At 31.6% G+C, this 72,089-nt stretch overlaps 4 protein-coding genes and 1 pseudogene across 4 annotated transcripts; 3 read left to right on the top strand and 2 right to left on the bottom strand.

Annotated features, from left to right (window-relative positions):
- Positions 1 to 30,003: 30,003 nt before the first annotated feature.
- On the bottom strand, positions 30,004 to 31,177 carry LOC132936767 (uncharacterized; annotated as a pseudogene).
- A 2,390-nt stretch (positions 31,178 to 33,567) lies between these two features.
- Positions 33,568 to 39,950, bottom strand: LOC132932846 (uncharacterized). Its single transcript, XM_060999199.1, has 10 exons — positions 39,869 to 39,950; positions 38,865 to 38,990; positions 38,659 to 38,766; positions 37,073 to 37,186; positions 36,583 to 36,696; positions 36,330 to 36,419; positions 35,990 to 36,264; positions 35,865 to 35,924; positions 33,837 to 33,911; positions 33,568 to 33,750 (listed from the first exon to the last, which is right to left on the bottom strand). The coding sequence occupies exons 1-10, from the start codon at positions 39,948 to 39,950 to the stop codon at positions 33,568 to 33,570; spliced, it is 1,227 nt and encodes a 408-aa protein (XP_060855182.1).
- A 9,845-nt stretch (positions 39,951 to 49,795) lies between these two features.
- On the top strand, positions 49,796 to 50,644 carry LOC132932845 (52 kDa repressor of the inhibitor of the protein kinase-like). Its single transcript, XM_060999198.1, has 3 exons — positions 49,796 to 49,985; positions 50,127 to 50,455; positions 50,531 to 50,644. Exons 1-3 carry the CDS (start codon positions 49,796 to 49,798, stop codon positions 50,642 to 50,644), a joined length of 633 nt encoding a protein of 210 aa, XP_060855181.1.
- A 1,406-nt stretch (positions 50,645 to 52,050) lies between these two features.
- LOC132932844 (uncharacterized) lies at positions 52,051 to 57,084 on the top strand. The gene has a single exon (XM_060999197.1). The coding sequence runs from the start codon at positions 52,051 to 52,053 to the stop codon at positions 57,082 to 57,084; it is 5,034 nt and encodes a 1,677-aa protein (XP_060855180.1).
- An 8,111-nt stretch (positions 57,085 to 65,195) lies between these two features.
- On the top strand, positions 65,196 to 66,005 carry LOC132932843 (piggyBac transposable element-derived protein 4-like). Its single transcript, XM_060999196.1, has one exon. The coding sequence runs from the start codon at positions 65,196 to 65,198 to the stop codon at positions 66,003 to 66,005; it is 810 nt and encodes a 269-aa protein (XP_060855179.1).
- Positions 66,006 to 72,089: the final 6,084 nt, after the last annotated feature.

Here is a 72,089-nt window from a genome sequence, read left to right as displayed (position 1 = left end):
CTTAGCCCCCCTAATAATTGCTATAGCCCCCCCAAAAACAAATGATTTTACTATATAATACACATTATAAATTACAATGTAATTTCGAAAGAAATATCACTTTTCGCGCGTAACGAATGATTTGAAAAATGATAATCGAATTTCGATTAATGCTTTGAGAACCACGTGATCACGCTAATCTAAAGAATAGTTGGTGGGAAATGTGCAGCACTGATGTCTGATAAGAAACGGTCAGCAGACCTTCACATACTATATTATATCTCAATATCTCATGCACAACGCACACTCATGACACATGGTTTTAATTCGTAACGTTTTGGTTTGATTGTTTATTTTTTTCGTTGATCGATATTTATATTTTCTATAATAAATTCATCGTTAAATATCCACTTGATCGTCCGTTGAGAATATACAATATCACCTACTTAAGATCTACTATGTCCCAAAACCGGTTTAGCAATTTAGGCATACTTGAAATTGAAAAAGATATTGTTGTTGACGTGGAAGAGATTCTAAATACTTTTAGTAAAACCGAAAGGAGAATTAAATTATTGTAATGAGGCTTACTATAAGAATAATAAAAAAAATTGATGTCAAAAAAATACCAATGTGTTAATATAATATTAGATGATTATGTGAATTTTAATTTAGATGGTATATTTTGTGTTTATTTGTAGTTCAAGTTCAGCAAGGTAAATTTTTTTAGTGGTTTTGTAATAATTTAAAAGCATCATAAGAGTATTCAGTATCCTGAACTGAGCTACGGCTTCAGCCCCCCCAGATTTCAAATACTATTTGCGCCTATGTACTTAGTTACTTCCAAAGCATTTCCCGTTAATTTAGAAGTTATAATTTTTAACAATATTTGTTTGTCTATCTCTGCAATATCGTTGAGTGCTATCTCGCATGTATTTATAAATTCTGCTACGTCTTTTTTACCCTTGCAAATTGGAATCATAGAAACTGCTTTATCTAAATCCATCTTATATTTTACGTTCGCTACTCTTTTCCTAGTTATTTGTTCTAATTGAACGTGTTATACACCTGGATCAAATCTAGAACCTGATCTACCCGATAATTTCTGTTTTACACTTTTCTGTGGAGTAAGGACCTTACCTAACTCTTCTGTATGACTTAAGGTCCTAAAATAATTTTTTCTAGTAACGTTGTCTATACCTTCTATTATTTCTGTAGTGTCTATTAAAAATTCCTCTTTTACCGTCCATTTTTTCCTTACTGCTTCTTTCCCTAATTTTTTATTTTTAACTTGTCCTATCGATTCATCCGAAGAACTACTTTTAATATCTGAATTACCTGATTCTTTATTCATATATTTTCAATAATTACTAATATCATTTAAGAATATTTAATTTATTTAACTCGACATCTAGGCTCATCATTTATTCTATATATCATACACATACGCATGTATTTACGTACGCCGCGTCGTATTGTGTAGTGTATACACACACTCCCACACACAGAACGCTCGTATTTTTACGTAACTCTGTCGTTGCGTAATTTCTATCGCTCTCCCTACGATATATAACAAGTTTTGGATATTATAATATCATTAATATTGGGTAGCTACTCCAATTTAATAAATATTCTATAACTAATATCCAATTCCTTATTAATTCTTATAATTAAAATCTAAATATTCTATTACTCGTTACCAATTTAACTACCTATTTATCAAAATATTACTGTTATATTCACTACACTATTTATTACTACACTTATTCTATGCTAGCCTTCCTATTACTTCAATTTGTAATATTTTTTCCCAATTGATTTCTTTCAATCTAATTTCCTTTGTCTACAATTTTTCAACATGAAGTATTAATTCAATTCAATACACCTATATATAAGGTCATAACCTACCTTTAAGACACAAAATTCACTTTATTTCAGTTTATTTTTAAAGGTCAAATTTACATCGTCTTTTAAAAGAACTGAGTTTCGTATATACCAAAAGAGGACGTAACAGTGCCATGATAGAGAGAGACGACATAGTAATTTGGAGAAACCGGTACCTGGAGACTATTCGTAAGTACCGTAATGAAGGGCGGACCATCTATTATACAGACGAGACCTGGGTGAATGCGGGAGAGTGTACATCCAAAACGTGGGTCGACCAAACTGTCAAAAATAGCAGGGACGCATTCCTTAAAGGACTCTCAACAGGTGCAAAAAATCCAACAGGAAAAGGCAAGCGATTGATTATTGTGCATATTGGATCGGAGCAAGGTTTGTTCATGGCGGTTTATTGTCATTCGAGTCAAAAAAAAATACGTCGGACTACCACGATGAGATGAACGGTGATACGTTTTTCGATTGGTTGAAAAACGTATTACCGTTACTCGATGATAATTGTGTAATCGTCATGGACAACGCCTCTTACCATTCTGTCAAATCTGAATTGTGCCCAACATTAGCTTGGAAAAAATGTGACATAGAAAAGTGGTTAGAAGAGAAGGGTGAAACTTTTGAAAGGCCAATTATTAAACCTCGACTGATGGAAATTGTTAATAGAATCAAACCTCAATACAACAGCTATGTGATTGATGAGTACGTAAAATCGCATGGTAAGGAAGTATTACGTTTACCTCCTTACCATTGTGAACTCAACCCAATAGAGTTGGCGTGGGCATTTGTAAAAAACCACGTCAAAATGAACAACACTACATTTAAACTCGCCGATGTCCAAAAACTTCTGATTGAGGGAGTGGAAAAATGCACACCTGAAATGTGGAAAAACTTTACGCACCACACTGTAGTAACCCGTCGCTCTCACCCGATTGGTTACTGCACACTTCTTTTACGACGAAGGCACGTACACGTCGGTACTCTGGATCGGAAGACGGTAGATGAGTTTTGGATATAATAATATTGTAACACAATTATAATTTTATGAAACACTTGTTTACTACGTAATTTTATATATTTAATTTATTACTTAGAAATTTGTCGGTAGAATGTTAATACTACCGGAGAGTAATTATGTTATGCACTATGACTGGGAATTAAGTACTTTTAGCGTGGGCGGCGATGCGGCTGATACTAGTCCGCGACCCACAAGTACTGAAAGCTGGGATAACTACTTCTAAAGACTTGTGAAACAGGGCCCCTATTTATATGAGACATGCCAGGAGAGAAGGAAGAGTTATTGACGTCATAGGAATGGCGTGATGCGTAGTTGATCGGCACCATCCAATGAGGTGTCGGCATTAGTGGCCTATTCAGGTGGCGTGATGTTGATCTAGCCGCCTGGACTTTGGAACGGCGGTTTACTACATCCCTCCCTTGTAAGAATGATACACCGTATCATAAAGATGGGATGGCCGGGTACACGGAATATGCCGTGCTCCTGGGTATTAATGTTTCCTGTTAGATTTCGTTTCTCGGCGAATGTCTGGAACTGAGGGTTGCCTGCTGGTTCTCGGTTATCTCGGGTTACTCGTAAATCGGAAGTCGGACAACTTCTGTTTCTTGTCCGAGACTGTTTGCGTGCGTTTGTCGTGTAGGGCGCGTCTGGGCGCACCAAGGTAATTGTTCGATGCAACTTACTATGAACAGAATGAGACTGACAATAGTTATAGCACTAATTACATATAGTAAATAGTCATGCTTGGTTTTACTGGTTTTGATTTCTTCCGCTTCGACGTCCCGTGACATTTTTTCTTTTATCTCCGATGTAGACTGTGCAACTATATTTAAGTCGAACATTTGATTTGTTCGTACGTGTTTGTTTTTTAAAATGTTATTGTTTAAACCAATATATGCTTCCGTGGATTCCCTTATTTTGGAATTTGGTATGAAATCGACGTATTCGTTGTCCATTTCTATTTTGTGTGGAATCAATATGTCTCGTGTTGCGTATGCTCTACATGTCTCGTTAATTGACAATATTCCTACTCCCTCTAAGAAGTGATTTTTGCTTCGCTTGTCGTGATCGCATGTGATAAATACGGTGTCTCCTGGAGTAGCGTAGATCCAATCATTCTTGAACTTTAATTTATGAAATAGATTCGTTTGTAACTGGACATGCATTATCTCACAACTCTCCGGAACTTCCTTCGGATCTTAGTAGTATATATTTGTATGTTCACAGCCAGCTTTTCCACGGTAAAAATTTTTTTTCAAGGGGGAATGTCCCCCTTGGAGCACTCAGATTTACCGTGTAACACAAACAGAGATTTTCTACCAAATTTTGTCTTCGTGTAGCAAATTTTTTAGCAAATCTTAAAACTAAAATAATTATTTCAAGTAAAGAACACAAATTATTAAATAATAGTTTTTATTGTTAAAAATTAATTCTTAATTATATTTACACAAGTTTCCTTACTTCTCTAGTAAAAGGTACATATTCTACAATACGATCATGAATTAATAAACAGTAAGCAGTTACACCTGCAAGCGATTCTGAAGCTTCAATTTCCAATAGAACATCCACTGCCGAGGCAGTAGCTGAATCGTTCTGTTTCGAAGTATCGATGACTATAATTGGAGCGTTTGTCAGAAAAGTAGAAGGACTCAATATCGGGTTACGAATACTTTTTTCATAGTACGATTCTTGAAACGATGTATACATATTATATAATAAAGTGAAATTATTTTTAGTAAAATCTAAATTCAAATTATTGTATGGATAAGCTATCGAGTTCAGAAATACTTTAACGTTTGTTAAATTACAATGGTCAAATATACTACAATCTTTCGATAACATATTTTTGCGTCCTTTTTGCAATCCAATTATGATAAATCGTGGTTTTTCTAATTTTGAAGCAGTTTTCAAATTCCATACAACTTTTTTAGCGGTTCCGAGTTCAGGATATTCAAAAGTCTCAAAAGATCTAAAAGGAATAAACAAACTTTTTTCTTTTTCTATAAGTTTCAATAATTTTAACCTTTCTTCATCGTCAACAGTTATATGTGGAACCATCCAGGCTATTTTATTTAAAACGACTTTACCTTCAGAAGCAGTTACACCAGTTTTTAAACTTAAAGCATTTAAATCGCTATGACTTCGAGTTAATATTAATTCCAATCTAGAATTCACTAATATTCTTTTATAATCTTCAAACAAACCTAACCAATATTTCAATGGAATGCAAGCACTAAATTCACCTTTATCATTTTCTGATTGCGTTGCGTTTTTAAAATTCCAGCCAGCATTTTCATAGCAATTGTAGTTGTCTGGCGTACCGGATAAGTAACCTTTCAACGAGCTAGTGATTCCAAGAACACGCGTGCTATCTACTTCTATCCCATTGATTTCCAACCGTATTTGCTCAAAAAGGTAAGAGTAACCGTTATTAGTTAGTTTCACTTTGGTAGCATCAGTAATTATTCCTTCCAAAAAAATAAAGCTTTCGTGTAGATATGGATAGACATCCGTTTGCTGGATCGATATACGTATTTCATCATTATTATTAAATGATGTTGTATACGGTGCGTATGAATGATATTCAATTTTTGTAATTTTAGAATCCGTTTCGTACTGTGAAGTTATATCCAAAATATCACTTTCAGGCATTCTGCTTTAATTGATAACCCAAAGCTTGTAAAATTTTTTTATTCTTCACCGTCAATTTTTTTATTTGATTTGATGTTGCTGGTAGCACTTTAGTCTTATGACTAGTTGTACTGATCCGAAGTAGTGGGTTTATATTGAATTTTAAACCCATCTCAAGATCCGTAACGTTTAATATGTAACACAATTGTCAATGCCTCAGCAAAATTATCAATCGGATTATGATCTTGATCAACTAACTGAACGGTTATCGAATCAATATTTGTTTTATTCAATTTGTAATATATTAAATTTGGTGGTGACTGAATTACTTTCAACCCTGTCCTTTCACTTGGGAAAAACTCATAAATCGAATGACTCTGAAGATGGTTGTTGAATGATCCTTGAGCTATATTACACATTACTTTTATAGAATTAATTGTGTTTAAATTTACAGCTTTTTCCGATCGAAGAATTTCATTGTGTGGCTTATATACTCGTTTTTCAAAACCGAATACAGGTGCTATACTATACGAATGCTCAAAGTGTAGTATCCCATTACATTTTATATACGATCTGAAATCGTTAGGATCAACTGTAATGTCGAATGTTAAATTGGTTAAGTTTTTACTATTATAGTCATCTATTTGCTTCTTAACTCGTTGCTTAATATCTTCAATTTCATAACAACCCTCTTCCAATGTAATAAAACATATCATAGGATCATTATTGTTTTCATTCTCAGCTACTTGTATAGAAAATTTATTATTATTATCATTAATATTTGGAAACGAATTAAATGACTGTAAACATAACAAAGCTATTTCTGAGTCCTCGTAAAGGTTTATAGGTGGAAAATAATTTACAGATAATATGGTAGCATTCCCAGTTAAACTTAAAGTAACTGACTCATACATTACAAAATCTAAGATATAAATTTAATGATGAGATCCGTGACGTTTAATATGCAGAACAACTGTTAACGTTTCGTTAAAATTGTCAATTGGATTATTGTTTTGGTCAACTAACTGAACAGTAATTGAATTAATATCTGTTTTGTTTAATCTGTAATATATAAGGTTTACCGGAGATTGAACAACCTTTGTTCCTCTTCTCCCACTTGGGAAAAACTCATATATCGAATGGCTTTGAAGTTGGTTGTTGAATGACCCATGTGCTATATTACACATTACTTTTATAGAATTAATTGTGTTTAAATTTGCAGCTTTATCCGATCGATGTTCTTCATGAAACGGTCCACAAACTTTCTTTCTATACCCAAAAACAGGTGCTATACTATACGGATGCTCAAAGTTTAGTATTCCATTACATTTTATATACGTTCTAAAATCGACAGGATCAATACGTACACTGAATGTCAGCTTTGTTCCGTAGACTTTATTAACTTGAGATAACTCTTCTACCATATATTTGTTAATATCTTCTATGTCACGGCATTCGACTGGTATAAAAAATTGAATTTTTGCTATTCTATCTGGAGGAATTGATTTTATTCTCAGCCGGTTATTAGTTGGATTTATAATATTTGGAAATGAATTGCACGTTTGCAAAGATAACAAAGCTATTTCTGAATCCTCGTAAACATTTAGGGACGGAAAATAATTCGTTGATAATATAGTTGTATTTCCAGTCAAACTTAATGTAACAGATTCATACATTGTAAAAATTCAAGACATAAATGACCGCAGTTAAATGTATTGAAATCTTGATAGTTAGAATAGTTGTATACTATTTTAAACTCATGAAAATAATGTTGTAATTCAATTGGTGGTGGTAAATCACCAAAGCTATCGAAATAAACAACTTTGTCCTTATATTTATAAAACGCTACCCAATGACTTCCGTCGCCTGAAGATATATCCAAGTTTAATACACCACATTCAATCGTATGCGGTTTTTTAGGTAAGTTATCACGTGAAAAGACTCCACGGAAATGATTGATTTTCAACTTTCCGACATATTTTATAATATCTTGAGACGAAAGCGGTCTGTTAGGTAGCGTGATCATCAGTTTTTTTTTCTTAACCTATTTTTGTTTGATTTCAAACCACTGCCTTTTTTTCTTTTTGAATTTTGAACAGCATTATACACACTAGCACCTCCAGACATCAAACTACCAAGTGCCGACAATCCTGCAAATATAGGTATTAAGGGAATTACACCTCCTGACTGCCTCGGTGCTAAAATCAGCCTTTTACCACCATTCTTTTTCTTTGAGATTCTTTTTTTTTTCGCTGCTAGTATACAATTTGTTTTTATAGCACGTTTCCGTTTGCAACCCATACCTATTTTTCTTTTAGCTTTCATTGCGTTTGTTACTGCGTACGCAACTAATTTCTCTTTTCTAGGTGTATCTTTTGCTTTAAATCTCTCCCAAGCACGATTTTCTAGCACTTTATCAGCTTTATGTCTATCGTCTAAATTTTTACTCGTTGCATACACAATATCGTGATCACGACAAGCAGCATCCAATGGGTTTATTCCTTTATCACCACGATCTAGTCTCTTTTTTAATTTTGTACCAGGGCCGCAATACTGATAGCCTGAAACATGGGCTTCGAACGGGAGACTATTTATAAGAGAGTTTACTAATCCTTTTCCAGTCTTGTCTGACTTACACTTGCGAGTTGAACACGCCATCTATAACTGGCTATAAATTTAAAAAATCTAGAGTATTTATATGAAAATAATATGAATTTGATTGAGCAGAAAGAAAAATTAGATGTTATAAATGTAGATGTTCAGGTAGTAAAAAAACCATCAAGACATGGTTCGTTATTACCCGATACTATACGTGCTATACTAGTTGGCCCCAGTGGTTCAGGAAAAACAAATATAATGTATAATCTGATCACACATGCAAACGGGTTAAGATTTGAAAATATTTATTTATACTCAAAAACCTCTAATCAGGAAAAATATGTTTTATTGAAAAAAATAATAGATGATATAAAGGGTGCTAATTTTTTCATATTTACAAGCGCTGATAAGGTTATAAAACCAAACTTAACCAAGAAAAATTCCATCATCATTTTTGACGATGTGATATGTGGTCCACAGTCCGTAATTAGAGAATACTTTAGTATGGGTAGACATTCGGGTGCTAGCTCTGTATTTTATTTAGCACAGACATATTCTAAAATAACCAAACAGCTAGTAAGAGATAACGCAAACTTCTTAATAATACTGAAACAAGATGATACAAATTTACGACATATATTCAACGATCATTCATCTACAGATATGGATTTCTCAGAATTTCGCAAAATTTCTCATTTATGTTGGAATCATAGTGATTATGGGTTTATGGTCATCGATAAAACTCGGGAAATTAATGAAGGAAGGTATAGATGTGGTTTTCATACGTTCATTAAAATAAGATAATTTTATATGCTTATACTCATATATAAATATACCGTCACAAAGTAATTATCTGCATAGTGTTATCGGTAGTCACACGATACAGGTATATTACATTTATTATTTACAATGAACAAAGAAAAAGTCTTGTTGGAAAATTTAATAACATCAAAAAAAAAATATTAAACGAAAAATAATGGAAATGAAACGCGGTGTTATAGATTCTGAAAACTATTTCCGTGAAGCATTTAAGCCAATAATTGAACCATTGAGTACACATACAAAACAAAATGAAATATGGAACACACAGTCAACTGAGCTAGAAAATAAATCAGAAACCTCATGTACTAGTGAAGATGATGATGGTAACGAATTAAATTCACCATTTGAAAATTTTTTAAATAACCGTCCTAAATCAACGCGTTATGATAAATCCTATGGTTTGCATTATGATAAAGATAGTGATTCGTATAAAATAGGAAAACACTCTGCAACTTTTAGTCACGGTAAATTATTGCTGCTTAATAAATATTATAAATTTACACCAGGACTATGGTCTTTATTATGTGAGAAGGAACCAAAAAAAACAACTATAGAAGATATAGAATCTTATTACAATATTTTGAAAACTTCTGGAGTCCATTTAAAAGCAGATGGAAAACCTAGAACCTCGAGGTACCATAAATGGATGACTGTTGTAAAACCGTTGTATGATCGAATGAAAATGGAGGAAAAACAGTTTAACGAAGAAATAGCTAAAATTAATGAGAATACAACTCCTCGAATTAGCTTAAAATCATTTAACAATACTTTACCTTCTACTCCTTTTGGGTTATTTAACGCTAAACGTAGAAAAATAACACAAGAAATTGAACCATTTGATTTTAATCAATCAGCAAGCAGTTTTTCACCTGCAGATCACATGTCTACAGATATGATTAATTTTACTTCATCACCTGATCCTAAGACAGGCAGAGGTTTATATAAAGATGTATTACCTCAAACACAATTAGTTTATTATGACGATCCGAATGAGCTAGTAACTAGATTAAATCTTCTGACATCATCACAAAGTGTTGGTAATACTGGTGTCAATAATGAAATTATATCTATTTTAGAAGAACTGCGTGAGAGAAATATTATAGTATAATGACAACCTTAGAGAGTATAGCTAACGAGCTACATCGACCAGCGAGAAAAATATTTCCTAGACGTAGTGTGGTAACACGGTTTATTGACGACCTCTGGCAAGCTGATTTAATGGATATGCAATCTCATTCTAAAAAAAATTATGGTTTTAAATTCATATTAATTGTTATAGACACATATAGCAAATATGTATTTGTGGAACCGCTGAAAAATAAATCAGGTAAAGAATGTACAAAAGGAATGTTTAATATATTGAAAAAAGCTAAACCAAAATTTTTACAGACAGATAATGGTACAGAATTTTACAATGTCCAATTCCAAGATTTAATGAAAAAAAATAAAATTAAACATTACAGTTCATACAGTGTTATCAAATGTTCAATCGCGGAACGTGTGATTCGAACTCTTAAAAATAATATATATAGACATTTTACTGCAACAGGCACATGGAATTGGTACAATACAATATCAAAAATTACACATAACTATAATAACACAAAACACAGAACAATCAAATGTACACCTAGTGAAGCTCGAATGGATACAAACAGAATTAAATTTAACACATATATAATTTCTGAAACATTGTATAAACCAAAATTTAAAGTTAACGATAAAGTACGAATATCTAAGTATAAACATATATTTACTAAAGGATATACACCAAATTGGACAACGGAAATATTTACAGTTTCAAAAGTTTTACAGACAAATCCAGTTACTTATCAACTAAAGGATGAATCAGGCAGTGTAATTTTAGGTGGTTTTTATGAACAGGAAATTAAATTAACTGATTTTCCAAACACCTTTCTCATTGAACGTATTGTAAATAAAGTTGGGAATAAAATGTTTGTTAAATGGTTAGGTTTTGATTGAAGTCAAAATTCGTGGATAACATCATCAGATATTTTAAAATAATGTTTTTTTTATGTATAATATTTATTTATTTATTTATTTATTTTTTAATAAAATAAAATATCAGTTTTTTTATTAAGTCGAATTAATTATTTCACATGATCTCCTGATCCTAATTAGTCTGTTTTGAAAACTATATATATATCTACAATCGATAAAAACAAAAAGCGTCATCTAGTGGTAAATAAATCAATGAAAATAATAATACTGCTGTATTTTGTTCCGCTAGATAACGCTTTTAAACTGAGTCATTAAGTCATTAATTTTTAGTTTTCTGACTTCTAACGAATCTTGAAAAATTTTTTATATAACAGTAATGTGATGTTTCATCATTATTGAACAGAAAAAGATCGAAATGTTTTTTTCTTTCAGTATTACAAATATACAAAGGAAAAATATGTTTTTTATCATTTAAACTATAAATATTAATTGATACATCGTTTGTACATTCAAATTTTTTCATCTGACTGATTGGTGTTGGAAAATCAATACATTTAAAATCTAAACCACTTTTTGTTTCTAACATTTTAAAATATTTCTTATTCAAATAAGTTTTATTCGATCGATTATCAAACTTAGATAGTATTGAATATTTAAAACATTTAGCATCGTTATTTTTTACATTTATAATTGCTCTTTTATCTTTTATATATTCAGGTAGATCTAGATACGTTCCTCCTCTGAGAGGATTCACTGTATTAATTCTCAATTGTAATACATCTATAATTTTAAGGGACCACCCAGATCCTTTCGCTAAAAACTGGTCTTGTTCAGATAATAATTTATTGAACATTCCATTTAGTAATTTATTGAAATCGGATGAATTACATGCAAGTGTATTAGAAGTTTTGAAAGCTATGTCCCGAACTTCTTGAGTGAGTATTCTTTCGTATACGCTATCCACATGTAAATTAAATTTTATAGATGATTGTAAACATGATTCTTTTAACTTTAAAATTAATTTATCTCTAACATAGTTAAAAAAAAGCGTGTAGTCTATAAAATTTAAAGTATTCTTAATCAAAAATGTTTTTGAACATTTCTTAAATCTCTCGATTTCAAATAAACCTTCATCAGAAGATGACATTCGCTCGTGTTTTGTAACCGTTTTTCTTTTCATTATGAAACTAAAAAAATAGATTAAATAAAAAAAAACATAGGTAAAAGCAATCATAATATTGTAAATTTATTATAACATCAACTTCTTTTTTTTAAATCTTATGCAAGCAATTCAGAATATTGTTTTCAAAATATAATAAAAGTATTAATTCTAAATTATTACAAAGAAAAAAAGAATTGGTTAATATAATAAGAAATTACTCAGATTCTAATTCTCTTAACCGATTGTTTAGTTCTGTTAACCGACACTGAATATCTGCTTTACATTCACTTGAATAGTTTTCGAATCTATTATGTTCATTTATCAATTTATTTTTAAAAAATGAATTTTTCTTCATACTATCATTAATTTTTACAAATACTTTTCGAAATGCTTTCCGTTTCTCGATATAATAGCGTTTATTGTCACGCACCTGCTGTTCTGCTGCTAGAATTCTGCTTTTAATTACGTTTATTTCTGGGTTCATGATTCTGAAAATTACATAGAATTTCAAAAACTAACTAATTGATACGTTTTTTAAATCTAAACCACTTTTCCTAACATTTTTATTAAATTAGTTTTATTTGAAAACATTTATCATACCAGCAGATCTTATATACACAATAATAATTATATGATAAAATAATAAATAATAACAAAAAAAAAAATAATATTTTAATTATTTATTGAAAAACAGAATATTATTCGACATTATCTAATTTACTATATAAATTATTTAGACCTTTTTGAATATTTTTCTCGCATAAATAATTTATATATGTTAAATGTTTAAATTCGTTTATTAAATTCTGTTTTTCTTCAATAAGTCTTTTTCTGGTTTCTTTCAGCACCGCTTTTTGAATTTTTATTTTAATATTTTTAATATTGGAATAGAACATTTTTTCGTCAACATCTTGAGCATGATCATTTTCTTTTTGCTGTTCCAATATTTGAATGATTTGCTCGTGAATTAACGATTTGGCTTCCATGTTTTTTCTTTTTTTTTAAAAAAAAAATCTGGAAAAATTATATAGAATTTGTAAACTATCTGCCAGATAAAAAAAAATAATGCATATTAATGACAATAATTTATTTCCAACATATTTCTATTTTTTATGTTTTTTAACTTTTATATTAAAAATTTGTATGTATTAATCAAAAAAAGAAAATTACATTGAATACCTATATACATAAATATAAACTTATAATATTATTACTAATTATTCATAACAAATTTTTAAAAAAAAATTTTAACCTGATCTAAATCTTTCGCGCTTAGATTCTGCTGTTGTAATAAAATCTAACCTTTTACCGAAACAGTGTTCTCGCTTACGAAAATTCGTAACATATAAATCACTATATTTTTTACATATATCCATTTTTTCTTCTCTTAATAAAACTAATTTTGCGTTTAAATCTTTTATATAAGAAAAATTTGGGTTAGAGTTTGTTCTACTTAAATAAATAATGAATTTCAGGTTTTTAATTTTTTTTTTGAGATCTTTATATTCATATCTTTCTTTAATCTTATTTTCATCAATCATCTTCGTTAAGGTTACAATTTGTTCTCCATAATATTGAATTTGTTCATTACAAAAATCATATGAATGCCAAAAATTCATTATCTGTAATTTTTGACTAAATACATTAGTATAAAATATAAAATATTATATAAATCTAATTATTAAAGCGATTATTTATAAAACAACGAATGTACGTATATACGTATATATAATAATAACTAATTATATTATTCAAAGCTAAATAAAAAAACTTTAAAAATTAGACAATATAGCATTTATATCATAAAAAATAAAATTTTAGTTGCTAGTGAAGCTACGTCACACGATAATAGAAAAAAACGTGATAATTTATATGTTAGTTAATAGTAGATAGGGCTATTGTAACTATCGTAGAGTTCGTACGGTAACATTACGTTGTCACGAAAGCAACTACGTGTTTACTATCAACGTGCGACAGCAGCTTTCGAATAATCTTAACGTAAAAGCAATAAAAAAAAACATTATAGAAAAAATAATTTAAATTTATATATGTGTATAATATACGTTTTAGGATATATTTTATACAGTCATTAAACATTATTGAATATTTTAATATAATAAAAAAAATTTTTTATATTAAAACATTTTACGTAAGATAATATTACACGTGTAATACAACAATCACGTTATCTATAACAAATATTTATAATCAGCTATAGTATTTTAACATTGATAAAAACAAGGCATCGTGCAACAACTACTAGATAACGGTATCTATAGTAATTATCATGAAAGAGATTGACTATTAAAGATTTTTGAGGTTAGGTAATAATTATCAATATTATTGATGAATGATAAGCCCGATGTTCTATCTTATCTATGTAAATCTATGATAGTATGGTACATCAGTTATCTTCTATACTGTAGACGTGGTGTAATTCATTTTAGTATTATTACTCTATGGTGTAATTATAACGTATTATTGTTACTTGATCATAACTTAACAAAAAAAAGAAAACAGCTTATATTATAGTAGTGACTAAAAGTGAGAGTTGAGAAACCGTCTTTCAACTACTTCTATTTTAATGTTTTTATTTTAAATAATCTATGAAAAAAAATCTTTAAGTCTAAACACTCAATACCCATAATAATATTATAAAACTGTATTATCATTACAACAATAAATTGTTATTATTCTATTTTATTTTTTAAAAAAAAGAAATATGATGTTAAATTAAATAATAACAATAAAAAAAAAAAGTACTTACATAGCTTGTAGAAATTGAGGTACTTTTTCTAAGTATGATTGCTGGTCTATTTGTTAGAGTTGTTTTGACAATCTTTTGACTGGCTATTGAAGATGTTTGGTAAACTGCTGGCTGGCTGTTGTTTTGGCGAAGAAGACTGTTCTGCTGCTGGCTGCTCTTGGAACTGCTGTTGCTTGAACTGATGACGATAAGCTAAGAAATTCTGGGTTTTATACCCGAAAATAACCCTCTCTTCTCTCATTAGAATTTTTTGTGATGGATTTAAACATTTCAACTTATTTTACATCCTGTTTTAATATTATAATGGCATTGACATTAAGTAAATGTGAAAACATTTGACTGAGCAGGTTATATTAGCAGCAATTAAAATTCATATAATGTAATTGGTTTTTGAGAATGAATGTATACATTCTAATTTATTTTAAATCCTGTTTGTAATAATTTAAATTCATGTAATGTAATTTGCTGTTGTATATGAACATGTTTCAGCACCCATCTAAGGTAAGGTTATTGTAGAAATTTATTCAAGGAGGGTATTGACCATGGTAAAAGGTGAATGTCATAAACATTTGGCTGGGATAGGTTATGTTAGCGTCAATTTAAAGTCATGTAATGTGATTTTGCTGTTGTACCTGTATGTTCATGTTTTAGCAGGTTTCTATAATGTAAGGCTATGACCATTTGTATACTTAATTATTGAAGTAGTGGTAAAAATCTGTGTATAAAAGACAGAGGGTATTCTCTAATATTCACCAGTCTTCAAGATTTCATCCCAGGACAAGAAGCTCAGTTCAACAGAAATACTACCAAAATAAAATGTCGTACCGTACAATTGCTTCAACTGATTCAGAGGTTAGTAACTACTTATTAAATATCTTATAACCATAGAAAATTGGAGGCCGGTCGTAACACCACTCAACGCTATGGTTATAATTCTTAAAATAATATTAAATGACTGATTATAACATAGTATATTGGAAGTGCGTCGTAACATTACTCAACGCTTTGGGTATAATTCTTGGGACATAGAAAAAAATATATAATGGAAAAAAACAGTAAAAAATAATATACTATGTTTTATGTTTCACAGAATGAACATTTTAGCGAATCAATTGATATAAGACCGTCTTTTTCAAAAACAAAACCTGGATCAAAACGTTCTGCAGAAAAAACAAGTGTTAAAAAACCTATGAAAAAGAAGCAGAATAAAATGGTAATAAAAATAATATTTTTTCCTAATGATAGCATAAATAATTTATTTTTTTTTATAGAATGCATCATACAGAAATAATATCAGCGAACGCTTGAGATCAGAAGATTTTGATGTTGAAGTATTTAATTCGCTAACATTCAGACAAGGAGATGGCGTTGTGACAATAAAGACGCCTTTTGAAGAAAAAGGAAAGGATCTTTGGGTGCTAAGTCATTATAAGGTTACTAACATCGAGAATGTACCAGTAAAGGACAGGTAAATACATTGGTTTAAATTTAAAAACTATTGCTGAATCTGTTTTTTTTTTTTTTACTGATTTTATTTACTTCTTTTGTTTTTAAATAAAATAATTTGTTGTAATAGATGGAAGTTCAGTGAAGCTACTGTTAGATTGTACACGACCGACGAATCAAAAGATCAAACACTTCATACTGGTCTTAATGAGACAATGCCAATTATATTTGATAAATTACTAACCGATCCAAAGCGTCAAACTATTAAAAGCAAGACGGTTGTTTGATTATTATACGGAAAAATGAGTTTCATTTAATAAAACAAAATATTATTATACATGTATGTTTTTATTTGTTCAATACTCAAAGGTCTTGGAAAACATAAACCTATAAACTATATAGTATGTCTGAGAAAAAAAATTTCTAATTGAAACATTGCTATCAATTCTGTACTATCAAAATTTAATCTACTTATTTACTGAAAACATAAAATTTGAAACTAAAACGCATTAAAACTATTCTTTATGATTAAAGGTAACATGTAATTTAAGAAAAAAAAGCAAGTTTATTATTGAATAAAAAAGTTTTTATTTTTTAAATAAATAATTATTAAACATATTTATATATTTTATATTATTAGATCTTGTAAAATCATATCGGACAATGTGTTAAAATGAAATTGTAATATTTCATATAAAAACGATGTGTCATCGTTCTGTAAATGATTATAATAATTAAAATCATAGTTTTGAATATATTGGTTGGTAAATTCGTTCCTTTGACAAGTGGATGGCAGACCACGGACATCATTTTTAATTAGGTCATATGCAGTGTTGAAAGTAATTTGATAATTTGCTAAACGTTTTTGCTTGTCTACCACATACAAATCAATCAAATTCTGTAATTGACGAAGCCGGTACAAATCTACGTGTGTCAAGGTAATATATTCCTCGTTTAGATGTAGGGTAATTGAACTCTGTTTAACATTAATTGAATATGAAAAGGAATCGGTAATCTTTACACGCCTCACCCTGGTATTTAGGTTATTAATAATTGAATTGTAATTAGACTCAGACATCAGTGTGAACCATTCTTCTAAACTTAATGTAATAATTTTCTTTGAAAGTTTACATTCTAATAATAAAATAATTGAAATCTGCTTATTAATTAGTAATCCAACTGTAATACTTTTCTTGTTAAAAGCTCGGATGTCGAATGTAGACTTACAGACAATTATTGGTGGACTCATAATGAAGTTTTTTTTTGCTAAAAAAGTACACAATAAAAAGTAGGATATAACTGTTAGGAGTTATACATTGGACTGTTAGTTTTTTCCTTTGCAGTCATATTATATACTAAAAACTCGGATAAAAAAAAAATGCAAAAAATGTGAACGTACAGTTAGCGAATTAGTGCATACTAGAGAGGGAATTTACATATACTTACTAACCTGATACCTGAAAAACATTTTAAATTATTATATACGCACTAACCCGCTAGGCTATACGTCCACAAGATATTAAATCGAATAATAAAACATTTAAGATAAAACATTCAATTTTTTTTTATTTTTTTTTTTTATTCAATACAGCAAATATTATAAACAGTATATTATATAAAAAAAACATGATTTAACAAATGGTGTCGTACGAACCGGTTTCACAATTACAAATAACTTCGGTTTTACAATATTTACTTAAGACTTTTTGAACAAACTGATTACCTTTCATTAATAATACATATAAACATTTTGGTGAGAATCGGGTATGTTCTATAAAACAATTATCATCGATTTCAAAACTATGTAGAATTACTCCACACCAATGACATTGAACTGCGTCATCGAGATTGATATAGTAAAATCCGCATTCTGAGAGCTTGTACTTATTCTGACCGGTATTTGGAGGAAAACTTTTAAAAGATCGTAACCTAGATACAAATGCAGAGAATTCTGGATACGCTGGCGTTGAATTGAATCGTATTTGATCGACCAATGACTGGACATCGTTTGCGCATTTTTGAAAATTCATTTTTGAAGAAATTAAATAACTTATACAATTTAATAAAACTTTGAGAAAATAAAGAAAAATGAGACACGACTTGAGTGAACGATGGATCATTAGTAACTGAATATGAAAAAAATAATCAGCAATCAGCTTAAAATTATTGTAAATAATAAATAATGTTTTTATCATTATTAAAAAAATCAGTGTAACCAACATGAGTAAAAATGAAATACAGCACATTTTTTCGAGGTAAAATTTACTAACAATCAGTGTGAAATGTGTTACACGGTAAATCTGAGTGCTCCAAGGGGGACATTCCCCCTTGAAAAAAAATTTTTACCGTGGAAAAGCTGGCTGTGAACATACAAATATATACTACTGATCTTGTAGTAGAAGTACCTCGCATACTGGGCGTACACTTCTAGGATGTAAAGGATATATTTCAGGACACATGAGGAAATCATTGGCATGCTTACATTGACTTCTATCGATTTCGTCATAAGTGGAATACAATTCTTTTGACTTACTTATTGCTAAATACTTATGATTAGATTTTACATATAAACAATTATTTTGGTTACAAATTGGTATTGGTATAAGCTGAAAAAGAGTTAATTCATGTTGATATACTAAAGGTACAGTTATAATAAATACAATTTTGTCGTCTGAATAATATATTGTAATGTCTGAGAGAGGCATCATCTCTTCTACGTTATTTACGTTTAGTTCCATGGGTAGATCTGTCCCACTGGGTAACCCTATTTTAATGACCATGAATTGTTTTAGTAATTCTGGTGCACTCATTAGACTGGGATGAACTAACCCTACCTTAGCTGCTTGTATGACGTCGAACAACATAGTGGTCTTAGATAAATATAATTGTAAGACGAGGTTCGTCTGAAAAAAATGATAAGCTAAATAGCTCTTTATGTTCAGTTCGTTTGTCATATTTGTCAGCTGATGGATAGCATCGTTTAAATCAATTAAAACAGCTGGCCCCCTCTCGTGCTCATCCTCGAGCTTGATAACCCTTAGTTGTTTTCCTACGTCGTTTACTTCAGAGGTATTTGTATCAATAAGTTTTTTTACATTAGCGTTGTGGTGTAGAACGCAGAATTGGTCACATAACCCAAATATAATCTGGGCTGCCTTTGCTATCATTTTCAACGGGAACCCCCTTTTTGTGATACGGGAGCGACCTATTGTTTCGTATATTATATTTCTTTTTTCCTCTGCGATAAATGCAACTAATTTAGTTAATGAATAAATAGTCTCACAATTGGTTTGAGTGATATTCCGGTCTTTTAAATAATTACACAATTTGTACGTTGCCCCCATATATTCGTCTATTACATTTTTCCTTTCGTAAAAGTGTGAAATATCGTACGAAGCTACTATGTTCCACTGTGTTGTCATTATTTTCATCGGACCTTGGTTTTCAAAATACAGGCCGGCTTGCGTGGTTAATTTTTCATCGGTATATTTTTCAACGCCGTGAGCGGAACATACGCCCATTAGTACATACATTAGTCTGAAAAAATGTACGAATTATAGGACTTGTGTTGTGGTTTTTTTTTTTTTTTTTTTTTAAATTAAAACTACATGATTACGTATAATTTACACGTAAATATTAATTTACTCTTATATATAAACGGTTACATTATTATGCTTTTGCCTACACGCGCGCATTAATCTATCAAATAAACATTTAGTCCATATCACGTCTGTGCACGGGTCATGCGCGTATGTTATCGGGTGATCCCGATTACATATTAATTTGTGCGTTTCCGTTAGATTCAATAAACGGCCGCTTTTGTCGGCATAGCCTATCTCTTCTTGGACTATTATTTGTTTTGTACTCATTATTTTTAATTGAAGATAGAAAACGCGATTGTTATATACATCAAAACTTGTTAGTTCTAACATATTATATTTTCCTAAACCTAGTCTTATCATGATTTCCTTATCCGTACTACCGTTCCAAAATACTACTATGGGTTCTTCCTTCCCCTTATCTAAATACTTTTTTATACTTTTTATCGTTAAAGTATTTTTTTTCGAATTTATGCTGTCCCTCATTGTCTTTAAAATTGGAAATAATAGTTCTTCTTTTTTCTTAAAGATTCTACATATTTCGCGGATAGCTCTAATTACGTCTGTTTCGCTCATTGTTTTGACCTGTTGAGTTTTCGTAAGAAGTAAGGGTTTCCCCTCGATCTTGATTGTCCTAAACCGGTCTAGACTGTTTGACATTGCTCCAGAAATAAGTACAATGCTTGTCCTATCGAGCATCGAAAATTCGAAATCCATGATGATGAACTTTTTATTCTTACTAAAACACCAAAAAAAACTATACTATAATAACGATTATTTTATACCTACAACCAATATAACAATAAAAGAAATTTAGAGGATCCTATAGCTAAAGAAAATATACACATATATTATGACACCAAAGTGTTCATAAATCGGTCTCGAAATATTTTTTTGTATTATTTACGTGGATCCTATAGTCCTTCCTCCCTTTCTTTATTGTTATATTTTCGTTGTCATGTACCATAGTTATTTCGTATGGACCTGTCCAATTTAAACATAGCGCATTCTTTTTATTATGTTCTTTTAATAACACTTTATCTCCTACATGTAATTCGAGTGGATTTGAACTTTGATCATAGTACTGTTTATTCGTATTTTTCTTTTCAATTAAGTTATCTCTAGCAGTTTGATGCGTTTCTTGCATTATTCGTTTTAAATCTAACGCGTAATCATCGTAATTATATTGTGGTTTCGGTGATTGTACAAAGGCCGATGGAATTATCGGTTTTTTCCCGAAAACCAACTCGTAAGGTGTATACTTAGTTGAAGTGTGTACTGTAGTGTTGTAACAAAACATTGCGTAGCTGATTAGTGTGTCCCAATTATTATCCTTGTCTACGAAACTCCGCAGGTAGGTTTTTAGAGTTTTATGAGATCTTTCAAGATAACCATTCGACTGTGGGCACCACGGCGTTGTTTTCGTTTTTTCTATTTTTAATAGTCTACAAACGTCTTTAAACAAATTAGATAGAAAATTTGTTCCGCAATCCGTTAGAATTGTTAAGGGTATACCGTAAATGCATATAAAACATTCTACGAAAGCTTGCGCTACCGTGGCTGCGTCCGTTGAGGCTAACGCTATGGCCACACCGTATCGTGATAACTCGTCTTGTAATGTTAGAATATAAATGTTACCTGCAGTAGTTTGTGGAAGGGGACCTACTATGTCTAAACAAATTTTATGACATGTCGTGGTCACTGTTGAAGTAATTAACATGGGTTGTTTTATTTTTTTTACCCGATTTGTTTTTCTGACAAATTGCACATTGTTTAATATATGTTGCTACGTCTTGTTTCAAATTTTTCCATTGATATTTTAATTTTAAACGCTTTACGGTTCGGGATGTACCTTGGTGACCTCCTACTAATGTATCGTGATATTCTTTAATGATCTGATTTTTCTCGCTATCGGTAAAAAATTGTTCTTTATAAATTATTACTTCGATACTAGTGTTACGGAATACGTAACGGAACATTGTACGTACGCGTTCGTAACAGGTCAACGTTGTTAACCCTTCTAGTCTGATTGTCGAGAATTTATTAATTTGTTTATCGATACAATATATTTTTATTTCATTAAGCGCATTGTAATAACTTTCGGCGTTAATTTCCGTGTAATGATTACTTTTAAGATTGTAGAATATTATCAATTTGTCGGTTTGTTTGGTCATAACGAATTTGTTATTCACATCGAAATTTACCTGTGTTGGTAAGTTGTTATTGTTTATTAATTCTCTTATCGCCGGATGGGTTATTATTTTATCATCCGAAATAGGTAAAATTACATTTTCACTGTGCTTTACGTGTTTAATGCTACCTTCTATCTCTGTTATTTTAGAATTAAAAATAGGCTTAGCTTCTGCTCTTTTAAATTCTTCGAAATCGCTAATTGGTTCATCATTAGTAACAACATGTATACGTGACAAACAATCTGCGTTCGAATTTTGTGAGCCTGCTCTATAGATATTTCGTAATCGTATTCTTCTAGTTGTAATCGCCATCGCATTAACTGAGACGAAACGTCTTTTACATTGAATAAATACGTTAATGGACGGTGATCAGTTATTATTTTAAATTTTTTTCCGTACAAGTAAGGCCTAAAATATTTTACAACCCATACTATTGCTAACAATTCTTTTTGTATTACGCTATAGTTCGTTTCAGCGGTATTCAGTGTTCTACTTGCATAAGCTATGGGTTGATCCTTTGGTACGTCACCTTGGGATAAGACCGCTCCAATCGCATATTGGCTCGCATCGGTCATGAGGTTAAAATTTCCGTTTTCCCAGTTGGGATAGATAAGAAGAGGTGGATTCATTAACGCGTTTTTTAATTCTTGGAATGCGTCTTCGCACATGTCTGTCCACACGAACGGTGTGTTTTTCTTTAATAAACTAGTTAGAGGTTTTGCTATTTTGGCGAAGTTATCAACGAAGCGTCGATAATAATTCAATAAACCCAAGAACGACTTGACGTCTTTCTCGTTTAGTGGTCTCGGATATTCTTTAATACAAGTTAATTTGTTAGGATCTGGAGTTACCCCGTTTTCGTTAATAACGTGCCCTAAGTACAAAACCGCTTTACGCAGAAACATGCATTTCCTAGGTTGTAATTTTAGCTTATGCAGTCGTAATCGCGTAAACACCTGTTCTAACTTATTCTGATGATCTACTAAACTTGACCCGTGGACTACAATGTCATCTAGATACGCTGTACATAATTCTTCCAAACCCATTAAAATTGATTTCATAGCTCGTGTAAATGTTGCTGGCGCGGAACTAAGTCCGAAGGGTAATCGAAAAATTCGTAATGCCCAGATTTTGTAGAAAAAGCTGTTTTATGGGTGTCCCCCTTATCGATCATTATTTGGTGATAACCGCTCGCCAAATCTAACGTGCTGAAGTATTTAGATGAACCTAAGGACTCGAGTATCTCTAATATATTCGGTAGGCCATATGCTTCATTTTCCGTAACTTCGTTTAATTTCCGGAAGTCTACACAAACTCGTAACTTTTGGTTACCGTCCGCATCTTTTTTCTTTTTTACTACTACGAGTGGAAAATTAAATGGTGATAACGAATCGCGTATTATACTTGCGTCTTTCATTTCCTTCACTTGTTTTTCTATTTCGTCCTGATACGCGTGCGGTAGCCTATATGGACGTATGTTAATCGGTTTAACACACCTAGGTGTATTAATTTTATGTGTAACTATATCAGTGGCGCTTAGAAGGTCACCATCGAAAAAAAATAAATCAGAAAATCGACTACACAGGTCTAATATGTTATCGCGTTCTTCATTATTAAGATGTTCCGTATTAATAGTTTCTTTGATCTTTTTAATTCTATTAAATGAGTTACTGCTTTCGCTAGCAAGAAAAATGTTATCATGGTACGGTTCCCATTTCAAATTACTCGTAGTTAATTGTTCAATTACAAACGGTTGTTCGGATATATTTACGATATTACTTATAATCTTATCACCTTTGACCGGACTGATACTATTAGCTATAATTACGTCCTCATTAATTTCGTATTTTTTTATCGTTATTGTTTCGTGATCGATTTTTTCGTCGGCTCTAATCTGTAATACACAATTACTCCTCGGTGGAATAATTAATGCATTATTACCTATTTTTTCTGGAATTATTAATACTTCTTTATTCAATTTTAAAAATGATATGCCTATTATACCTGCTTCGGGTATTGGAAAAATATTTTGTACAATGTCGAATTTTACTATGAAAGGTTGTTTGTTAATATAAATTGGAATCACTACTGATCCTACTGTCTCTACTGGACTTGCATGAATACCTTTAATCTTTTTCTTATCGTTTTCGTTTACGATTATATGCCCTTTTAAACTTGAGATTTTAATAATGTTCATTTCAGAACCGCTATCAATTAAAAATTTGATTTCACCTTTAACGAATTTATCGGAAAAATAGGTTATGTGTTCCTGCGTTATAGGCGTTATTATGCGTATGTTACTTCCGGATTGTATTTCTTCAATAGACCTATTCTGGTTTCCCTGACTATTTTTCTCTTCGAGTTTCTTTTTCTCGTTATATTTTAATTTACGACATTCGCTAATGTCGTGGTTTGGTTTTTTACAGTATTTGCAAAATTTACTAGAATATTCACGCTTCATTTCCGTTTTTGGACTTTGACCACTGTTCGGATTTCTAAAAGTAGGTAATTTATGTTCGCTTGTCCTACACTCGTTTGCGTAGTGCCCTAATCGCTCGCAACGATGGCATTTAATCGTGCTCTTATCATTGAACTTGTTTTTATCGAATTTATTTTTACTATTCTGAGATTTACTATTTCCGATCGCATTGTTGTAATATTCAGTTGTTTTTTCCTCCTCCATCGCGTGTAAAACCGCTTCCTCAAATACCTTTATATTGCGCGCTTTTAATATTATTCCGATAGATTGTGAGACTCCCGCTATGAATACGCTTAGTGCGTGCGCTTGTACCGTTTGAGCTATTATATTAGCTTGAATTTGTTCCTTATCTACCGTTAACGCGTGTGTTAATTCGTGCGTAGTTTTTTCGATTCTAATAGAGAACTCCTTAACCGATTCTTTTGGATTTTGGCGCATTTGGCTCAGCTGTACTTGTAAGTACGACACAGAATGTGCTGACCCGAAAACAGTTTTGAATAACCTTTTTAATTCGTCCCAAGTGGTAATTTCTTTATACCTAACGGCCTCGAATGCATTACCCTTTAATTGTGCTATTATAGATTCTAAAATAATTGGTTTTAATGTCTCGGGAATATTCCTAAAAATGAATTCGCATTTAGTCATAAATGAAGCTAAATCCGATTCTGATCCTCCCGAGAATGAAGGTACTAACTTGAGTGCCCCCTCAAAACTTAGCTGGTCCGGGTTAACCATTTTAATTTTTAGAGAAACGGGGTTATATGCAACTATTTGCCAATTAGAATTCGATGCAGACATACAATATTTTATTCAGATGACTTACAAATTTTGCATCTTTCCAATTGCCCGCGAAAAATTGATTTTGTTTGAAAACGTCCTTCCTGGATCGCCCTTGAATTGAATGCTCTGCTGTCCTCCTTGAATGGACCTGGTTTGAATGCTCCGTTGTCGTCCTTTCCTTTGTTGTCGTGAACGTGGTTTCGTCGGTGGGTCTCAAAGTACTTTTTCCGATGGACTCGAAAATTTTTCGTTTGATGAAGCGTACCCCACACCTGACATCAAATTTTATGTAGTAACCCGGCGCTCTCACCCGATTGGTTACTGCACACTTCTTTTACGACGAAGGCACGTACACGTCGGTACTCTGGATCGGAAGACGGTAGATGAGTTTTGGATATAATAATATTGTAACACAATTATAATTTTATGAAACACTTGTTTACTACGTAATTTTATATATTTAATTTATTACTTAGAAATTTGTCGGTAGAATGTTAATACTACCGGAGAGTAATTATGTTATGCACTATGACTGGGAATTAAGTACTTTTAGCGTGGGCGGCGATGCGGCTGATACTAGTCCGCGACCCACAAGTACTGAAAGCTGGGATAACTACTTCTAAAGACTTGTGAAACAGGGCCCCTATTTATATGAGACATGCCAGGAGAGAAGGAAGAGTTATTGACGTCATAGGAATGGCGTGATGCGTAGTTGATCGGCACCATCCAATGAGGTGTCGGCATTAGTGGCCTATTCAGGTGACGTGATGTTGATCTAGCCGCCTGGACTTTGGAACGCCGTTTTTCTGTTGAAACGGCGGTTTACTACAACACTCAGAAAGAAGAAGAACGATTTTGGGAAATTGATTTTGTTGTGGACGACGTCTTGGAGAGCATGGGTTCACTTGTAATGACCATTACTCGTGACACATCAAATTCCGAATCAGAGGAAGATTCATTCTGAGAATTTATAATAATTATTATCATTGTACATATACTGTAAATAAAATTGTATCATTGTAAATTATTATTATTATTTTTGTGATTTTGTCAGTTTGGCACAAAGCTAATATTGTACATTTGACTTAAATTTTATTATTCCATCTCACCATTATTATTTGTTTTTTTTAATAAATGACCTACAATAAAAAAAAAAATGTTTTTTTATTATTAAAATATTTGCTACTTGAGCACAACGTATGCACTTTTGTATAATGAAGCGTGGTGTATATACTGTATATGCTGCGTCTATCGTCGTCCGTCACACATGGAGGGGATACGGCTGCTCAGGCCGACCACCGCGGACAACGAGCGTCATTCTATATGCGCAGAACCGGCATGATCTCTCGTGGGACAGACTATAATCTTTATGTTGCCAAATGTAGCCGAAAGCGAAACGATCACAATAATATATCATGTGTTTTATTGGGTTCGTTACAATTATTAATAGAACTTACAATTATATCAATAATTTCGTTGGGCCAAAATTGTTTGAAAATTTCAATCGGGTTATAACGTGCACTATCATTCATTTCAAATTGTATACCAACATTATCTCTACAAAAATTGAAGTCTGGAATATCTGCATACGTTTCTACTCAACAATCAATGTCTAGTTTATCATCATCACAACTATCACTTGAACTTTCTGAAGCCGATTTGTCATCTGATGAAGAACTCGACAATGATAGTGTACGCGATGGGCCAGCAGAAATAATATTATCATTATTACCTGTAGGAATTGTTTTGTTGATTACTTTCGGTAAATATTCGGGGTCCACATCTGAATCGTAATGTTCAGTATTGTCGGAATCAAATTCTAAACTTTCATTCAAAAATTCTCCGATGTCTTGTTTGGAACGCTTCATTTTTATAACACAAGAAAATTGTATGTATGTAAGTAAACACTATGTACGCAAACGTAAAAAAAATATAATATGAAAGCAATTGTCAACGAAACAACGAACTATACACAACCTCCGTGAACGGCCAATGCAAACTAAATCAAATTGTAGCGATAAATGGTTGCTACATGTTTACACGTACCAACTAATCGTTACGATTCGCAGAAATTGATGCTGGTTCAACCATTAATGGGTAATCTGCCAAAGGAACGCGTAAATCAAAGTCGTCCTTTTAAAATATGCGGAATTGATTATGGTGGCCCCTTTATGGTAAAATCAAGTTTACAACGCAAAGCTCCTATAACCAAAATCTATAATATATGTTTATTTGTATGTTTCGCGACCAAAGCAATCAACTGAATGTTTTTTAAATGCACTGAGACGATTTTGCAGCAGGTGAAGAATATGCTCAGACATTTACTCAGATAATGCCACAAATTTCGTAGGTGCTAATCGCAAGTTACGGGAACTTAAAAAATTATTTTTATCAGACGTTAGATTCTGAAATCCAAAAATTAACGGCAGAACTTGGAATACGTTGGCATTTCATCCCTCCTAGATCCCCTCATTTTGGTGGTCTATGGGAAGCGGCCATTAAATCAGTAAAAACTCACTTAAATAAACTATTGGGAAACGCTATTCTAACCTACGAGGAACTAAACACTGTGCTTGCTCAAATAGAAGCGTGCTTAAATTCACGCCCATTGACTCCTTTATCATCTGATCCATCTGATCTCTCTGTACTTACTCCCGGTCATTTTCTGGTGGGAAGCTCTTTAGTCTCTTTGCCAGAACCTGATTTCACGACAACACCTCTCAATAGATTAACGAGGTGGAGAAGAGTGAGTCATTTATTTCAAGAATTTTGGCGCCGCTGGTCTAAAGATTATTTGGTGCAACTACAACAGCGAAATAAGTGGGAATATGACAGAGGACCTAGGCTTCGAATTGGCACTGTTGTACTCTTGCGTGATGACAACCTCCCCCCTTTGCGCTGGAAAATAGGACGAGTTGAAGAAGTGCATGTCGGAAGTGACGGAGTCATTCGTGTGGCAACTATTTCAACCTCAAATGGTAAATTCAAACGAGCAAGTCCGATTATTATGTCCTTTGCCCTTTGAAGGCAATCATAATTAAATATTATTATTATTATTTTTATTTTTTGTATTTATATTTATATTTATGTTCTGATATAGAATAGCAAAAATTGTATAATTATTTATTATTGTAATTATTGAAATACTTTAAATTATTATTTCAAGATGGGTGGTATGTTAGGTAGGTACCTATAATATCACTGTAATAAATTGTATTATCTCGACTGTCACGACCCGCGATAACATTTATTCGCCTGGCGATCGTGCGACAATAATGTGTTTGCTGATCAGTTGTCATTTATCAGTTGTAATAGGTAACTGGTAAGTATATGGTTATTTTAGTTAAAGTTTACCTATAAAGGTCATTATTATTTTATATGTATAGATTATAGACTCCAGTTACAAGTTAACTGATTTACTAAAGAACTATAAAATATGATATATAATTAGGCAATATGTCATATATATTAATATAAATATATTTAAGTGTTATTTCATCTTACAACCATAGCCATTTTTACATTCATTTTTTGAAAATGCTGTGGATACAAATGATCTCTAGTTAATTTGTAACATAATTTTATGTGATTTGAATCATCATACTCGACTAAGTATTTCCAATGTTCAAATTTAACAACTCCGTCAGGACACTATTATTATACAAGTAATAGATTAACAAAAGTATTTTATTTAATATTTTATGTAGGTATCTGGTATGTTTGTATTAAATAAATATACTTAAATACCTCAAACGTTTTGTTTTTTATCACTCTGGTCCACATGGTTTTTATCAAATGAGGGAAGTCCGACATAAACCAAAGTTTTCTTGAAGGTTCTACAGGATGCTCACAACTGAAATTTGTATTGGTTACACCAAATGAATTCCACATACCTCTGTTCCACGGGCCACCATCAGTTACTATATTATGTACTTGAAACCCAGAATTTTCAAGTAACAACGTAGCTTCAATAATAAGTTTTTGTAAGACATTGTTTGGAGCTGCACCTTTACTCAAGAAAGCACCAATTGCCTGTATCCATGGTCCTCTAAATGGTTGATACATGAAAACGAGAGCATGATCAGCCATTTCATTTGCTTGATGCTCTGGATTAAATTGACCCAAGTCAACTAAGCCGTCTACATTTAAAGTTGATTTATTGAATGTCACTAATGATGATAATGACATTTCATCCAAAAGTAAGCAGCCTAAATTCGATATTTAACACAAAATATGTAGGTACCTATTATGATATGTTTTTTTAACTATTAATTGATATTACCATGACGTTCTGCATCATCCATGTGTTTGGATTTTTCTTTCAGCATTTCAAATGTACTTTTTTGAAATCCATAAGCTGGTTCTAACATTTTAATATAACGCTGTAAAGTTACAAGTGATGGCAATGGCAAAATCTGTTCCCTGCGCATCTTTTGGTATAGAGCTGGACTTTTTATTTTCATCAGTATACATTCATAAACCCAGTTGTTTGTGTAACGTATCCCCTTTCCGGACTTAACTAAACTAGCTTTAAAACACATTTTGATTGCCTCTTGTTGTGTTTGAGGCAAATCTTTAATAATTTCATCTATTTTCTCCTCTTTAATCAAATTAAATTTTTGTTTTAAACTATTGATCTTCATTTTCATCAAATAGACCTGTTATATAAAATTAACAAATTAATTTTACTTAATAAATTTTCAATATCATCACGTTTCTCATTATATTCTTCAATGTTTGTTTCTTTCTCTCTTATAAATACCTATAATATGCGTTTATGACCATCAATAAATATTAAATGTGACAAATTTACTCTTTTAATTGTAAAACTCTTACCTTAGCTACGTTGGGGGTAATAAACACAATACATTTATCATTGGTTAATCCACTGATATGACTTAAAACTGTTTTTTCGGAATAATCTGTGTGCAAACCTCACATTGTACCTGGTAACTTAATGTTATTTGCATCAGTATGAACATTGTAGCTGAGTGGTTCAATTATATTTTTTTCTTTTATATCAGTGACCAATTCAGGATTATTAATTATTTCATTTACAGGCTGTATAGACATTTAATAAATATTATTTAAATTAATGAAGGAATGTGTTATTGTTTCATAATATTATTATACCTTACATTTAAATCACTGGGTTTATTCTTTTTGCGATTGTTTGGTACTATTGACCTTTCCATTGGAGGTTTTCGTTTTTTAATATTTTTATTGAAATAAGATGGTAAATTAAGGAAAATACATGGTATAGCGTTAGCATTTAAACTAACTCTCTTGAGCTGATGTTTTATTTCATTTCCTGCTGCATCCTCAAATATCCTATATGAAATAATATCTTCAGGAGCAAAATGGAGTTCACATACTCCATCTTTTTTGGTTAATAATCTATCTGCTCGTGGAATTTTTAAATTCCATGTATCAATCATGTTCTAAAAAGTAATGAATTATTTACCCTAATATGAACTTTTCATTGAATATACATATACATAATAATATAAATATATATTAATTATTAATTAGTATAAGAAATATCTACCTCAAGAGGATGGAATACTGAAGGCAGTTTTACTCCCTGCTGTTTGTATATTTTATTTTGTTTGGGTAACCCAGAGTTACACCCAGGTACAAAACACTTAAGAGGCATACTACAATACTCGATAAGTTACAAAAATAAGTTTCATACCACCTTTTGTACAAAAAAAGTAGGTTGTGTAGATACTTAAAAGAATGCAAAAGCCAAAAGAGGTACACTAGGATAATAATATGATGTAAATAGGTACTATTATTATACACATAAATAATTTCCATAGAGACATTGAGTAGTGAGATGGTATTTTCAATAATTCCATTATTAGAATAACTACAATATGTTTTTACAAAAATAAACATATTATGACAAGTAGTGGTACCAAATTAGGGAAATAACAAATTTACAATTAGGTAGGTACTTTAATCAATATATTTCAATATGACAATCATTACAATAAATTCATAAATTTAAATTTTTAATTATAACACAAATAGGTAGGCAACATGTCTACAACTACTCCACAAATCAATATTCCCAAAAAAAATGTGGATAATTATCAATAATTGTGTAATTGAAGATAGATTTATGTTTCAAAATTATTTAATAAAAATCCATCTAAGTTATTCATTATTTAAATTAAATTGATATCTTATATTTTTATTTTTTATGGCATTACAACTTGCAAGCATTCAGCATTGTATATTGCATTCTATATATGTATCAGCATATGTTGTATCAGCATTCTATATATCCACCTTGCTTAAAATAATAGTGATAAATGATAAGATACCATGTGGTTGTTGGTTGATAATCTGATAACGCTTGTGTTAGTTCTTCATTATTTTATATGACTGTTAAAACACTTAAAACAAAAAGTTAAACTAAATTTAAATACGCATCTAATTATTTCATTATTTCAATCAAGTTGATATTTTTAAGTCATTGTAATTAGTGCGTTTGAATTTTGTCAACTGGTTTAGTTTACTATACATATCTTTGTGTCTAGCTTATTTTAATATACTAAATGAAAACAATAATTCACCATTCAGATAATTTTATGAACAATATGTAGATGTGAATATTGTAGATATGAATATTGATTTATTAATAAATACATTGCTATAATAAAGCTTACAAGTTTAATTAATTGGTTATTTTTAATACAATGTGTCATTACAATGACTGAGTATTTATTATCCGTCACTGACTGTCAAAAAAGTCTATGTATAAAATGTAAGTATTAATAATTTGATTATACTATATATTTATTAATTATATTACATACAATTTAAATTGTATTTTATCTTGTATGTAGTTCCATAAAATTTGATCCAATTACTACAAGTAATATAATGTTTGATGTGCCGCAACATACATTGTCAAAAAAAAAAAATCAAACAGAAAGTCTTACCTCAAAATGTAAATATAACTGAATAAGATCTTTACATTCTAATATTAATAGATATTATTAATTAATATTTTATCATTTTATTTTATCTTATAGGTAAAAGTAGCTTTCGAAATGAATTTTGTGATTCAAAACCTACAACATCAACATTGATGATCACACAATATCTTGTCTGTTTAAGTATTAACATTCATATAGTATGTAGGCTATATACACTACTATACTGTCTCTACAATCCTCTACAGTTTAATGTGTTGGGAAATCATCAATTTATGTACCAATGGATAAATTATGTATTTATATTTAAGTTAATGCATGATTAAATTAATTAAATTATTTAAAAAAAATGTTATAGGTGTTATAATTAGAATCTTAGGAATACTGGGAAAAATCAAAAACTTTATAAAGTGCTAAGCAAAGAAAGGTTATTCGGAATTCACAAAATATGAGACTTATGGTCGTAAACTTCTAGGTTATAGAGACCTTTTATTTGGTTCTGAAATATGATTATTTTTCAATAATTTAAAAAAAAAATTAAATTTATTTCTCTGTCACTATTGAGGTGAATTATAAACAGATAATTAATTTTTTTTTGGACTAATGACTGAATTTGTTTAGTTACTAAGAGTTTTTAGATTATACACAAATACTCTGCTTATGCAATCCGTTAGGTATAAATTATAAACGTTTTTAGTTAATTAAGTGAATTTAGTCAGTATTTCAGAAATAAAATTATTTTACTAAATTTGTATCTTAACAGCAATCATTGGAGTGCACAGCTGTATACCGTTGACATAGGTTTCCTTCAATAATTAATAAACTATACTGCAATACTAATAAGCATAAGGTATACATATTATAGTTTAAAAATAGTTATGATCATGAATATTAGTTGTTAATGTTCATGAACTGTTTATTTATAATAATTATTACTGTTATATTACAATTAAAGTTAAATATAAAAAGTTGATTTTTAAATTAAATGTCTGAGCATGCCTATAACAGTTACATTATATTTGATGCTTTTTTTTAATATAATATGTATATTTTAATATTTTTCTACTGTTTAAAACAATTAAATCAAACAAAAATAATTTCAACCTACAATCTTCTTGATTTGTATATTACAAAATGGATAATTATTACAATAATTTAATTATTAAATAAAAATTAACCATCACAGATATTGATTTGTGCAAGTTTGTTAATGTTGCTGTTAAGATACTTAAAGATAAAGAAATTGATATTTAATAATTATTATAATAGGGTTTTTTTATTTAAATTAAAACAAATTATATGTACAACAAACATATATTGTTACGGCCAGCATTTAGGTTGCTGGTAATGAATTTTTTCATTTTTGAACAGACAAGTTTTTCTATAAATGAAATCTTTGATTCAAGTGGCTGTAAATTATCTATTTTTACATAATTACTCATATTAGATGAGGGGGAATTATGTAAAATTTGTTGCTCCTGAATGTAAATAATTTTAATTTAGTGAAATGTGTTGGATATTTTGTTTATTTGTGTATTTTATTATTTACTAAATTTATTTTTACCAATTTCTTTTCTTTGTAATCTATTGCAGTTTTATCATTCACCTCAATAGTGGCCAATTTTTGTTTGAGTAATTCCTATAAAAATAACACTTAGCATATTTTTTTTAAATAATTTTCTTACTTGTACTTACAATGTCTTTCTCTATGCAGCCTATGTCTATCTGACTTGAAGATTTTTCTCAAATTTTAACTATGATATAATATAATATTATATTATATTATAATTAATTTAACTATTTATAGAAATGCAGAGTATTCTGATATGTTGGCTATTTAATATGAATGTGGTAAAAGTACCCTAAATGCTTCTCGTAAATATTTACAAAAATATCCAGAACGAAGACAACCTTCACGAGCTATATTTACCAATGAAGCAAATACATAACACCAAACAGGTAGAATAATAATAATATTTTAATAATTAACAATAATATAAATGTTGTATAAATTATATTAGTACCTACATACAATCTATTATAAATATTAAATAAAGCGCAGCTTGACATATTGAAAATACATTAAAATAATTTAACTATTTTTTTCAAAAATAAATATTATGTTATTATTGTTATTGTTATTATTGCTACTATGTAAACAATTTTATAATAAATAATTAACTATTAAAATTAAATTATTTCATTATAAAATGTAAAGAATAATTAATGTGGTTGATTTTGAATCTGGATTATTGATCCGCTATCACTGTTTATTATTTAAAAATGATAATTGATATCACGGTCTTAGATAGATACTTTGATCCAATTGATAAAACATAATAATTGATAATGATAATAAAATTTTATATTCAATATAATCTTTATCAATAATATGGGTTATTTTTATAATATAGCTGTTATGACTTGTTTTTCCAGTAATTCAGAAAAGGAGTACCACAGAATTGATATCTATCCAATTATTAGTACCATTGACAATAAACTATTGTGCACACAATTTATGGCCTATCTTCAGATAAAAGATAACAATATTTTAACTACTGGTTTTTAATAAATACAACTACCGCGATTAAGCTACGCAATACCGTAGGCAAGCGTCTCTTATTATTTGAAATAACCGTATTCTGCCAACGGATTATTTAAAATGAAAAGTATAAACGCTAAAATTAATTGTAAAAATAGTATTATACATTTCTGGTAATAAGCACATGAATTATTTTATCAATAATTGCGGGTATCATTGTATTAATATAGTTTATACACCAGTACATAACTTATTATTATAATAAATACAATAAAAAAAATAGTTAGATTTTAACATGCACCTATTTCAAAATGTTCATATAAAATAATTTCAAAATGATTTATATTTTTTGAAATTATAATGTTTCTAACATAAACTAGAACGTATATTACTTAACAAAAATATTGATATTTAAAAAATGGTAAAAAATCAGCCACTTGACTTAAATAAATGTTTTTACGATATAAATTTTTCTGAAAATCAGATTTACAAATTGGCTATTTTGGATATTTTGGACATTTTTTTTATCAGTTTTTAAGTTTTTTATTTTCAGGATTAAAAAATAAAAAATGTATACTAAAAATGTAGCGCAATAGTCTATGAATTATATTTAAAAGACATTTTTTAAAAATATTAATTAGAACAAAAGTTATTTTATTTGTCAGATCTCAGTGGGACACCCGGTATAGGTATTTAAATAATAATAATATTTTAATTCAATATAAATTGGTGGCTAACACCAATCTAATATTATTTATTCATACATAGCTACACAAAGAAGGAACAAAATAACCAAATGATAATTACAACCTAACCAATATAATTAAAATTCTTGAAAGAATTAAGTATTAAGCTTGCAAGCAGGGCTCCCCTAATGGGCGGAGGGGGCGGAGAGTTTGGACCTGGAATACAGGAGCCCAGGTATTTTAGGGCCCGTGGCCTGATTAAAATGATTTTGTAATTTTAGATATTTTATATTAACTGAATCAGATATTATAAAATAATATTTTGATGTTTAAATATATTGTGAAAAAAAGTGCCTGGACAAACATACACTCTCTTCACGGCCGTTTTTACATTTTTCCCACCAACATGTGATAATTCATTTATCTATAAATATAATTAATTATAATTCTGTTTTACTTTTCTAGTTATTTAAAATATAATATACTTACCAAAGCTTTTTTGAATTCTTGATCGCCCAAAGTTTTGTCCTCTAAAGTGTTTAAATCCACTACATTATCTATTGGTATAGAACAATCAGACATACAGTTTATGTCTACATTTGTTTGTTCATAAAATTTAGTTGGTTTATCCTCCAGAAACTTTTCAATTGATTGTACTCTCTCTAACAATTCATAGTGATTAATTGTTAGTGTGTTTGTAATATGTTTCAGCTCTACTTTGAAATACATAACATGTCTTATGATTTGTTTTTTGAACTCTTTATCTAAAAGTGAAAAACAAAATATGCTATAAATTAATCCTAGTGTATGGAACCAATAATATACTTACCATTGATCGCATCATGATCTTCACATAATGAAAATGATTTTCTTCCAGTGGATTTCTCCAGATCAAAAGGAACTTCATTGTTAGAAAAATATGTAACATTATTATACAACTTATTTCAGTACAACTTATTTCAGACACTTGTGATTCAATGATTGATCTGGTATCAAACAATAATTTTAATAAATAATAATCATTAATCATTAGAGGTACAAAATTCTTATGACTTGTTTTATTTATTCATGTATAACTTTACCAGGACTATTGCAAGGACTAATGTATCTAATATTTTCCATATGATTTCTTCTTTCTTTAGAATTATCAGTTTTAAATTTAAGTTTTCTGCTAAAAAATAATGTTCTTTCAGCCTCTGAAAATTAATTTTTTTTTAGATTTACATTAATTATTTTAGTATTTAGTATTTATTCAGTATTAAATAATCAGTAAATTTCTAGTTTACCGGGTACCATAAATTTTAGATATTTTTTTCAATGTTACTTTTTAACACTGAAAACAATGGAACTTATGAAAATGTACGTAGATCATTAGGTTCAAAGTAATATATTATGATATATATAATTATATTTTTCAAACAAAATTGTAGGTCAATATACTTATAGGAAACAACTATAAATTATTCTTTAAAAGTGCAAAATTTAAGTTAATATAGATTAAAACAATAAAAATAGTAAATATAGGGTGGACTGGAAAATTTTTAAATATCATTATACATTATTTTTTTTTACCGTCATTATCTGAATTAATCATAGCAGGTGAGAATAATGATGTCTGTGTGTTGTTAATTTCATCATAACAGTTTCTTTTCAACAATGAATATTTTTCAGCATCTATAAGACATACTGTAAATAAAATAAAAAAGAAATAGGCAAGGTTAAAAGAATAGGCACTAATCATTAACTGTACCAAAACGAACTATTTCCGTAAATTATTCCAAAACGTACTTTTTTTTACGTTATGTCAAAACGTACTATTGCCCGTGTTGTAGGTATAGGGAAATAAAATAGTTAATCCAAAACATACTTAAAAAATACTTTTTATTTGTATTTTTATTCTAGAATACTAAATACTTTTTTTTCATTCTCGTGGTCTACTTATCTGATTTATTATTATATTGAATAGTATAAAATAACGATATTGTAGGTACATGATATTTTGTACAATTTGTTATTTACACATTAACAAAGTGATACTAGGGAATGTATAAAATAACTAGTTAAAGTATAAATTACATACATTACCTACAATTTTTAGTTATTTTATAAATTACCCAGTTGTTTCATAAACTAACTGATTCAACACTTTAACTGTAACAATGTTTGCACGAGTCAGCTCACCAAGTATACAAATCATTGTATTTTGACTTACGTTCGATAAAAATGTCAGACGATTGCGGGTTTTGGAATCATCAATTTTTCTAAGATGACACGAGAGCAATTCATGGTGTTTTGATAATAGTTTCAACATCTAGAAAATTTCCCTTATTTAAAGAATTTAAACTCTTATCATGCCCTCGAAATGATATTTTTTTCCATGCAAGATAAATTATAGTTTCAAATATAATTTTAACAACTTCTCTGTTTTTGGAAACATAAGTGTTAGATGATTCTAAAATCAGTCCAACGTCTACCCGTTGATTTGAGTTATACATTGATAAGAAAGCTTGTAAATGATCAGATGACGTTTCATGGCATAAAATTCTTCTAGAAATATGTTTCCAATCATTTATTCCGTCTTTAGCTAAAGGATTTTTCTTAGCTGTTGATGTTCCAAATAGTTTGCATGTAATACAATACACTTTATCAACAGATGAAGAATATGATATCCACATACGTTTAACTCAGTCTTTCTCCTTGCATTCATTTTGAGTATTGTTTTCCTAGTAAACTAGATTGTAAAGGTTGACAAGGCCCAAATGAATTAATAAATGAAAATTGTTCATCAGAAATATTTGATGTAGGAAATAAAGCTGGATCATTTGGATAACTTTCAAATATAGTAGAAATAGTATTAAGTTAACTTTCTACGTTTGAACTACTTACGTTTTCAGTTGTAGAGCTAACACTGGAAACTTCAATTATACCTATAATAAAAACCTTGATTAAGTAAAATGAATATAAAATAAAATATTTAATTAGTTAAACACCTTTAGATATGTAAACTCCCGTTAACTGGAGGAGATAGCGTCATGGGTCTATGCGGTCGGGTAGCTCAGGGGTAGAGCAATAGCCCGGCAAGCGAGAGACTCGGGTTCGATTCCCGGTCCGGCGGCTAGGTTTTTGACGTTATTTCCCCTGGAGAAGTTAACAGATACGACACAATTTGTCTAGTTTTTCATTAACCAAATTAGAACCAATAACAATATCATCATCGGGTATTGAGTCAGATATACGTTGTTCGCATACAACACTATCAGTATTATCTAAAATAGTTGTTTCAACTAAAAAAAAAAATACATTTGGAAATTAAAAATCAAACTACCTAATTTAAATTTCTTTAAATAGATTGTTAAATTATTACTTTTAGGCTCAACAGAAATAGTGTAAGATGTAGCTTGAATTTCAGTCGACAAATTAGAATCAATAACATCATCATTGGGCATTGAGTTAGATATACCATGTTCACATACAACACTATCAGTATTATCTAAAATAGATGTTTCAACTAAAAAAAAAAAAACAAACTTAAAAATATAAAACTACAATCAAATATTTTTAATAATTTTGAAAACAAGTCCATATATTATTTGCATTTTAAAAGTATATTTTAATTAATTTTCATAAATTGATAATGCGTCAACATAATTTATATGTACATTGTATATGAAATAGTTTTTGGAAAATTAAATGCTAATAATGTTCAATACATTATACTATAATCTTAAAATTAAAGAACCATATATTAAGTAATTTAGTATTTCATATATACATTTATTTACAACACTGGGAGTCTGGGAAGATAAACAATATAAAAAAATAGTAAGATAGGTAGTAATATTATTCATTGAATACCAACAAAAAATTAATTACCACATTGTCCATTAATAATAGAGAATGATTGTTCATTGGTTAGGTTCATTGTATATTGATCATTAATCAGTGAAAATGTAAGATTTGGGTTGATCTTCAGTCAACAAATTTTAATAAATAAAATCATCACATTGACTTTATTTTAAAATACTACTTACAGACTACAGTATTTAAATTAGAACTGTGAACTGAACAAATAAATATTTATACTAAAAGTGTAGGTACATTTTAAATTATGTAAGATTGAATATAGGAGTGAGCATTGAAGTTAAATAGATAAAAGTTGTGTATTATAATATAACAGTGGAGTCGCAATAACTTGAACATCGATTACTCGAAAACTTGACAGCTTATTTGTCATATTCCCCTATTTCCCCTGGTTAAATATCTCGAAGCAAATTTTTGTCAAACTTCAAATTCGAGTTATCGCGACTCATCTGTACTAGTTTACAACTTAATAATAATAAACATAAAGTGCCTAGGTATTATACATACCTTTGTCAGAAACATCAATTTTAGAAGATTTAAAAAATGTACTGAGCTTTGCAGTAGAAAGTACTGATTTCCTTTTTTGCATGACTTAGTATGTCGTTCCCAATTTGTGATATTCATTAAAGCTTTCATTTTACCGCAAACACAAACTCCATTAACTAATGACAAATTGTAAATCTGAAAAACCAAATTTTAAATAAAATATGTTTTTTTTTTGCCATGTTATAAAGCAAACTAATTTATAGTTAACAGTTTTAATATTAAGTTTTTAATTTTGTTTTAGAAATTAACTCATTGATACTAATTATGTTATTATGTTATCATGCATGGATCAATTTTATGAACTTAAAATGTAACAACTAGGTACCTCTTTACATAGCTATAAGTATACTAAGAACTAAGTTATCCATAAATATATGTATTTAAAAAATAATGAGACTTACCTCCTGAGTCCTGATTAGATCTTGTTTGCACCACTTATTTAATAAACAACAAATGTTTTTAGTATAATTAACTAAGTTAATATATTAATTAACTAAAAAAATAAAACTGAACTGAATCAGTGGCGTATTTCCGGGTGGGGGTGATATGGGGGATAGATCCCCCCCTTGGCCTTTTTTTTTTTTAGTCTGTTCCCATAAACCTTAATATACCTACTAGTATGCAAACCGCAACTGTAATTACCTGTAGTCAGTAATCACAAATCACAACTAACGATGTATGAAATCTGATATTATTATAATTAATGAGGAGTGAATATAGGCAAAATTATACACAATCTCTTATCTCAGTGGAACAAATGATAACGTTTGTCCCTGATTTATATCCACAGTGTCATGTATTCTATTATTAGATCATAAACAAATGTACGATATTTTAATAATATGATCTAATATACCTAGTAGGTAATATTCTATTACACAGTAATTGGTTATGATAATCATTAATCTATGCATACTATTCGGTGTTCTGTTTATACTTCATTGCTCAAATGATAATAAATTGAGTATTAAAACAACTATTTAAGAAATATTATATCAATTCGTGATTGAAAGTGATATTTTATGGTCAAATTTACTTTTATTTTTATACTGTATTTTATTTTTCAATATAATTTACCTACTTTTTTCAATGACATCAAAAAAGAATACCTTGTTATCATTTTTCACAAGCAATAAAAAAATTCGAAGAGAAAATGAAAACAACGAGACTGAAGTAAGTGCTAATTTTTGTGAAATTTGAAATGTAAATTCATGTTTTTGTGATATTTAGGTGAACTCACCAGTAAGAAAAATTACAGAAGTAAACAAGTCTGCATGTACCTACCACAAATTCTTTAGAAAGTTTTAGTGAGGCATCGAATTCACGATTACAGCAAGTAATTAATTATTTCATTGAATATATAAAAAGTTAATTGTTCAAATTTCAAATTTGTTTACTTTGTTATTCTTAAAAAAAAACTAAATTAGTTATGCTTATATAGGTTTATATGCTTTTATGATCAGTGGTCACAGCTTATAAATTTATAACTCACTTAAATAGATCTCTTAAATTATTTAGGCATTATATTATTTATATTATATATTATTATATATTTATTAGCTTCAAATAGCATGTTTTACTTGACATATGGAAACAAATACAATTTAATAATTTGGCTTAAAAATTGTTTAATATATTCTAGTTATTGTTGTGACATTAATATAATAATATGTTTCAATTATTTATTAAAGGATGATTTTATTTGTGAAAATAATCAAACGCTTGGCAATGCTAATGACATAGGTTATTTTGTAGAATGTTTATCTTTAACAGATGCTGATAAAAAGCTTGTAAGTTACATACTAGTTGATAAATTATTTCAATACTTAACACATTAATATTTATTGAATTAGTATTTTTTTAAATTATGCATATTTATTTTTATTGAATGTCTATATTTTAAATTTAATTTTATAATATTTATTAAAACTTATTAGTTTGTTATTTAAAATGATATTTATTCAAGGTGCTAACTAATCTATGGGTACCAGATGTTGAATATAAATTCCCATTGCTTGCAAAAAATGAAAAACGTGGCTTAAGATTTCAGCATAAATGGCTAAAAGAATTTAATTGGCTGGCGTATTCAAATGTCAAAAATGGGACATTCTGTAAATACTGTGTACTGTTTGCAAAAAATGGTGGTGTTGGAAGCCAGCCTTTGGGTAGCCTTGTTACTGTTGCTTTCAGCAACTGGAAGAAGGCAAAAGAGGTTTGATAATTTAAATGATTTATTCCAGAGACATTTGCTAAAATATTTAATAAATTTTTTTTTAGATTTTTCGGGCTCATGGAAGTTTGAAATATCATACATTGTCTGTTCTAGACTCTGAACACTTTTTAAAAATAATAGAAAAAAAGGAACTGTCTATAATGGAACGCATAGATAATAATAGGTAGGTAATATTAAATGCATAATATGATAACCCTTACTTTAAAGTTTAAATTTTTGAAGTACATTGATTCTGTGAATTTGTTTAGAATGGTACAAATTGAAGAAAATAAAAGGAAAATAAGACCATTTATTAAGTGTATAATTCTATGTGGTAAAGAAGAGTTGGCTTTGAGAGGACATAGCGATTTTGGTGATATCTTAGTAGATGGTAAGCATAAATATAGAAACTAAAAACTAAATTATATAAACTTTTACCATTTAATAATAATAATACTTTAGTATAATTAAACTAAATTATCAATGTCATATAACTATTGGACAATAATGCTCCAGTCATGCTAATTATGGATTTACAATTATTATTGTAAAAAACATGTTATTATTGTTTGCAACTTTTAACTTTTATTTTTTAGATGATTCAAGGCAAGGCCATTTCCGTGGTATTCTCAAGTACAGAGCAAAAGGAGATGAATTTTTGCGTAATGTTCTTGAGGGTTCAGGGAAACGTAATAAATATACTAGTCCAATTATACAAAATGAAATAATTCAGTCATGTAACACAATTTTACTAAGGAAACTAGTTAATGTGATTAATAAATCTAAATGTTTCTCTGTTCTGGCTGATGAAAAAACCGACATATCGACTAAAGAGCAACTCAGTATATGTGTTCGATATATTGATGAAAACAATAAGTTGCATGAGAACTTTTTACAGTTTTTTGAAATTGATAGCTTGACTGGTTATGACTTGGCTAACTCAATATTAAATGGTAATTGTAAATAACACATTTATGATTTATTTATTTATTCACTTTATTTATTTATATTATTTAATTACATTTTTTTGTTGGTAGGCTTAAGCAGATGTGGAATTGATTGCAATTATTTATATGGCCAAGGCTATGATGGGGCCAGTAATATGGCTGGTCGATTTAAAGGAGTACAGACTATTGTGAAATCTAAATACCCCAACGCTATATATGTACATTGTGCAGCACATTCGCTGAATTTAGCTGTTTCAACAGCTAGTGGCATAAAACCTATCAGAAATTGTTTGAGGGTGATCGAAAAAGTTTATAATTTTTTCAATACCCCTAAAAGAAATTCTGTTCTTTTAAATACCATTGAGAATTCAAATAATGCACCCCAAGTAAAACAACTCAAACAGCTTTGTGCTACTCGTTGGATTCAACGTTATGATTCTGTAAATGATTTTTCTGAACTATTTTCATTTGTTTTTAATGCGTTAGACATTATATCTGATTGGAAAGAATCAACAGATGCTGAAATGCTTCAGAAAGCGTTAAAATATTCAGAGTTTTTGATTTCTTTGAATGTTATAAAGGTTCAGATAATATCTATTTTATATACATTTAGGTACATATATTGTGTTATTTTTAAATTTTGTTTTAGGTATTATTTTTTTATGGACTTCCGCTGTGTAAACAATTGCAAAAAGTTCAAATTGATTTGAAAAAGACAATACTCATAGTAGAAAATGAAATAGCTACTTTAAAATGTATCAGAGAAAATGATGAAATAGAATTCAAAATTATCTATAGTAATGTCAAAGTAATCTTTTACTTTAATATACTGTTTAATATTTAAAATAATATTTATAATGTACCTACCCAGTAAACACGGCACGTATAATCTGTGTGTATAATAATAATATTTTTGGTGTATACATATACGTAGTTATTGTTCGTATAATAATGGTATAATATACGTTTAAATAGGTTTATTTTACGTTTACAATACGTATACATATACTCGTATATTTTTCGTTATGGAAGTACGTTTATTCAACGTAGACCATACGTAAATTATTGGTTGGTCGAGCTTTCGTCGAAATATGGTTAATGATAAATAAATATATTACGTTTAAAGTGCGTATACATATTACATAGAGGTATAGAATATGAATATACCGGTATCACGACGACTGACGAGCTAAAAATAGAAAAAATACGAAAAAACCTAATCAGTTGGCCGCGACCAACGGCATAAAAGAAACGCGATGCATCATTGCGTCGACGATACAGATTCGACGCTCATTTATTGGCCAAACTTATGTGTGGGTAATAACAGTTACTGTGTTAGTACGAAAACGAAATTACGAAATGTAATAATTTTACCACGATTATGGACCATAGTGATATACGGCATAATATATACCAGCTACACGTGTACGTTATTGAGTTATATGCATCTTATTAATAATATTAATATTGATTCTGAACTGGACTAACGTTAGTACGTACTGCGTATACATTTAATTATATTGGACTGCGTTTTGGAATTGTACCGGGAATTGTACCAAAATCAATGTAAGTATCCATGCATCATCCAATATTTATTCTAATGATATTTAACTAAGATATAATATATTATTATAATACCTAACCTATAGGCAAGGCCGGATTAAGGGGGACCCTGTCAAGTACCAAAGTGAAATGTGCCCAAAGAATTTTAAGATATACACATTTTTCAGTGATTTTATTAATATTTAAAATTGGTACTTTTATAAACATAAATTACATAATACCTATATTAATTTTACAATGCAATTTATTGTGAATTTGTGAAATAGTTAGAAAAATTTATCCTGCGAGCGTAGCGAACTGCTTTGTAAAGCATGTTTTTTGTCAAAAGGGCCCAAATGAAATTTCAACCCCAGGGCCTAATATGTTCTTAATCTGGCCTTGCCTATAGGTTAGATCTATAACGGATTTGAATTTAAAGCTATAATATAAGTCAATAAAAAAAGCAATTACAAAATGTACTAATATATTAAATTAATTTAAGTTAATTTAACTACCTAGCTAGTATATAATATAAATATTATAATATATATATATTACTATATAGACCTATAGTATTAATACTATAATTATACTAAGCTAGCTAGCCATATATATACCTAGCTATAATACTATTTATGTAGTATAATAGCTAACTAATATATATATATATATATAATATATATACTATATACTACTATAATATTATTATTATTTTTTTTTTATATGGTAGTACGTACGTATACTATATACTATAAACATCACATAATATACATAGGAATGATACCATATACAATGCGTTGTATAGGTACTTAGCTATTTAGCTATATACCTGTATATACCTATATTATATATTAATTTTAAATAGTGATAGATATTTATACTTAATTTAGTTAGGTACACTGAAAATGTAATCTTAATTTGTTCTATTTTTTTGTTAAATTGCTCTGATAATATCTATTATATATAATATATACCTATGGGCTGTGTATATAGGTACCAATAAAGGTATATTTACAATAACTTTCTGTGTGCTTGTTAATAATATATGATATATGTATATAGAGTATAGTTACCTCGATAGTTATATACATACCTAAGGCTATCTTCCTGTATGCGCTCTACCCCAGATTGTGGTCTACCTGCGATTATCGGACGATTGTTGTATGCGCTCTACTATAAAATTTATATCTTTATTGTTGAATGGTAATAAAGATTAGAACTCTCTTTTTCTACATCATATCATATTTTTTGATCGTATAATATTAGTCGTTGGGTGACAATACTTGAGTTCATACACGGTTTTATACTTTCATCACGTTACGTTCAAAATGTTAGCAATAGAATTTTACAAAATCATACAAAATGAAGAAACAGTTACTAATTTTTTAATTGCGAAAAATCTATTAGTAAATCTAGAAAATATATTATGCAATAAATGTGATAGTGAAATGAAATATTACATAAAAAAAGAGCGCGGCAATGAAAGAAAATTGTTGAGGTGTAAAAGGAAAGGGTGTCAAATCACTCAAAGCATAAGGTAAGAAACATAGGTGTTATTTAATATTTCAGGTATAATATTGTTCATTAATTACCTATATATTACATAGAAAAAATAATAGTTTTTGGACGTACATTGACAAAAATGGCCGAAACAATAGTGGATTGAGCATCGGTGCACAACTTGAACTGGTCTATTATTGGTGTCAAAATATTAAACAGACTACAATTATAAGTTTAACCGGTAGATCACATAATACAGTGTGTGACTGGATGAACTTGTGCCGTGATGTACCTGTCAGAATGTTCGAAAATCGTTCTAAGTTGGGAGGACTCGGAATAGTGATCCAAGTTGACGAATGCTTATTAAGAGGATCGAGGAAAAATAATAAAGGTCGACTTCGACTTGCAGATTTACCAGCCGAAAATCTTAACGTCGTCGACGACGACGACTCGGAAAATGTTAATCCTTTAGAACACGGAGCAAGAAACTACGGAAAACGGCTTGATGGACCATGGGTATTCGGCTTGTGTGACAATAAAGAAGGAAGGTATTTTGTTGTCCAAAAAAGGGACAAAACGACTTTACACGAAATCATACAAAGAGAGGTTATTGCTGGGTCTATAATACATTCCGATGGCTGGTCAGGGTATAATGGACTCTCGGACCACGGGTACAACCACTATGTTGTAAATCATAGCGAAAATTTCGTAGATCCAATATCCAAGGCACATACCCAGAGAATCGAAAGTTTATGGCGGCCTCTAAGACTGAAAATCGTGAAAAATATGTGTGGTACAACTCCAGATTTGCTTCCAAGGTATAATATATTATAATATAATAATAAAAATACGAAGGTAAATATAAATATAATAATAATTACAGGTATCTCATTGAAACGTGGTGGAGAGGAATTAATAAAAGTGACACATTTAACGCTTTTCTGAGGGACATGGCACAAGTATTTTAATATTTATTTAAAATATTATTTAATTTTTTTTATTTCATTTTATATTTATTATTTATAATTATTATTGAAACAAATAACGAGACGGCGACAAAACAATGACGTGCGTTGATATTATAATATAATCATTTTCATTACTTTATTCATAACAATTTTTGTTCGTTATTAAAACTACTTTACATCATCCCACTTATACTTGAATATATTGTCTATAAATGAAACATAGTTGTAGGGTGGAAAAACACGGTAGAGTACTGCAGTCGCAATGCTGCCGGTAGAGCGCATACAGGAAGATAGCCCATACCTAATATATAAGGTAAAAAATACATTTATAGTAAATAATTAAAATTACTTATGTACCTATGTGCATATAAATCTTTCTTAAGAAGTATAAAACGTTTTTAAATATTATGATTCATCAGTGTGGAAATGCCGAAGAATGTATACAAGCCAAGTTGTAGTTTATCAAAAGAATCCCAAAGGAAAAAGCGTTTAGTTAACTTTACTGAAATAAACAATGATTTGGGTATTAATCCTGTGCAAAAAGTTTTAAAATTGTATAGTTATAGTTGATACATTTTATAATATTTACAGGGTTATTTGATATATGTGGATCTGACAGTGAACAAGTCGTTAATAATTACAATGTAATTGCATATCCCGAAAAATCAAGTTCAAATAATCGTTTATTTTATATTAGTGGATCTGAGAGTGAACAACTTGTTAACAACCACGATGTAATTGTTGTAGATCCTGGCATACCATGTTCAAATGATATGACACATGTATTTGAAACTGAAATTAATGGTAAATATATTATTTAAATTATAACTATCTTAGTAATAGACATGTCTATGTTAATAGTTATGCAAACCCATTTAATTATTACCAAATAAAAAAAAAAAAAAATGGACAAGCAACTACTCTGCTGTACTTTTTTCCATCCAATTAATTGCTAGCATTGGGTACCCAATGCGTTAGCATGGTTAGCCTACATAGCAGTTAATTATAGATACACCATATTGACATTGAGTTGGTTCAGTGATAGATATTTTAAATTTGAGAACAATGATAAATCATTAAATCATTATACACAATGAAAAACAATTCTGAGCAAAAACACTGACACATTTTTGGTAACCATCGTTGCTACTTGCTAAAAAAATTTAACTGTCAACTATTTTGTATTTTAGATGTTCCAGATGTGGGCACTAATCTCAGCCAGGAAATGGAACAATATTCAATGGCAGACCTGATGAACAAATTAAGTTATATTGGACATGTTGTCAAGGATGGTATTTAGAACTCTTATTTTGTTATAAATTTGGTACCTAGTATTTATTATAATATTATATTTTTTGATACTGTTTATTTATAGTTGCAACTAAGAACATTGCTATTGAAAGAGAACTTAAAATTATAAAATTGGATGTGGTTAAGAATCAAGAACTTTTAATAGCTTTGACAGAAAAGGCAACCACTGCACTAACTGTATCAGACACAGCTTCAATTAATATGATTAATTTAAAAATTCCAATTCAAAGTTTGGACGATTTAAACACTATTGAAACAGATGAAGAAAAAATAGGTGCCTTGGTATGTTGTAATTTTACTATTATTATTGTATATTGTATAATATAGTAAAGAAATTTATGTTTTAAAGGCTAAAATATTACTAAGAAATAGTAAATCATTTGATACTAGACGGACCACATATTTAGCAATGAAAATTACTATTCATAACCGTTTTGCTGAAACTTTAAACATAGAAGGCCGCCGAGGGGAAAAACTTGCATTTGGCAAATACAAAGTTTGCACTACTATCATTGGTAATTTAAATATATATTATATGTATTAATTTATTACTAAAAATTACGTTTAAATTGTATGTACCTTTAAATAATGCATTGTTTTATTAGTTAAAATTACATTTTTTATTTATTAGATTGTGTTAAGGAATTGTACCATCAAAGTACATTATTGGAAATAAAAAATCATATAAGTGATTGGCTTAAACAAGCTCCTCGAAGAAAATAATATAAACATTATAATAACATATTATAATATATCTACTTACATGATATAAATATATTAAATTAATTTATAATGTATATTTTTATTCGTGCTATTAATACAATGTGTTATGTTTTATAATATAATATACCCATTGCAACCAATAAATGTACATTGTAATCGCATATATTATATAGATATAGATATAATCAATGGAATTTAAATTTTCTATATATAGAATAGTACCTATAATAGTACTTATCACTGTCATTATAATTATTGTGGACAAAAACTATCTTAAATGTCATAATCTTACACCAATAATATACCTATAATATTCCAATGTTGCACAAAAAATGTACGTATAATGTCCTAATCGTAGACGAAAAACATACGTATTATATCCCGATTTTGGCCAAAAAATATACCTAAAATGTATCAAACATACGTTTAATATCCCTTACCTAAACGTATAATATACGAAAAGCATATTTTAATTGAAGAGTATTATTCGTTGAATGTACGTGAAATAGTGGTCTTTTGACCCAACAATAGACGATAAATATCACTTTAATATACGTAATCTGTACATACATTATACGTAAATTGGTGTATGTATATACGTAGAGTATACGTAAAATGTTCGTATATTTGTTTACTGAGTAAATCATAAATATACCCCCAAATATTTATTAATATATTACAGAAAATGGCAGATGATGTTGGAATTGAATTGCTAGAGAAAAGAATTTCTTCTAAACAAACACATAGAGCTAATCCAAATTTACAAAATCATTCTACCGAACAATACTATCGTGTAACAGTATTTTTACCATATATTGATTACTTTATATCACAACTTACTGAGCGTTTTATAAATCATAAAAGTATTTTTGAAGGTATAAACTAGTTATTACATATTTTATATTATATTTTCAAAAAAAAATCTCTATTGACATTATATTATTATAAATTATAAATAAGTTATATAAATAACTAATTTGCCAAAGTATTTTATTATTTGATATTTACTGTTATAGGGTTCGATTGCATTTTTAAAACCCAGCCATTGCCACTAGAGATAAATGACCGAGAACAATTTAATAAGCTTGTGAACATATATTCACCCGTTGTAGATAAATTCAATAGCATAGCCGAATTCAATATGTGGAAAACAAAACTAATTACAGATAATATCATTCTTAGTTCAGGATTACAGGCATTAGAAATTTGTGATAAAGAATTTTATCCCAACATTTACATGTTGATAAAAATATTTTGTACGCTTCCAGTGTCAACAACAACTCCTGAACGATCATTCTCTAATTTAAAAAGAATTAAAACTTATCTCAGGAATAGTATGAATGAAGTAAATTTGCAGATTTTAAATTATGATATATTATTGAAAGTATTTATAAAATTGTGTATTTCATTGTTATTATAGACTAGACTGAATGGATTGGCTCTATTAGCATGCCATATAGAAACAAAGATTACACCAGATGAAGTCATTGATGAATTGTCTCTGAAAAATAGAAGACTGGAGTTTGTTTTGTAAAATCACTGCAAATAAATAGCTATATGTGCCTATGTGTTATATATACCTATGTAGATAATAGATATCAATGATCAATATAATTATATGATATTTTACATTTTTACAGAACAAATTATTAATTAGCTAAATATTTTATAAATTTATTTCATTGTGTTGATTATTATAAATCTATATTAAGCTATTAATATAGTCTTTTAAAATACCTATACTTGATTAGTGATTAAAAATTAGGGATTAGCAAAAAAAAGTCTTGCATGACTGGTTTCTTTGAAAATGTATTTCTAATTTCTATATCCCCCCCTCAAGAAAATCCTAAATACGCCACTGAACTGAATATATTACAAGTTAACCAATGTAGAATTCTAAATGCATATATGCATACAGCATAACTTAACAGTCGACGTTCGTAGCTCGAACAAATTAAAATATGACTGTTGACGCCACAATCAACGTTTGCACCTGCACGCCGTGTCCACCACCAAAGGCCCGATAAGCTTATCTGTCGGCCGACCGGTCACGGCTGCGGTGACTCCGCGTACGCTTCTCCAGTACCGGTGTGGTTGCCCCAACGAGTGTGTCGCGGTCGGCTGCTCGTACAACCGTGATTCGTACGCATGTAATATTATAATACGCATGCAACCGTCGTCAGTCCGACTTTTCGCCGCACGACTGAAATTCGCTCAGTTTATGCATTATCGCCCGTCCCTCGTCGCAGTGCGAATGCATTACCTAAGCGTTTTTACGGCTCATCATTGTCACCCGTCCGCGAAAGCGCAGCGCGAGCCAGCCGTTCAAGTATTATATAATATTATCATTGGCACACACGCACATACACGTGATATCACACCGTCGTCATAAACCAGCTGTTCCGCCGCGGTGCCATATCACCAGCGTCAGGTCGTACCGTGATAGTATCGTTATTATTGTTTACCTTATTATTATACATATTATTGAATTGTCTATATTTTATATGTGCTGTAATTATTACGGTGGATCGTCTGTGAACGCCTGAGTTAAGGGTACTAACATAGGTTAAGGCGTCATTTGTATTATTATAATTATTATCGAATATTATTTACATATTATTATATATTTTATATCTTCATTCCTTTTTTTTTAATTATCTCATTGATATTCCTATAGTGTTGGTAACTTCCCGAGCAATAATAATTTGTCGGGCGTACCAGCCGCAACATTTGGTCCTTCGGGCCGGATATCGAAAATACAGTCCACTTTAATTAATTTACTTAACCAGTCGATAAAACAAGTGAATTTTAGTCATCATCTAGGTGTTCATAGCTGTCTCGAGTCTATTTATTGTATTGTTGTATGGTAGCGTGCGTGGTGGCCATCTAGATACGTCATATTAACGTTGTCTTTTTTTTACACGGTATTAATATTGCGCGATGGCGCCAACAGATCAACAAGATAAGAAACGTGTTGAGCGATCCTTACAGCGCGCTATTGTTAAACGAGATAAGCATGTTAATCAGATGTTAATCTTGTTCAACTTATCGAAGACAGTTGAGTCTGATCCGTCAATTAAACCTATGTTCGATGCACGTAAACGGGATTTGGAAACACTCATGTCAGATTTTCGCCTCGACCAGGAGGACGTTATGGATCAAATGGTAGAGCTAGGGCGGATTGAGGAGTTCATACGGGAACATAGTGTCATTGAAACTGTTGTCACCGATCAATACTATTCCATACAAGCCGTGGCGGGTGCGGTGGCCGGTTGTAAATTGGATACGGTAATCAGATCAGGTTCTCACATTAATTTACCAAAAATTGAGTTACCGCACTTTAATGGTGACATAATTAATTGGCGGTCTTATCGTGACACATTCACATCGCTTGTCCACGAAAATTCAGATCTTAACAGTGTTGAGCGATTTCATTATTTAATTTCTTCAGTCTCCGGAGCTGCGAGTACTGTGGTACGTTCGGTCCCTCTTACTGGTCCCAATTACGTAGTTGCCTGGAACGCACTGCATGATCGATTTGACAGTACGCGTCTTATACTTCATGCACACTTGGACAAGTTATTCGGATTTTCTCCCATAAAAAATGAATCGTTACATGATCTAAATAACTTTTTAGATGTATTCAAAGAGAACACAGCAGCGATCAACGCTTTAGGTGTGCATGATCTGTCCGGTTTTCTATTATTCTATATAGCGTCGCGCGTCCTGGATAGTTCAACGAAGCGTCTCTTCGAGGCTGATCGGGGCACACATGATCTTCCCACTCTAAATGATTTATTAATACTCATACAATCTCGGTGCAAAATCCTACAAAATAGTTCGATGTCAGACGCCGAAAGAAAACCTGCAGCTTTCACGCGCCGAAAGCCTGTAATTTCAAGATCATCGTTACTGGCCTCAACCAAGGATCACGATTCTCACTGCTATGCGTGCCAAGGGACACACTATATATACAAATGTGAGAAGTTTAAGGGACTAACCACATCAGCACGATTCCAGCTGGTAAAGTCCAATAACATGTGTTCAAATTGTCTCAGTGGTTCCCATGCGGTTTCCACATGTCCGTCGAAGTATTCGTGTCGAACCTGTTCCGGAAAACATCATTCGTTACTGCACTTCGAATCGCGAAAACGCCAGGCTGGCACTAATTCAATTAACAATGCACCTGCGGTTCCATCGTCGTCGGTAGCCCCCGTTGGTAATCTACCAAGCACCGATGACACGTCATTTGTTGGTACCGTTTGCAGCGGCAATTTGAGTGTTCTGGGCACAGCTGTTATTCGGATGTACAACCAACAGGGACAGTGGGTCCCAGTCCGTGCATTAATAGATTGTGGATCTCAAATATCTGCTATAACAACAAAGTGCGCAACACGACTTGGTCTCACTCGGTGCAACCGTAAAATCAACGTAGTCGGATTGTCACAGAGCCCCGTAGTCCAGGCAAAAGGTGTAGTTTTGTGCAGCATAGTGCCACACATGTGGTTAGATCGACAGCTAACTTGTGAACCCGTTCTATTGTCAAAGATTACTGGGTTGATGCCTTTGAAAGTGTTAGATTTATCCATACGAACTCAGTACATGGATCTGGAGCTCGCAGATCCGAATTTCGATCGTCCAGGGCAAATTGAATTCTTACTAGGCGCTGACGTGTACAACCACATTTTCACAGACGGTTATCATGTACGCCATACACCAGGATTGCCTTCCGCGTTCGAGACCACATTGGGCTGGATTATTGTTGGAGCCGCGGCAGCCTCAAGCACTTTGTCATCGCAAGTCTCACTGTCATTGACAACTGAACCGTCACTTAAACAATTGCTGAACCGGTTTTGGGAAGTTGAGGAGCCTGTGGTTTTACCTAATCCGTTTACAGAAGAACAGAAGTGCGAAGAGATTTTCCGTCGTACCACCACCAGAGATCCGTTTGGGAGATACTCAGTGTCGTTTCCGTTTAAAACCAATCCTTCCGTTCTTGGTGATTCCCGATCAATGGCACTATCAAGATTTTATAACTTGGAGCGTAAATTAACAGCCGATCCTATCATATACGAGGAATATAAATCTTTTATGAACGAGTATTTACAACTTGGCCACATGAAACTCGCGCAAACTCCAGGAAACTACATCATTCCACACCACGCAGTTGTCAAACGAACGAACGGAAAAATTAAACTAAGAGTCGTATTTGACGCGTCTGCCACTACATCCTCTGGAACATCATTAAACAATTTGTTATTTACCGGACCCAAATTGCAATGTGACATAGCAGATCTATTATTACGATGTCGCTTTCATGTATATATGCTCACAGCAGATATATGCAAAATGTATAGACAAATACAGGTGTCACCAGCGGAATGCTCTTACCAGCATATTTTGTGGCGCAACGATCCATCTGAATCAATACAAGAGTATGCCTTGTCGACAGTTACTTACGGAGTGTCTTCGTCTCCCTTTCAAGCCATTCGTGTATTACATCAACTGGAACTGGACGAAGGTTCCAAATACCCAGCTGTACAAGGAGTGTTATCTAGTCAAACTTACGTCGATGACATTATAGCCGGAGCTACTTCAGTCGAACAGATGGTGACGTTGCAGAAACAGCTCATCGGTTTGCTTGGTCAAGGTCAATTTGAGCTGAAAAAGTGGGCAAGTAACTGTCGACAAGCTCTGCAAAATATCCCAAAGGACGATCAAGTTGTGGAATTGTCATTCGACCCAAAGGATGATTGTTCAATAAAGATTCTGGGGTTACATTGGGACCCGGCAAATGATATATTCAGTTATCATAGTGATCCTTGCGTCTCTCGGCCTACGAATCGTTCAGTGCTATCCGCGATAGCTAAGATCTATGACCCACTCGGAGCCTTATCACCCATCACCTTTTGGGCTAAGTGCTTCATGCAGATTTTATGGAAAAATGCTTATGAATGGGACCAACCGATCCCCGACGAACTAGCTTCTTCCTGGAATTCATTCTCTACGCAGTTACCTTCGGTCTCACAAGTTAAAATCAGGAGACATATTCCGATTGAACAGTGTACTGACGTTCAACTACTAGGTTTTTCCGATGCATCACAAAAAGGATACTCAGCTGTTGTTTACATGCGATTGTCGTATGCGTCAAAACCTGGCACAGTACATCTACTTACAGTAAGGTCGAAGGTGGCACCGTTAAAGAACAGTCGTCTGGACGAGTCACTTTCCATTCCAAGGTTGGAATTATGTGGGGCACTGCTATTAGCTCAAACACTGCATCGTGTACAAAAGGCATTATCGTCAATCACTCACATATCCTCGATTCATGCATGGACCGACTCTACAGTGGTGTTGTCTTGGCTAACAACTCAGCAAGTTACATTTAAAGTATTCGTCACGAACAGGCTTAACAAGATAGGTGAACTTCTGCCCTCGGTTCAGTGGCGATATGTACCATCCATGCAAAATCCAGCTGATTGTGTGTCCCGTGGCCTACTTCCTACCGACGCATTAGAACACAGTTTATACTGGGATGGTCCGTCTTTCGTACAACAGTCACCTGATACTTGGAAATCACCACAATATGAAAAAATTCCCGTCGCTGAACTACCTGAACAGAAAACCGTGGCAGAGACTCTGCACGTTATGGTTACACCAACAACGAACGACGACTGGATTGAAAAATTCTCATCGTTGACTCGGCTAAAAAGAGTTGTTGCTTACATGAGACGTTTCATCGTCAAGGCTCATCACAAGTCACTCCAGCGAAAGCCCACACATCAATGTGACGAGCATCCACCCATGTGTACAGGATTCCTTCGATATGAAGAACTTCGTGATGCTTTACAGACGCTAGTCCAAATAACGCAGCGCATCCACTTTCCACAGTTACTCAAGCTTATTTCATCTTCGTCATCGTCAATTAAACCTCGTTCGATAGCTTGTCTCACCCCGTTCATTGACACATCTGGAATCATACGCGTGGGTGGACGATTGCGCCGTTCAACCGCACCGGAAGACTTCAAATATCCAGTGTTAATTCCAAAGTCAAGTGCTTTAACGCTACTATTGATCCAATATTATCATATAACTGGTATGCACGCTGGGCCTCAGCTTGTGGCATCTTTGTTGTCTTCTCAATTTTGGATTGTGTCAGGTCGATCAGTTATTCGTCACATTATTTTCAAATGTGTTACCTGTACACGACATCGAGCGTCAACCGTCAAAACGTTAATGGGCGATCTTCCTTCCTCACGAGTATGTCCATCGAGACCCTTCTCTAATGTCGGTGTAGATTACGCAGGACCACTTTTGATCAAGGAAGGTAAACGTCGGAACGCCCGCTCTACAAAATGTTATGTGGCGATCTTCATCTGCATGGCCGTGAAAGCGGTGCACATCGAAGTGGTCTCTGATCTAACAACTTCGGCATTCCTGGCGGCATTAAAGCGTTTCATTGCTCGCCGAGGAATACCTTTGGAAATATACTCAGACTGTGGTACCAATTTTCAAGGTGCCGCATCTGAATTGCGTAGGTTGTGGTCAGATCCTGAAGCACAAAACAGTGTCTCAAATGCTGTGCAGTGTAGGTGGCATTTCAACCCACCAGCTGCTCCCCACTTCGGGGGATTGTGGGAGGCAGCTGTTAAATCCATGAAGACCCACCTGAAACGAGTAATTGGCACCCAACTGTTAACATTTGAGGAGATGTGCACCATAACTCGACGAATAGAAGCCATACTGAACTCACGACCAATTACACCCCTTTCGTCAGATCCGAATGATTTACGAGTGTTAACACCAGGTCACTTCCTCACAGGTGAACCTCTCGTCACGCTGCCTGACCACGATGTGACGCAGATTCCGATGAACCATCTCAACCGATGGCAGCTGTTGGATCAATTTCACCAATCGTTGTGGAAACGTTGGTCTTCAGAATACTTGCGATCTTTGCAAGTCCGATCGAAATAGCACCACCCGCAACCTAATGTCACTGTTGGTGACCTTGTGCTAGTGCAGGCACCAAATTTGCCACCCACACTCTGGAAAATGGGACGGGTCGAAGCCGTACATCCCGGCGAAGATGGAGTTGTGAGGGTAGTAACGCTCCGTACCAGTGATGGCACCCTCAAAAGGCCCGTGGTCAAGTTAGCTAGTCTTCCAATCAGTTAAAAAAAAAAAAAAAAATTCTTTGTTTATTCCTACGCAGCAAACGTCTTTCCTCTCCTGTAAACTGATATTTCGTGTATTTTTGTATTTTGTATAATTTTTTTTGTTTACTTTATTATATATTATGTTTTGTTCAAAAATTCATCTTCGTTTACGCTTCGAACACATTTTGGAAGATCCTTAGTCTTCCAAGGGGGGAGTATGTTGACGCCACAATCAACGTTTGCACCTGCACGCCGTGTCCACCACCAAAGGCCCGATAAGCTTATCTGTCGGCCGACCGGTCACGGCTGCGGTGACTCCGCGTACGCTTCTCCAGTACCGGTGTGGTTGCCCCAACGAGTGTGTCGCGGTCGGCTGCTCGTACAACCGTGATTCGTACGCATGTAATATTATAATACGCATGCAACCGTCGTCAGTCCGACTTTTCGCCGCACGACTGAAATTCGCTCAGTTTATGCATTATCGCCCGTCCCTCGTCGCAGTGCGAATGCATTACCTAAGCGTTTTTACGGCTCATCATTGTCACCCGTCCGCGAAAGCGCAGCGCGAGCCAGCCGTTCAAGTATTATATAATATTATCATTGGCACACACGCACATACACGTGATATCACACCGTCGTCATAAACCAGCTGTTCCGCCGCGGTGCCATATCACCAGCGTCAGGTCGTACCGTGATAGTATCGTTATTATTGTTTACCTTATTATTATACATATTATTGAATTGTCTATATTTTATATGTGCTGTAATTATTACGGTGGATCGTCTGTGAACGCCTGAGTTAAGGGTACTAACATAGGTTAAGGCGTCATTTGTATTATTATAATTATTATCGAATATTATTTACATATTATTATATATTTTATATCTTCATTCCTTTTTTTTTAATTATCTCATTGATATTCCTATAGTGTTGGTAACTTCCTGAGCAATAATAATTTGTCTGGCGTACCAGCCGCAACAATGACAAATAACAAATGTTAAATTCGATAAAGCCAAAAATATCTAGTGGATATTGTGGAATGTTTACCGATCGGCGATTATAGGTTATACGTTGTAATCATTATCGTGAAGCCTTATGGGTAAGGTCGCTCCTGGCTGGTTAGCTTTAGGGTAACGCATTTCTAAAAATAAATACCTAATATACACTGATGGTACCTTATTACCACGTAGTTTGGCGGGGATTGGTGGTGGTGTAGCACCTGTATCGTATTGACATTTTGTTTACGTCTACAACAGTTTCAATTTCAAGCGCATTTTCGCGGCAATATAAAATCGTTTTTGCACGCAAACTATTCACCTAGTGTGTATAAGGCCTTTAATCATAATTTATAATTATTGATAAAATGTACGAGCGTGTACAGTTGTACTGCACTACTGCAGTCTGAACTCTGCAATAATATTAAAATATTGTTGATAAGCACTTTTATAACATTTTCAATTATGTCGTAACTTGTACTTGAGTTTTACTTGTTGGCGACAAATGACAATACTAATAATTAGTAATGCGCATAACTAAACCTACCTTTTATGTATTTACTAGCTCTTCAAGCATCGCTGGGGGAGACCCCCAAACCCCCCGAGTTGGCGAAGAGTTTTAACCGATGTCGGAAATTGCAGTGGTCTTGTGGTCTGGTCGTCAACTCGAGCCGACACGGTGTATGGGTGATACAGATTATCTGATGATAAGGATCTGTGAAAAAAATTTGTGATAAGGATTAGTAATAAGGATATTGGATGAGTTATTAGGATTTTGGATTAATGATAGGAATGGTGGATTATTGATGAAAATGAGTGATAAGGATTTTGGATTAATGAAAAGAATGTTGGATTTTGATAAGAAAAGTGGATTTGTTATGAGGACAAAGTAGTACTAGCCTATACAGCCTATAATGATTAATATTCAAATATTGTGTCCATGTTGCCTTGTTTATTCCTTTATTCAATTCCCAAAATTCATTGATGACCCTTCTTGCCAGTACTATATTGTTATTTAATTGTTGTTCATTTTCGTTTCCCGTGATTACAGGTGGTTCCGTGCGGTCATACATTATGCTCGCTACGCCTACTGGTTTAGCTCCGCCTCGGTCGGTCATCCGATTGATGTTCAGGTGGTAACAAAATGGTATTGTTGATATGTTACACGCGTATGGGTTCCGGAACCAATCCCATAACGTTTGACATAATTCTACGATTTCCGCTTCCGGGAACCTGCCAGGAAGGATGTTATTCCTATTCCCGTAGTAAACGTCAATTAACGTCCTAAGATTATGTGTAATCTGTCTCATAGGCTCCTCCCCTGCATATCGGTATATCTCCATTTCACCCATGTACATATCATTTCTTTTTAATACTATTACCACCAGGCGACCTCCCACCTGAACGCTCAAAGTCATTTCGAATTCCGGTTCTTCATTTGTACTGTCACTGAGTTGCACTAGTAGCTTAGTCCCGTCTGAATCAATGATCACCAGTGCTGTTATCTCCTCTTCCCTACAAGTTTTCTTTTATTATTTTTTTTTTTGTTTCACTATTTAATGTTAGTATAACTACTATTGTGTTTACTATTTCTACTTCCATATTAAAAATAATTTCTATCTACGTATTTGCCTTAAAATGAAGCTTGTGTTATGCCAGCATATACTAATTTACTAGGAATCCCTTACCATGCATACTTATTACTTATCCTACAATAATTTTTTTTCATACATTAATTATACATGTTCCAATAATAATTCTGGTTCCGGTATATACTCCAGGTGTTCGATTAATTCCTGACAATATCTATTCCTGATTCTGCTTCTTGACATGTCGTAAAGATATGTTGCGATGCTTTGTTCCATTCTTCTTATTTTGTCCTCTGAGAAAGGTTTAGCCAATTGGCTGTTTGCTATCTGTATATGTTTCGTAAAACATGGTGGCATATTACTTCCGTCACCTATCGTACTTTTGTCATGTTCCCCGTTCACAATGGCGAGTTCCAGTTTGGTACAGAATAATTTGTATGTTTCCCTGTAATTAGATTTTCTATTAGTTCATTATATACTACCTAACTTTGTTTTGATTTTGATTAATTTTAATTTAATTTAATTTCTATATTATATATATATTTTTTTTTTTAAAGTTGCGAATTTACTATATTGTAACGTGCCCCAGTCAATAGGATTGAAGGATGATGGAATAAATGTAAATCTCGAGTGTTTAGTATAACATGTTTGATTTATTTAACTTTTTCAACTGTGATAGAATATGTAAAAATTACTCTAAGTCCAAATATACGAATGAAACTAGCGAGATGTGACAATAGTTCTGATGACTGCTCCTAAGCTCGTCGGTTGTTCGTCTGATGAACGCTTTTCCCTGAGCTCTCCTCGATGGGTCTGTCCCTGTCCCTACTTATTCTGGATAACCGTATATGGTCATCTGTGGCCTCGGCACGCGCTCGCACCCGGCAGGAAGTTGAACATATATATAATATGCTATTATTGTACACGCGCGGTGCTTTATTCCATAATACTCACGATTTTATATGGACATTTTATGCGAGTTATTTATATAAGTAGTCATATATAGATTGACGCACGCCGTTCATGGTCGCGCGCTCGTTATTCGTTTGTACTACTACACACGCAGCGCATCTGCTATTACTATTACTTTTAATGTTACGCGGCGCGTACTATAATATACGATTATGTATACGCATTTACACCGCCTAAATTAGTGTTATATTTTAGGTAATACGGCAGCGCGTCTGATAGTTTTATTATTAACGTAATTATTACGCGGTTCTTACTATATACGATTACTTTGATCTACCGCCCTTTTAGGTTTTATTTTTAGATAAATAGTTAAAATGTCACAGCTCGCTACAATATCGTCGCGGGCTCGTATTGTATCCATTTCCGTAAATTCTAACGTTCGTACTAGGTATCGATATCTCTCCTTCCTGACTAATCTATAGTGCCTCACTATAGTTGTCATTATCAACAGCATTATTATTACTATTATTCCTAGTATTCCGCATACTATATATAGGTAATTAATTACACGTTCCTCTGGAATGCACACAACTGCTTTCTCATTATTATCCATAATATAACTGCCTTTGGTTGTTTCGTAATTTATATTTTCACTTTCTATGGTCCTCCAGTGTTGCATTGATGTTTCGTCCGTAATATTTTTTAATTCGTCATTTGATATTGTACGTCCGGTTCTTGCTGCCTGTGTAGTGTGACCTACTGTGCTAGTTATGTTTTTATAATCATTGTTTACTTCCGTGGCGTTGAACTCGATTGACCCAGTTGTCGTTGCTGTTATGTTTATTTGCATTACACTGTTTTTGTCTACCTTTTCCATATCTCTTATCCTAATAAAATTTACATAATAGTCTGATTCCATTTTGATTTGTTCATAATATGTTCCATTTTTATTTTTTAATTGTATTACACATGATTTTTCTATGAGGTACTCATTTTCAAGAGGATATGGTTGAGGTACACCTCCTTGATATGGTGTGCTACATATAATTTGTAACGATTCCATATTACATTCATTGTACTGAAATTGTGGCATGATTATTGTGTCAGATTGATAGTAGTCTATTCCTACCAGATTTCTTCTATAATTATCTTCGTTTTTATAATAGATCTTGATTGCTGACCCCTTGCCGGAATTTGCATTTTTCTGGCTTTTTACTGTTCTAATTGCTATCGTTATTAATGAAACCCACCTATAATATCCATATATTTTATTCTTCATATTAAAATGCTATCGCGAGCACATCCCACGCCGACTTATCGTTTAATGTGTACCTAATTTGTGTACTAAGTATTTCGTATCCTATACTATATCTATACTATATATATGTATATATTCTACTATGCTTTATAACTACATTTTATCCTATCCTATTATTACTTAATTATTTATAATTAAAATTTCGTTATGTGTTTATTCGACTTCTCCGTTATCCACATTATTGTCTTCGTAATATAGTTTCACATCGTTTTTGTGTACTGTCACTTTCTTGCGATTTCGTGATATAACTACATTTTCTGAATCTAATACGTCCAGTACTTCGTATGGTCCCTTCCAAAGTGGACTTAATTTATTTCTTTGAGTATGATCTTTAAGTAAAATCATATCATTGATTTTTAACTCTTCCGTATTTGTTTTCTTATCATAATATCATTTATTTACTTCTTTATTCTTTATTAATCTGTTCCGTGCAATTTGATGAGCTTCCTGGAACTTTTGTTTAAGATCGTATACGTAATCATCGTAATTGTACCTAGGTTCCGGGTTTGCTTTCAGTTTAACTGGTATATTAATATTCTTGCCATATAATAACGCGTATGGTTGGTACCTCGTGGACGTATGTTCCGTAGAATTGTATACAAACATTGCGTAAGGTAAAAACTCATCCCAATTGTCTAAACTTTTACTTACATAGTGTCTTAAATACTCTGCCAACGTCTTATGATAACATTCTAACGCGCCATTGGAAGCCGGGTGGTACCCAGAAGTCTTAATCTTATTTATTTTTAACAATCTACATACGTCTTTGAAACAATTTGACATAAATTCGGTTCCCTGATCGCTTAAAATTTCATCCGGTATCCCATGTATACAGACAAAATTTATTACGAACGCTTTTGCCACCACGTTAGCGGTGTGACAAGGTATTGCTACCCCTAGGCTTAACTTTGTTAAGTCGCATTCCATCGTGAGTATATAATTGTTACCTAACCCGGTTGTAATTAAAGGCCCCACAATATCCAAAAATATTTTTTCAAATGGTTTCGTACTAGTGGTAGTAATTACCATTGGATATTGAATATGTTTGTTAGTATTTTTATTCATCTGACATGCTGTACAATTTTTTATATATTCTTTTACGTCCTGTTTCAAATTCGGCCAGTTAAATTGTTTCTTTATTTTCTTTACGGTTTTGTTGATTCCTAGGTGTCCACCCAATACGGAATTATGTAATTGTTTGAAAATTACTAATTTTTCTTCCCCGCTAAATTCTAATTTGGTACAAATTATTATCTCTATGTTTGTATTACGAAAAATGTATCTTATCATTGATCTAACTTTTGCCCAATCTAGTCCGTCTTGTCGTCCTAATTGGTTCATTGCTAATTTGGTTAATTTATGTTTTTCGCAAAAATACTTAAGATTTAGTAAAGCAACGTGTAAATTTTGGTACGTGGCTAATTGTTTCTTTTTCGTTTTTGTTATTAAAAATATTATGTACCTATCTCCACTTTTGAATTTTACGACGTCGCCTAAATCTTTATGAGATTTTAATTGCTTGTCTCTACCAAATCTCATTTTTAATTCGTAATTAATACCTGATCGAAAATTATAATATTTTTCGATTTCAGATACTATGTGGTACTCCGACGGACTATTTATTAGTTCGCCGTGTACTTCCTTAACGTCTTTATTAGATATTACTGTTGTTTCGAATTTTTGCATAAAATTATCATAACTTTCGTCCTTAACAAGTTGACTGCCGAGCCATTTTTATTATAATGGTTCTTAGCGCCGTGAGTACCATAATTGGTATTCAACAATGCTTATAACTACGCCAAGGCAAATTTTACAGATTTATCATGTGGGCCTTGGGTATTTTTCAGAGAAATCTAATAATATTTTTGTCGTAATCATTTATTATTATACTACTGATTATAAATAAAAAAAAAAAATAAAAATCGGAGTGAGTACCATTTTAGGTATTCAATGCCTATTATATCATAAATTCCTACTCCCGATTATGTTATGGCCACGTGCATGTGCGTATATCGACTTAAAATAGACTATAATATGAAGTTTTCCCTGTAAACTGATAAATATCATTATATCACAATATTGTCGGGACAACAGCAGTGAAGGCTTTATTATCATCGCCATCCTAGTGTGATTTTGATCAATTTATTTTGTCTTGTTTGTAAAAAAACTCGTACATAAAATACTAAATAAAACATGAATCGTGATCAAATTATGGCTGCTCTAAGTTCTGATGAAGATGTGTCTGATAATTCATTTGTTGACGATTCAGATGCAGATCCTGATTTCAATTTAAATCTTTCGGTAAGATATTTTAGAAATTATATCCCCCATAAATTATTGTTGTATAGTAGGTAGGTGTTAAGAATTGTTTTTATTGTATGCGTAGGATGATAGTGATTTAGAGTATGTTGATGTTTCTGATTCGAGTGACGATGATACCTCTATTATACCCATTATTCAAACACCAACTCAAACTGAACCAAATTGGGGTCCTGTGAGTGAAAATGTTAGCTGTCCAGTTTTCAATGAACAAAATGAAACGTTTGGAATAAATCCAGATTTATTTGATACTTTAATTGATGGAACGCCATTTGATTTTTTTTCCTTGTTCGTGGATAACGAAATTTTAAGTATATTAGTTAATGAAACTAATAGATACGGAAATAATTTGTGTTCACTTCTTTTACGTCCTAAATCTAGATTGAAAAAATGGACAGAAGTTAATATTGATGAAATGAAAACATTTTTAGGTATAGTTATGTGGATGGGGTTAACTCCGCAACCGAGTTTGGCATCATATTGGAGTAAAAGTTATTTATATCATTCTGAAATCCCAAAATACATGACCAGAAATCGCTTTGAAATTATTTTAAGAACATTTCACTGTTCAAACAATGCAGAATGCCCTCCAGGTGAATTCGTAATTTGGTAGATTTATTGGTGATGAAATTTAAAATGTGGAACGTACCTTCTGAAAATATGTGTATTGATGAATCTGTAATTCCTTTCGTTGGACGATTATCATTTCGTCAATTTATAAAAAATAAACGACATCGATACGGAATAAAAGTATTTAAATTGTGTCTTAATGATGGCTATACAATCGGCTTTAAAATGTATGCGGGCCAAGAGTCAGTACCTGGTGTAGGTGTTTCCACTAAAATAGTAATGGAGTTGGCCGAGGACTATTTAGATAAAGGGAGAACAATGTATACTGATAACTGGTACACGTCAGTAACTCTTGCTAATCAACTTCTTAATCGGTCAACGAATTTGGTGAGGACATTACGTTCAAATAGAAAATTTAATCCAGTATCGGTTGTAAAAGCAAAATTAAAAAAAGGAGAAATTATGTCAAGTCAAAGTCAAAATAATATAGTTGTTCTTAAATGGAAAGATAAGCGGGACGTATTAATGCTATCAACCAAACATAAAAATAATACGGTAGTAGTGAATAATAAACGAGGAAAACAAGTTGTAAAACCTCAAATGGTGATTGATTATAACAAAGCAAAAGGGTATGTTGATATTTGTGATTTAAGAAGCTCATATCATTCACCACTTCGGAGGTCCTTGAAATGGTATCGAAAAGTCATGTTTGAAATCTTATTGAATACATGTTTATTAAATGCGATGTCTTTGTGTACTGCTGTAACTTCAAAAAAAATTAGTGTAACTCAATTTCGTAAAAGTATAATTCATAGTTTGATTAAAAAAATCGAAGTTCAACCAAGTGAAGAGAAACATATTCTTATCAATGCGCAACGAGGAAAATGTTATATCTGTTACAAAGAAATGGCTGAACAAGGTGGAAGACAACATGCTCAAAAGATTACACGTAGAGTTCAGACTAAATGTACCAAGTGTTTAAAATATTTTTGTCTAGAATGTTTTTTTAAGACCCATTCATGTAAATTATTGTAAAATCCAATTAAATTTAAATTAAACTTTGCTATTAACATCATTTTATAGAATTTTTTCTGTACTTTTCATTTCAATGGCTAAATTGAGTACCAAATACGGTCTTCAATAGTTTAACACATGTTAAAAGTGAGTACCAATTTTGGCATTCAATGCCTGAGAAATAAGTTAAGTGAATACCAGGATTGGTACTCAAAGCGTGAATGACAAATAACTTAAAAATAGTATGGCGTAGATAACAAAACTAATGAGTACCAATAATGGTCTTCATGGCAGTCAACTTGTTAATTTCCGTAATATTATACATACGCGATAACGCGTCGACATTGGTGTTTAACTTGCCCATTTTGTATACTATCTCATATTCGTATTCCTCCAATTGTAGTCTCCACCTTGCCAATCGGGATAATGGGTCTTTAAAATTAAATAGCCATGACAAAGGCCTATGGTTCGTAATAATTGTAAATTTTCTACCATATAAATACGGTCGAAATGTTTTTACGCCGAATATAATTGCCAAACATTCCAGTTCCGTTGCCGAATAATTACATTCCGCCCTATTTAAAGTTCTAGAACTGTAAGCTATTGGTAAATCCGATCCTATTTTACCTTGAGATAATATTGCACCTAGCGCCCTACCGCTAGCGTCTGTCGTTAGTATAAATTGTTTTGTAAAATCCGGATATTGTAGAATTGGTTCTGAACACAATATTTCTTTTAACCCGCGATAACTCGCACTGTTAGAAATAATCTAACATTCAACTTATTTTTAGAATAACAATAATCGATTAAATGATAAATAGTTCTCCTTCCATCAATGCTTTATCTATATCACTATAGAACTAATGATATCATAATGGAAGATAAGGTAACATTATTTGACAATTGTTTTCAGTTTAAAGTTGACGGTAAGCAAATTGTTAGTAGTAATCTAACGCGCGAGTGATCACGACACCCGAGTTATTAGTAATAATCTAACGCGCGAGTGATCACGACACCCGACTTGTTAGTAATATTCTAACACGTGAGTGTTTACTCGGTGATTTTTGTATGTGTGTAAAATTCAAATTAACATTTTCAAACTAATATCATTATTTTTAGTGTCGAGTGTCATTTTATGATATTGTTTTCTTTGTAATTGTTTACTGTAATAATGAACAACGATAAAATTACAAATAAAGTAATAGAATGGTTGCAAGAAGATGAAGATACAAACATCAGTGACCTGAACTCAGAAACAGATACAGAATCTGAGCATTCAAATCATGACACTGAATCAGAACAGTCAGGTAATAGCGATTCTGATAATACACATACCCCGGCTTCAAATAATTTACTGAATATCCCTTGTTATGTTGGAAAAGATGGTACGAAATGGCTAATGCATAAGCCACAAACTACAAAAACTGCTCGTCAAAATATAATTACAAAATTACCGGGAGTGAAAGGTGCAGCTAAAAATTCAAAAACAATTTTAGACTGTTGGAAAATATTTTTTCCCGATAATATAATTATTTATATTGTCGAATGTACAAATCAACAACTTAATTTAATTCGTTCTAATTATACACGAGGTGAAAGAGACTGTCCACCAACAAATTTTGAAGAAATTTTAGCATTTTTTGGGTTATTATATTTGGCTGGTGTAAAGAAGGCTCAGCATTTGAACACCGATGAATTATGGTCTACCGACGGTACAGCTCCTGAATTTTTCTCGGCAACTATGTCTAAAAGACGTTTTCATACTCTCGTACAAGCAATTCGTTTTGATGATCGTAATAGTAGATTAGAGCGAAAAAAGACTGACAACCTAGCGCCAATCAGATATATTTTTGACCAGTTTTTAAAATCATGCATAGAAAGTTACACAATAAGTGAATACGCTACTATCGATGAAATGTTAGAAGCATTTCGTGGGAGGTGTAAATTTAGGCAATATATAGCCAACAAACCCGCTAAATATGGCATCAAAATATACGCTCTTGTTGATGCTAGAACATTTTATACTTCCAACATGGAAATATACGCTGGAAAACAGCCCCCAGGTCCATTTCAAAAAGATAATAGTGCAGCTTGTGTAGTGAAACGTCTAATAGAACCAATTGATAAATCCGGGCGAAATATTACAATGGATAATTATTTTACATCTGTACCTCTCGCCAACGAATTATATGCAAACCACCGGCTTACTATTGTAGGAACATTACGGAAAAAACAAAAGAGAGATTCCACCAGAGTTTACTAATATAAAATCACGTCCATTACAAAGTACAATGTTTGCATATGGACAACATACAAACAACAGTCTTCTTTGCTCGTATGTTCCTAAAAAAAATAAAAATGTTTTAATGTTATCAACAATGCATCGTGATGATTATATTGACCCAGATTCGGGTGATTTGAAAAAGCCAGAAGTAATAACTTTCTACAATTTGACCAAAGGTGGAGTTGATGTAGTAGATCGACTAAAAAGTGAATATTCAGTTACAAGAATAAGTAACCGTTGGCCATTTACAATTTTTTGTAGTCTGTTGAATATTGGAGCAATAAATTCACAAATAATTTATAAAACGAATACGAATGATATATTTACTAGAAGACAATTTCTTACAGACTTATGCAAAATATTAACAAAACCCCATTTGTTAAAACGTGCAACAATACCTAGTCTTGGATTATCAATTCGCCAGAAAATACAAAATATTACAGGATTTCAAGCAGCACCAAAGGAAAACACTCCTCAAGGAAAGCCACGATGTACATACTGTCCAATACGTAAAAATAGATTCACACAGCATCAATGTAGCCTTTGCTCCAAACCAATTTGCAAGGAACATACTGCATCAACTAACCTAATTTGCCTCATTTGTAATAATCCTCAAGATTCAGATGATTAATATTATTTCAATTTTTTGCATGTATACATAAATTTAGGGTTTTAATTTATCAGTTAGTACTTTTTTTTTTCAAATTAAATATAAAAATGTAAAATGTATTGTAAGAATGTATACATTAAGTAAACCTATTTACTCATTTGTAATTCATTTTAATTATTAATATAATTAAAAGTTTTTGATATTAGTACATTATTAACGTTTTTTTTTAATGTATTTCAATAACAGCTTTAAAACACCTAAAGTGGTAAAATTAAAGTGGCACAAGTATCTCATATATATTGTCTTTTGTAAATAATGCAATAAATATAAATTGTATAAAAAGGAATTTGTGTTTTGATGAAATTCAATAAACTAATTGAGTGTTAGAAAAAATCTAACACGCGAGCAATTGCGTAAAAGACAACGCGCGAGTGATCCTGGGTTAATTTATCGAAAGCTTTCTGACAGTCTTCGTCCCAATTAAACTTTACGTCTTTTCTTAATAATTTCACTATTGGATTAGCAATAGCACTATAGTTTTCTATGAATTTTCTATAATACCCACCAAGTCCTAAAAAACTTTTTATTTGTTTAACATTTTTAGGAACCGGAAAATCTTTTACAGATTTAACTTTTGCTTGGTCCGGTTTGATTCCTTCGTCACTAATTACATGACCTAAAAATAAACATTCCCGTTGTAAAAAACTACATTTGTCCGGTTCTATTTTTAGATTGTGTATACGTAATCTCTCGAATACGTTTATTAATTTTTCATTGTGGTCTTGTAAATTTTTAGCATACACTATTATGTCATCCAGGTATACTAAACACTTCATTCCTATTAACCCTGATCACACGTTTGTCATCATTTTTTGAAATGTCGCCAGAGCTGAACTTAGACCCATAACTAATCGTTTAAATTGATAATGCCCTTGTCCCGTTGAAAATGCCGTAAGTTCTTTTGATTCTTGAGCCAAAGGTACCTGGAAATATCCTGATTTCAAATCTATCAAACTGAACAGTTGACATTGTCCTAATTGGTCTAATATTTCCGTTATATTTGGTAATGGGTGAAATTCATTTAAAGTTACTTCATTAAGTGCCCTAAAATCGATAACTATTCTGAATTTTTATTTCCCCGAGGCGTCCTCCTTCTTTTTGACTAATATTAATGGTGCGTTAAACGGACTCATTGATCTTTCTATGATTTCATCTTGCATCATTTGACCTATTTGTTTTTCTATCTCCGGTTGTTGTGAAAACGGTAAACGATATGGTTTTTTATAAATCGGTTTCAAATCCTTAGGAACTTTTATTACGTGTTCTGCTGCCATAGTACACGTAAGATTATCCCCTTCTAAATAGAAAATGTCCGCGTAATGTTCACATATTTTTACTATCGAATTATATTCGTGAACTTGAAGATGATCAGTACGTATCAACGCCCTGACCCGACGCGAGCGTTCAGTGTCAATTGTGTTTATACACCGTACGCTATCTGTCAAAACATCCGTGTCGTATGAAATATTACGCGCTTGACCTACATTTATTTCCTGCGTCATTTCTGATATATTTAATATGCTTATAGTAATTTTGTTGCTTTTGACTATATTGTAAATATTCGCGCAATATACGCCCGGTATTAATTCTTGCTTATTAATTAAAATATTTTTATTATTCATTTCTGTATCGGGTATATCGATTTGTACTATTGTCTCTGAGCGCGGTTTTAATGTAAAACAGATGTCACTATCGCTTCCGGTTTTATTATTATTTATTGTTAGCGTGTTATTAGCGACGTCTATTACTGCATGATTATCTATTAGAAATTTATTACCAATAATTCCGTCTGCCAGAATCGGAAAAATATTGTTTACAACATAAAATTGTGTTTCGAATGCTTCATTATTAATTATTAATTCTATTTCTGTTTTTCCTATTGTAGAAACTATTTTTTCATTGATGCCTTTCAAATAAATTTTTTCGTTTTCGTTAATTTCAGTGTTTCCTTTTAATGCATTAATTTTAATTATATTTAGATCCGCTCCAGTGTCGACTAATAATTTAATTTGATTCTTATTAAAACTGGGTGATCTTAAAGTAATGTGGTTGTCTATTAATTTTGCTGTGATGTGGAAAATCCTGTGTGTGGGTCTTGAACTATTTCTTGGACCAATCTGACTCCCACTGGTGATGGTCCGTTGGCGTTTCCCGACGTGCTTCTTTCGTTTTTCTGTTTTGTATAACAGTTTGAAATTTCATGACCTATCTTATTGCAGTAACTGCAAAGTACGCGCTGAGTATTGTTATTGTCCCTACGAACATTATTGCTGTTGCTCGCATGGCGCGTTCCGTTTACACGATTATTGTTATACGTATTTTGTTGCGCATTAGGTCGATTGCTCCAGCAATCTCGTGCTATGTGATTAGATCTACCACAAGTGTAGCATCCGGTGCCTCGGTTAATATTATTTTGTTGTACATTATTGCCATTGAAATTCCGTCCATAGCTGTTTCCGCCTCGATAACCGCCGCGATTAACCATGTGTGAGCCATATCCACTCTGATTGTTATTCCCATAATTATTGCGGTTGTTGTGGTTAACATATCTGTTGTTATGCCCGTTGAAATTATTATTTCTATTGCTTTGATTTGAATTACTGTTTCCTCCACGATTAACTGCGTTATTTGTATTACCACCATTTTGTCGTTTTTCCTCGTTATTGACGTCTGCCTGTTTTCCATTACCAATTTGTCTCTGCAATTCGTCCATTTCTACTTTTGACTCATATTCGAGCATCTCATCGATCGCCGTTTTGAAACATTGTTCCAATGTACTGGGATTTCGACTTTTCAGTACTGTATATAGGTGATGAGGTAACCCTGTCATAAATATGATCATTGCCTGTTTCTTTGTTTGTTTTTTCACTATATCTGCCTCGGCCTGAGCTAGAACTACCGTACTTGCCACGCAGAGTTTATAATATAACTCTTCGATTTTACTAGCGAATTTTGCCACACTTTCTCCCTCGGCCATACGTGCCGTGTTTAAAGCTATTGATAGGGCCCTCTCCGATACTTTTTGTTCGAATGCCCCTTCTAATATTGTTTTTATTGCTCCCCATGTTTCTAAATTTCGATATTTTGTTACTTCTAACGCATTTCCTGTTAACTTAGAAGTAATTATTTTTAATAATATCGGTGTATCTGC

Source organism: Metopolophium dirhodum, chromosome 1 (assembly GCF_019925205.1).
Source record: "Metopolophium dirhodum isolate CAU chromosome 1, ASM1992520v1, whole genome shotgun sequence".
NCBI lineage: Eukaryota > Metazoa > Arthropoda > Insecta > Hemiptera > Aphididae > Metopolophium > Metopolophium dirhodum.
Note: the sequence above shows the minus strand (reverse complement) of the source record. Positions and strands in the feature narration are given on the sequence as shown.

Bases quoted from the DNA above. Each gene is read 5' to 3' on its own strand.
- LOC132932846 (XM_060999199.1), bottom strand. From the start codon at position 39,950: ATGCAAAAAAGGAAATCAGTACTTTCTACTGCAAAGCTCAGTACATTT. The intron at 38,767-38,864 runs GTAATAATTTAA...CAACTATTTTAG, and splicing joins TATTTCTGTTGAGCCTAAAA to ATAATACTGATAGTGTTGTA. The intron at 37,187-38,658 runs GTATCTGTTAAC...TTTTATTTACAG, and splicing joins AAAACTAGACAAATTGTGTC to TATGTCTTATAGATGCTGAA.
- LOC132932845 (XM_060999198.1), top strand. From the start codon at position 49,796: ATGGCAGATGATGTTGGAATTGAATTGCTAGAGAAAAGAATTTCTTCT. The intron at 49,986-50,126 runs GTATAAACTAGT...TTACTGTTATAG, and splicing joins TCATAAAAGTATTTTTGAAG to GGTTCGATTGCATTTTTAAA. The intron at 50,456-50,530 runs GTAAATTTGCAG...TTGTTATTATAG, and splicing joins TCAGGAATAGTATGAATGAA to ACTAGACTGAATGGATTGGC.
- LOC132932844 (XM_060999197.1), top strand. From the start codon at position 52,051: ATGGCGCCAACAGATCAACAAGATAAGAAACGTGTTGAGCGATCCTTA.
- LOC132932843 (XM_060999196.1), top strand. From the start codon at position 65,196: ATGTATGCGGGCCAAGAGTCAGTACCTGGTGTAGGTGTTTCCACTAAA.